General features: G+C 39.4%; 1 protein-coding gene across 2 annotated transcripts; it reads left to right on the top strand.

Moving 5' to 3' along the window:
* The first annotated feature begins 3,265 nt into the window (after positions 1-3,265).
* On the top strand, positions 3,266-31,074 carry slc6a11b (solute carrier family 6 member 11b). 2 transcript variants are annotated; one of them, XM_056391230.1, is made up of 15 exons: positions 3,266-3,502; positions 4,063-4,290; positions 4,953-5,087; positions 5,365-5,505; positions 5,669-5,750; positions 8,944-9,076; positions 12,484-12,618; positions 20,167-20,270; positions 20,458-20,582; positions 21,733-21,845; positions 22,457-22,594; positions 25,741-25,843; positions 26,485-26,585; positions 27,004-27,174; positions 28,578-31,074. In XM_056391230.1, exons 2-15 carry the CDS (start codon positions 4,080-4,082, stop codon positions 28,719-28,721), a joined length of 1,836 nt encoding a protein of 611 aa, XP_056247205.1. In that variant the 5' UTR covers positions 3,266-3,502; positions 4,063-4,079; the 3' UTR covers positions 28,722-31,074. The 2 variants fall into 2 exon arrangements, with proteins under 2 accessions (XP_056247205.1, XP_056247214.1); XM_056391239.1 differs by lacking the exon at positions 3,266-3,502 and adding an exon at positions 3,521-3,642.
* The last annotated feature ends 32,891 nt before the right edge of the window (positions 31,075-63,965 follow it).

The raw sequence follows: 63,965 nt of genomic DNA, 5'->3' as shown, positions 1-63,965 counted from the left end.
TATTTTCTTCTTTAAATCAAATACAAAACAGGAGAACTCATTGTGTTCTCTCTTTTGTTCTGTGTTCTCTCTCTTGTTCTCTAATGTGGGATGATGAGCACTGAAAAAGTGCTCAGAAGCCAACAATACTTATTGCTGCTAAGGTTTGCTGTCACAGTTTGTTGTAAAATCAGTGACAGGCTTCAAATTTCAGTAAAAAAGAGCAAATGAATTAACCTAATTTGATGCACTTTTCACCCCTGAGTGAAAAGATATTTGCTATAGAGAGATTCAGAGACAAATTGAGCAGCATTCATAAAACTGAAAAAAAAACAACACAGTTACATAACATCATGTGAGAAGAGGGTGAGAGCAATGCAGACAGACAGCTTTATCCACTCTAGTCCTCTCACTGTCTTTCATTTTTCATTCAGCTTGTCTTCTGTCTTTCTTTTTACTTGTTCTTCTTTTTCATTTTACCACTTTTTATTCCTTCCACCTCTGCCTCTAACATGTACAGTTCTTTGATTCCACTTATCTAATCTCTTTGCCTATTTTCTCTCTCTCACTCACTCACTCACTCACTCACTCACTCACTCACTCACTCACTCACTCACTCACTCACTCACTCACTCACTCACAGCCTCTTGTAAAAAAAACTGATGATAGGTATCCTAGCAACAAGTCTTTTTCCAGTGTCCTAACTGGATAGCAAAGTGACTTTGTCCCTCCTGACTCCCACAATGAATGAAACAACAAATGTGTACTCCCTTAGGAGCGAGGTGGCCAATCACTTTGAAGCATCTTGCTTGTTCTGGAGTCAGTAGGCCAGAAGGATAATGGTTGAAGAGAATGACCTGTTGCTGTCTTGTCAACAGACCATCCTGTGCTGGAGTGAAAGGATTTCTATTTCTAACAAATGCCTTTTTGAAGCAATCTGTCTCACATCATAGTCCACATCCGACTCTTGACCTTCGCAAAGTTTGAAAGGGGGATTTGTCATTACACTGGCAAGCATCAAAAGTTATATTTTGTGAGCTTGACTGACACCACACTCACTGCACAGCAGCTACAAGCAGCACTTTTAGGAGAAATAGATGTGATACTTCATAACATGCATACAAAGAGCATGAGTATGAGCCTCAGAGGCTTCTTACTAAGCCTGCAAGAAATTATGAAAGTTTAATTCTCATCAAGCATTCCCCCTCTGATAATGTTTTACAGGGCAACATAAATAAAGGACTTGACTCTGCCTGAAAAGCACAGTGAGTGTTTGCCAGCCGCTTTGGGTGGCCATACTTTTTATGCAGGGCACTTCCTTTAAGCTTCTAATGACGAGTGACCCTTGCGTGAAGGGATTCTTAGAGACTAGGTCAGGCTTTTAGAGTCAGGGGAGTTCCTAGTGCACCGAGTCTATCACGCCTGGAAACCAGGCAATCAACTTGTGTATGAACAAACCTTACAAATCCTACCAATCCTACAAACTCCCTTTTTTAAACCTAGAAGGAAACAATTGTTTGTCAAGCAGCTTGGGTTATTAACATTCTATGACGGGCTGATCATTCATCATTAGCTGCTGACAACAACAATCCTGATTTTAAATGAGGAAATCCATTCATATTGTACGCTCGGGTGCAGAGTGACTCCTGGAGGGGACAAAGAGGTGTGAGTTGGTATGCTGGGAGCAAAGCCCCAGGAGCAAATGCATTGACAAAGGGAACCAAACAGTTGACATCAATTCATAAATCAAACGGGGTCACCGGCTATTTGAAGATTAGGACTTGACTTCCCACAAGTCTTGAACCAACAAACACCTGAGGTAAAACAAGTGGTGTTTAGCCTTCTGTTGTGGACACACATTATTGTAATGTAATCTGTGTTGTTGCAGCATGTAAATTTTCAAGCTGGCTACAGTCCAACATATACTAAATTTTTCAGGGCAACAACAATAACAAAATCTGAAAGTATAATTTAAAAAAATCTTTATTGGCCAACATGAGTTTATTCAACAAAGATAAACAAATATTTTTGATAAAGATATGCATGTTAAATTTGGTTGTTAACAAAATTGTGAGAAAAATATGGACTAAGTGAGACATTTACAGTTGAAAAATAAAGTTGTCAGTGCCCACTGGTGGCCAAATGATGTAATAGTTAGTGTGCAGCATCTATACAATATATATATACGCCGATACAAATCTATCTGTGATAAGCTAATATGGATCAATAATATTAACCATGCTAATCTATTTGTTGACTAGATATAGGTTTTATCATATCATATTGTGATTATGTGTACATCAACACATTTCTCTCTCTCTTTTTTTTGTAATCAAGATGAAACTTTAAATGTAAACCAATTCAGAAATTTACCTCTAAAAGCTAAGCTGTAGTAATGGTGAGCTTTGAGGCTCATAAAATGCTATAATTGGTTTTGTTAGTCCGACTGATTGCATGCTGAATTTATGACTTTGCATTAATGGAGGTATGATGTCTGCAGTTCAGGTATACCAGACCAAAAAAAAGGAAAACAGGGCTGAGAAAGGTATTCAGTTCTGAAGTTCAGTCAATTCTGGCCACTGAGAAACACCAGAGGAATAGTCCACCAGCTTGCCACAACAGATACGTCATAATATAATAATATCCATATGTTTCATTGGGGGTAGAAAAAAATAAGTCAAATGTAGCATAACAAATCAAAATGTACCATCCACTAGAATGGACTGCATCTAACTATTATCTTCATTAATGATTAATAAGCAGATTATTTTCCCAATCAATGGACTGATCCCAAAATACATTCAGTTTACTATCACATATGACAGAGAAAGCAAAGCATCCTCACATTAGGGAAGCTGCAACCAGCATGTTTGGAATTTTTGCATAAGCTTCTAACTCGTTATCAATATAGTGGCTAATTGATTTTCTGGACTAATCGACTAATTGACTCGATTAATCGTCCAGTTGTAGCCACATCCTACTGGTGGACTTAACCATATTTAATCGGGGTTGACATGAGCAACTTGCTGTTATTTCCAGTTTTTGTTGTTGTTGTTGTTGTTGTTGTTGAAATAACTAAATACGATGCTTAAACTTAAATGTACCCAACTTTTTCATCTCGTGTTTTTCCGTCTCCCCGTGCCACCCTGCTCTCTCTGCGCCGGGGTAACGCTGATGTGAGAGCTACACTGGTTACCATATGGCGTCTATCCAACTAGAGGCGCTTGAGAGTAGACCGCTTGGAGAGTGGGAGCGCAGTCGCAGGTTATCCATCGCCTGGTGCAAGATCTACCGTCACTCTGCCACGTCTGGGATCTTCCTTTATATAGACGAGAGACTCAACAAAACCACCTCACTCAACGCGGATCCAGATTGTTCTCTTTCTCCTCTGTTGCCCCCTCTCTCCTGTTTTTTTTTCACCCCCCTGATCAGGCTTAACCATCTTGTGTTTTGTAAAGGCAATTGTTAGTGCGCATCATCGCGGGAGCCAAAAGGAGGTTTGCCACTGTTCCATAGGAGACTGGTGAGTAGTGCCACTCAAGTTACATGTTCTTTGATTCCTATTAGCATGATCATTTCTGTCTCAGTCTTAGTCGCGATATTCTACCACCCTTTTTTCTTCTTGATTGACATGTGAACTTCTTATTAAGCTCCTGTCTTACAGTTAGTAAATAATGATGATTGGGTTGACTGATTGTTATGTAGACTACAATGTAATTGTTATTCAACAAGTGATTAAGTTCTTTTTTATTCTAAATGTTGTAGTGTAGAGTAAAGCTTTCACAGAAGTTTGTGGTTTAGTTGCAGGTTACTGAAAGCTTGTGTTTCTTTTAATCTTCCCACTTGCAAACATCCTCATCCTGGTTGTTTTAAGTGGTTAATTAATCGGATTTCTCTTGATTTGATCCTCCACATACATGTGGATCATTAGATGTCTGTGGTGTTGCATGGATGGGACAGTCCTGTTGAGATTCAGATGTCCCATGAAAGAATGTCCATGTAAAGTTCTGGTTATGATGTCACCTTTTTAAATCTTTTTTTAAAGAAAAAAATCTTCTGTCTATTTGTTTCTTTCTCTCTCAGCGGGCTGCTGGAGCGTCATGACAGCTGAGAAGAGCGGGCCCGTTATAAACGGTAAACCAGAGGATGGCAGAGACCCGGAAGGGTCCAGCTCCAGCCTAGACAATGGGGAGTACAATGAGAGGGGCCACTGGAACAACAAGATTGAGTTTGTCCTGTCTGTAGCCGGAGAGATCATCGGGCTGGGCAACGTCTGGAGGTTTCCTTACCTCTGCTACAAGAATGGAGGAGGTAGGGAAGTTTTCTTCACCTGTGCTTGTAGGATGGAAATAAAAAGGAGAATGTTAATCATAGTAAAGGTGATTGGACAGGTTTTTGTGTTGGTGGGCATAAGATAAGCTCCCTTGCAGCAAGGAGAAGGTAAGCGTGGTACCTGTAAAGAAGGGATTAGGCAACACTGGAAAAGATCGAAACATAAGCAAGTATTACGTGTCATTAGATAAATAAGTAGACAAGGATGTGATTGTTAAAATGTACAAGACACATATCTGAGTAAAGGAGGTAGGACAAGCACTGTTATCTTTTACTGCACCAAAGGAGGGGGTAAATTTCATTGGATAAAAACTGAGCACGTAGCAGTTTCAAAGTTTATTATTTCATCCATTATGTACAATCATGTCAATAAAAAAGGTGGGCTCCCTCATTAGGTGCCATTAGACTGCACAGTATGGATCCTCCTCATAATCTAAAAAGGTCATCCTGCTCTATGAATGTGGCATCACAGTGAGTGCTTTCATGTGAATTTTGTGAATCCATCCTTACAGCGGTATTTAAAGTAGGAATTAAGAAGTAAATTTTGCTTTTAGGGGTTAGATTATATTTTGAACTTTTATGCTTTCTGATTTGTTGTTCTAGTAGATGTTCTGTATGTTTTTTCTTTTGTGTGCATACAGGTGCATTCTTCGTTCCGTATGTCATCTTCTTCATTTGCTGTGGCATCCCTGTGTTTTTCCTGGAGACTGCCCTGGGTCAGTTCACCAGTGAGGGAGGCATCACCTGCTGGAGGAAAATCTGCCCGCTGTTTGAGGGTAGGAACACACTCACTTCCCATTAATAATACTAATAATGAAAGAGAAAATGGGAGATTTTACGTAGACAAAGTGGTCGAGCTGATGACACTCACTTCTTCTTGGACACACACATTAAACATTATGATGATCTTGGGTCATTCATTCAATATTTTTTAATGTATTTATTTATTTTTTATCAGTTTTTAACCAGCTGTACAACTTACTGACTTCTACAGGTGTCTTATTGACACTGGTCAAATCTGACGTAATACATTTTTTTTTTCAATTCCTACAGGTATTGGCTATGCAACGCAGGTGATTGAGGCTCATCTAAACGTGTACTATATAGTGATCCTAGCCTGGGCAATCTTCTACCTCTTCAACTGCTTCACCACTGAGCTGCCTTGGGCTGGCTGTGGACATTACTGGAATACAGGTAGGTCATGTTGGATGAGACGGGAAAATCTTCTTGCAACCACAGATCATCATGTTCATCCTTTTTGTTTCTTGAGAGAAGAAAGTTGAAAATACAGATTTTTATATATAGTGTCATATCTATATAATATCTATATCATGTCTAACATGTTGTGTTTCTACAGAGAACTGTGTTGACTACTATGGAGAAAATTCCACCAACATCACAAACCCCAACGCAACTTCTCCAGTCATTGAGTTCTGGGAGTGAGTACATTTCTTATTTCTAATTCTTTTTCATTTGAGATTCATGTTCCGTCACAGTTTTTATATAAGACATCATGCTCTATTTGTGTTTGCAAAGTCACATTAAAGAACATACTACAATGGTGGCTTTTATCTCTACGGTATGAAATATTAATTGATGTGCCATTTGTCCTGTAACGGCATGAGTAGATGCTTTGTCAGTTCAGACAGTCCTCAACAAGTCCTCTCATTATCTAACATATTGTTGAATAGCTGAGCTGCCGACGGCTCCAGACTCTTTCAAAGACCCCTCCTCCCCCAACCTTTCCCCCAATAATTAGTCAGCCCTTTTCATATTTGTGTGTCAGCAGGCCCTGGTAGGCCAGCTGTCTCCCAGCTAGAGCCATGTGTGTGGCAGCAGATCAGGCCTTGTCAGTGTGTAATGCTGACCACACTTCCTGTCTCACTGCCAGTGGCTGTGTTTACACTGCTGGGTCAAATCTCATTTTCAACCCCCTGATTAATCTCTTCAAACTACATATCAGCATGACAACAGTTAAATTGAAATTGTCATGTGTATTATTGTGTCTAAATCAAAATGAAGTGAGATGCCTGCTGTAAAAATGATGAAAACGTCAGATATGAGCCAGTAACATAAACCTAAGCCCTGAGACAGACATGGCTTGAAGAGCCGACCAACATGTTGCTGGCAAAAATAGCAACGGACCGAGCCTTGTTTCGTCTGTGCCAAGACTGTTGTGTTTTGTACTGTATATACAGAATAAACATACAGCAGAGCCATAAATTAAACGAGCTTCATGTTGGTTCCACAAAAATAATAATCAAACAGACAAAATCATGCATTCAGGAGGGGAGGGGGTTGGAGGAGTTTCTCTACAGGATTCAAAATTTATGAAAAATATTATATTTTTTAGATTTCAAAATTTCCCAAACAAGTAAACCAAAATTAGACATTTCTTTGGTAAAACTAACAAACCAAGTGATTAGATTTTTATATAGTGGTGTATTATATATAATATAATAGTACATAATAATATTTATGTGACCAGGTAGAGGATACCTTGCTTAGCTCTAGTTTAAACCATACAGAGTTAATAACAATAGATATTCCAGTCACCATGGAAATTTGCACAGCTACTCTATTTTACTCACATTAACAGTATGTAAGTAAGTCACACACAAAAGGGATGCTGCTGCATGCACCCATATAAAAACAATTCACCCACACTTTAGAGCACGGACAAGTATATTTACACACATTAGCGTTCACATCTTGCCCTCTCGGCTGACCAGGCAGGGACAGGGGGGCTGTGTTGGACCTAGCCTGTGGCCGGCCACCAAGAACATGTCATGATGATCAATGGCTGGTCAGGAGCTCCGGGGGTGAACTCGGTGGCAAAGATTTGGCAGCGCCATGTAGCTCTGTGGCTCAGACTCTCGCTTCTCATCCTCCATCAATGCTGTTGCCTGGCTATGCTTCAACAAACAGGAAATGAACTGTTGATTCACCTCCGCTGACAAGCTATGATGTCATTATCGCTGATAACATGCCCTGTATCTGGCATCCACACCTGTAGGCATATCACAGTAAAAAAGAGAGGCTTGACAACTCTTCCTGCAGAGCAGCACATTGAAATCTGACATTTGGGACGAGTCTCCAATTTCCTGTGGTACCCCTCTAAACAAGACCGCCATGCTGCCACTGAGTATCCACAGTGTCAGCAACTTAAGGAGAGATGGGGTGTCTTTTAGAGGAAACTCTTTGGCCAAGGGTTGCTGTTGCCAGCTGGTTCACATCTGTTTACCATGAAGATCTTGCGAACCTGGGGGCCACCAGACCAGAATGTGTGACAGCTGCTTGAGGATGGTTATCACCAAACTAGGAGGTACAGCAAAGAAAAAAAATGCAAAGATTTCTTGGCCATGGTAGATTGTCACAATGAAGGAGTTCTTCTGAACCAAACCCTAATTTGGCTGGCACTGTCATGGTTGACTTGTCTTATGGTGGTCAAAACCTAGACATTATATTAGCACCAATATTTGAGAGAGCTTTTATGAAAATTGTCCTTGCCTGTTGATCAATGTATTGCGATTGTCCCGCCAGCACGTCCTTGATGCTCAATAGCAGCTTAAAGTGTTGGGAGAGTACAAAGCAATGTGTCATCTCCAGTAAGCCTGTGTGCCGTCTTTCCTTCAGAGCTGCAATGCTTTTTCATGTAGGTTTGTCCTCATTCCACCATACATTGAAGTTCTGGAGGGTTTCTGTGCAGCTTTAACAACCGTGGGAGACTCAGAGGTATTATCACAATTTCTGCATGCAAATTAACAAGTTTTAACAACCCTGCATCATCAACTGCAAGTGTTCAGGTTAGCAGCAGGATGATCAGCCAACATGGATGGAAGGAAGACGTGGTGGTTGTGGAGTGAATCACAGAGGGTGGATAAGGTTGTCCTGTAATGCTGGTCACTCTGCTCCAGATTGTGTTTCTCTTTCAGTCTCTGAGAGAAAGTGGATGAAGGGTTTGGTCAGGATGGCCACATTTAAGACTGGTACTGTGGAATAGGCTATGTTCATCCCAAATGACTGCGCGAGTACATGTAAATGTCAGTAAGGTACTCTGCAGTGGAGGACCTTCAGTGATTAAAGCGTGTGCATAGTTTTGTTTTTCTATTTCATTAAAAACATATTTTATATAGTCTATATATACAGTGTATAGTTGAGTTTTTAGGCTCACGGAAAATCAGACTCATTGCACATTATATTTATAAGTTGTCAAAATGAACTATTATATTTTTAGTATAGTATGCTACAGTGGTTAGCGTGTCAGTGTTTTGAAGCTAAAGAGCATAAGTCCTATGTGGGTGGTGGAGAATGCATTAAGGGAATGTGGTCAACCAGCATCTGACACGACATTACTATTTATATTGAACAACTTCAAGCAAATATTTATTTTTCATCATCCTCACTCTTTGCTGTAACTTATTTAGCACAGTTTTGCAGTTAAGTTAATCACTCTGAGCGCCTGTAAAGTGATGTGAAAAACTCTGCAGAGGCTCCATGAAGTGATACTGCTTGAGCTTCTTCAAGAAACGCCTACACTGGCTTTTGCTTATGTCACAACATAACATGGACTAAATGCTGTAAAATCAAATAGGAGCTTAGTTATCATCTTTGTTTTCTGTTCTCAAACAGGCGCAGAGTCCTGCAGATATCAGATGGTATTGAGCACATGGGGGGAGTGCGCTGGGAGCTGGCCATGTGTCTGGCCCTGGCCTGGTTCATCTGCTACTTCTGCATCTGGAAAGGACCCAAGTCAACTGGCAAGGTCAGACAGAGTGATGCATGTATACTATTGTGTGTGTGTGTGTCTGTCTGTGTGAGTTTGTGTGGTTGAACTGTTTATAATGCACTGCAAAGAGTGAGTGCCACATGTAGGTATGCAAGCATGATGATTTCACATGACAAACTAAATAATGAACTTAAATTACATGTGTGATGATGGAGGAATGTGCACATGAATCTGTGTCTTCATGAATGTGTGTGTGCGCTATTTTGCTGCTGCTGCCAGTTTTACGCGTTTGAGAAATTTTCATTTTGGTCTTACACGCTGAAACAGCCACAAGCTGAAGTACTTTCCCCTCTTGTCCTCAAAACAACTCCCTCACAGGAAGCCACAAGCATTTTCCCCCTGCAAGTAGAGAACAAAAGGGGTGTCTGTGCAACCCACTTCTACCTTTTCTCCCATCACCCTTTCCATTTTAATGTCCTCCTTGAGTCTCTTCTAGCAGCCTTGAGGAGGATAGTACGGAGTCTGCACCTTGCTTTGGGTGCTCAGTTGCCCTTAAGAAACTCCACTCAGACTCAATGAGCCAGAATAGAGTAGAGAGATAGAGTAAGAAAGAGAGGGAAGAAAGAGAGTAAAGAGAAAAGAAGAGAGGTGTGTGTGGAAAAATGAATGGGTTCACATTCTACATGACGGGGAAAAAAACAACTAGGCGGCAATGCCTATATCTCCCTGAAGTGTCTTTTGTCTGGCTGTGAAGTAAGAGGGGAGAATGCTTCTTCATGGCTGGGCTTTAGCAGCTGGTCCAAGATTGATTCCTGTATTCACTGGGGGAAAAGGAGAGTGTTCATGAGGAGCATGCAGAGTATATCCTCAGCCTCCGCCTCTGCTGCCTCTGCCTGTCTCTCTCCTGCTATGAGAAATTAACCACAGCTCACTCATTGCAAGAGAGAGGTTGCTTTCTTCTCCACAGACCCTACAGCCCATTCAGTTCGGACTCTGCTAAGCTGTTTGCTTTTGTTGGCCATGTTTGCCAGCCATTGCTGCATTAAAGCCCTCCTGTTAGATTTACAGCGAGGCAGGGGCAGGTTTGACCAGTAAATTTGTGGTGGCTTAAATGTTTACCCGTGGTGAGCTGGAAGGAGCATGTGGAGCATCAAAAAGTTCATGGAGAGATTGAATATTGTCCTTTTCATCTCCAGAGAGATGGGGAGAGAGAGGGAGAGAAGGTTTAGGATGTGTAATCGTTTTATTTGACAAATTAAAGGAGGGATCTGTTGGGCAGGAGACAAGTTTTCCCACACTTTCCCTGTGGGCCACGCCAGGATTAACAGAGCTTAGAGTGGACAATCTCATTAAGTCTCATGGATTCTTACTGTTCAGACAGAACCGTGGTTAGGATTTCATTTATTTCTATAAGTTTGATTCAGGTTTTTGTGGTTAAAGACGTCTAAGATATTCAGTAAAGCAAAATGTCTTCAATTTCTGAATGATTGAGAACACAAAAAGCTTTATGTGGCATTTTAGATCACAGACTCTCTTGTCCCCATGCTGAAACAGTGGCTTGAACTTCTCTGCAGTTTGATTAAGAAGCTCACTCCTTCAAATGCTTGACCCCCCACCCCTCCCGAAAAAGGACCTTCCATTCATAAAACTGCTGCTTGCAGTAGTACAGTAATGTGACCAGTGGGTGTATGGGTAATTGGTGTGTACATCCGTGCATTAGTGTGTGTTTAGGCCGATGTGTGAATCATCCATTTTGTCTGTGTCTGTAGTATGTGTACACCCATTTCTATGTTGTGAATTAAGTTTTGTGTGTGTGTGTGTGTGTGTGTGTGTGTGTGTGTGTACTCACGCACTTCTGTGCATGCTTCAAAGAGAAGCACATTTTCCCACACTGCCAGCATCACTCCTCTGGGCTTCTCCTGTCTAAGAGACGGGGCCAGAGGAGCCTTCTTTTCTTTTCAGTCTCCTGGCCTGGCTCTGTTCTGTCCTGTTCTGTCCTCAATTGGACTTTGACTGGCTGCCAGCAAGCCAGGGGATGTATGTTGCCCGCCTCTGCCTTCCAAGAGGCCAGGGTTTTTGTTCAAGGGGTTTCTAAGAGTTTTGAGATGTTGAGCACAATTCTGCAAAACCTGAATAGTCCAATAAAAGAGGGAGTGTTGGTTTGATGGTTAGCAAGTGCTAGCTACTGTACAGAAGGCATGTGCGGAGTTTACTGTTATGGAGTTGACTCTGGCATTATACCCTGCCATTTGAATATATCTCTTTACCTAACATGAGGACGGTTATACTACTATATTTGCCATATGATACACGTCAGACACTGCATATGATAGATTGATATACTGGACTAAAAACATTTTTAGTTTTTCAGAGTGTATTTTACAGCTTAGGATCCCAGGGTTTATGATCTCCTCTTATGTCCTAAATATTACTTGTTTGGCATAATTTACATGGTAATACATAGATAAATATCAATAGCCCTCATTTATGTTACTGTAGCTGTACTACTAGTGGACCTTGTTACCCTGTAAAATAAATCGTAATACTAAAAGTAATTTCCTTTTAATATTGTTTAAGGATTTTTTGAAGTCCAAAGAAATGGAACTGACCAGGATTCCTCAAGAAAAAAGCAAAAATTAGTCAGAGAACTGAAGTTTAACTATTAACTATTATCATCTTCTGACCCCCTCTGAATTGTTTAGAGCCCCTTTTTGCCCGGGTCTTTGCCCAAAGGTTGGGAATCATTGGTTTTTGACAAGTCTCGCAAACAGCCAACTAAGTTGCAGTGGTGCAATATTGAAAACAGGGTGTTACCAATATCGTAAGCATGCAACAAGGATTATAACAATTTATTAAAAAGGTTCTTCTGATCTCAACATCAGCCGTATTTGATAAAACCTTTTGGATGCTGTGGATTTTTCGTTCCTATAGAAAACGTGAGCATTGAAATTTGCGTCACTGTAGCTCTCATACTGTAGCACATCGTGTCAATTGCAGTCCTGTCCCTCGTCACTTATCTTCCCACTCTTCTTTCTGTTCCGGTCTAGACATGTGTGGTTAGATTACTGTCATGCCCTCTCACCTCTGGGTCTGAACAGTCACATGTTATCATTTAGCTGCAAGGACGACATAGAAACTGCAACCTTATTCCTTCTTAAGATTCTCTCAGTCCAGTCAATCCAATGTTTTCCTGATGATGTGAAGCAGTTTTAAAAAAAAAAGAAAAAAAAAAAAGTGGGTTGACGAGGAGGTGGCGGTGTTGGTTAGAGCCCAAGATTATGAAGTTCTGACTACTGTTGGCAGGGTTTTTTGCTTTGCACAGCTTCACTCTGACTTCATTTTGCCTGCATCCTATCAGGTTATATAAGTATGTTCTCACAGTTACTCATTGTCGACTGTGTTTTGAATTAATCTTTCTAATCTGTGCACATTTATGCCTGCAGGTTGTATATGTGACAGCTACCTTTCCTTACGTCATGTTGCTGGTCCTGCTAGTCAGAGGGGTGACGCTGCCAGGAGCATATGACGGCATCAAGTTCTACCTCTACCCAGACATTTCGCGTCTCTCTGACCCTCAGGTAGGCTTGGAAGAAGTGTCTCTGTTTTCTAGCAATCAACCAGAAAAGATCCCTCAAAATTAAGTGAATATTAAATGTGGCAACATGTAGATAATGCCACCTACAGGCAAGGAAAGTAATAGTTGTTGCTACTTTAATACTTGTGCCACCTGCGGGCAGTTAGTGTTAGTGCTACAGTTTTAGAGTGGAGTTGCTGTTATCTTTAGTTTTGTGTTAGGATCCCATGTCATCCCATTTGGAAAGTAACCAGAGAGATAGTCAGGGACTACAGAGGACATACACTGTGCCAACCTACTGCAGCGTAAATGCTCTGTTCTTCCTGGCATTCAGCAGATTATGTGCTACTCCTACATATTCAGTTTTAAAATGTACATTAGAGATATCCACACACTGCAGCTACGAAGAAGAAAAAATAACTTGAGTTGTACTGCTCAGTGGCTGAAGGTGGCCAAGTGTCAAGGTTGCAGAAGTTATTACTATCCTTGCCTGTAGATATGTGTATATCATGTCTACAAATATGGCTGCTGTTACTTTTCTTGCTGCCAAGGTCTGGACACTGTTGTACCCTAAACTTAAATAAGATCTGATAAATACTGCACATTAAGCCTGGACTCCATGCAAAATCTATAATCTCCCTGTATTTACACCCATGTTCATGTTGTTCTTGTGTCCTCAACTTTTAATTCCAACTGGGAGCTAAAGGCAGAATAATGATAATATGTATTTTTGGATTGTGTTGTGCTTAAACTATGCCTGTTTTCGCCATCTTAGCTATGAAAAGCACAAAGTACTGAAGTGAAGCAGGAGGGGTTAAAGAGACGAGACTCATGGGAATGCATTTATACCCTTGCCTCACACCCACCTGTCTGGAGCTGAGTCGCTGCCAGGGGACAGGTGGTGTTGTTGATACTGTACTGCAACAGGGGATCAGTACTTTTTTTTCACACCTATCACTATTTAGCACTGGCACTATGTTGTACCAAAAACACAAAACAACTGCTTATTTGGTCATTCGATGCAGAGGAAAAGATGGTACATCTCTTGAAGCAAAAGCGTAAAATACAGCTATTTAATGTAGTTAAGTGTGTTTATACATTTCACTCTAGTGGCATTGATAGCACTGTGGCTTAATATGGAGCCAAGATTGTCATAGCAGGGCTGAATCCTCCTGCTGGTGATGAGATAATCAAGGGTCAGATAAACAGGCAGCTCTGAGAACCTGTTGAAAGTGAGTTGAAAGATCAGGGCTTGAGGCTAATAGAGGTGGTGCATTAACATATAACTCATACAGACAGATACGTGCACACACATGGAGCAGACTCCTTGACCTCGTCTGGAAAAGGCAGACAGCTCGGGTCGCTAAGCAACAGTGCACTACAAATGTCATCGGATGGGGTGTCATGACAACGTGAATCGGAATAGATGAAGAGTTTGAGTGAGAAAGAGAGGCAACAGACTGGAGCAGATAGATTATTTCTGTCGCCATGCGGTATCATGTTATTCTACAGACTGACAGATGGATTGATGGTTCTTTGCGATAAAAAGCAAAGAAGCATAGCAAGGTGCCAGCAAAAGCAGTGGCGGAAAAGGCTGCAAGCTAGTAAACATGGATGTAAACAAGGCAGGATTTAAAATATGTTTTAAAAATCAGCTTTGTCAATGTTTTATGATGAAGGAAATGCATTCAGCATGTTGGGACACACGACGAATACTCCACAGGGCACATTTAAGACGGTGACACATAAGAGTACACATTGATGTTAATGTTAAATAGCATTTATAAAACTTTTGTCATGGTTCATTGAGAAAACAAATGCTTAAAGAATTGCAGCTCTCTTTCAACTTACACACTTGACAATATATCACAGCGTTTCAGGAAACTATATCTGCTGCAATTTGATCACCTCCTCCTGTTCAGACTCCCATCCCGTCTGAACGCCTGTTTAACACTCTTCATGTCAACAGCTGGTCTATGGTGTGATCCACCATGAATGTGATAACAAGGAAATGTTGTTACAGTCGATCTGTAACTGCACACGCAAATGAGCCAAAGCGGAAAAGGTGTTAAGAACATACAGTATCATGCCATAACCCTAGCTTGGACACACTGTAGACTTTATGAAGCTTTAACATTTACTCTTTATAAACTGATAGTTGCCAATTATTTTTCAAGCTGATATGAATGCATTTAAGAAGAAAAATTATAGATTAAAAATTATTTATTGTATTATTTCTATAGATTAATAAAATACAAAAAAACCCAATTCCAAACAATACATGAAGAAAGAAAGGAACAAATCTTTGTTTTTTTTTTCCATTTAATAAGCTCTCCAGCTGTTGTACAGTGAGATGACTGTTGCATCTGTAATTTTAGTAAAGTAAGAGAAGGAGAAAATACGATAAAGTTGGACGGTGAAGAAGTGAGGAAAAAAAAAGGGGTCGACAAACAAAGACACAAACAGAGGCACGGAGAGAGTGAAGGAGGGTGATAAAGAAGCGCTGCTGTTTGGCAGAGGAAGACATTACTTCTGACACCAATGTTAAATTAGTTTCCTCAAGGACAATCAGGGCTCTGTTCTGTCCAGCAGGCTGTGCGGAGTGTGTGCGGGGCTGTGTGTTACCCTCTCTTTTTACACCCCTGAACTTCATTATGCCTCCCCTCTTCTCCTCTTTCCTATACCTTTCTCGCTCTGGCTGTGTCCCTCCTTGTCACCCTCCACCCAGCACTGTGCATCATCACCCCTCCTCTTTTACACTTCTCACACTCTCATACTCCCTAACCTTCACTGTTATCTTTCCACGCTCTGCAACTGGAAATGTGTTGCTGTTTTTCCCTCACTTCTACATTCCCATCAGCAAGACAATAATATGTGCTTAACCTCAATGGAGCCAAAACATAAACCTGCAAAAACTGATTCAGAAACAACTCAGAAAGTTGTTATGGCAAACATTTGCCGCTGCACACCTCCACTACTCTCCTTTTAGCCCTGATAAAACTATCTATTACTTTAGCTGCTAAATGCTCCACTTTCACTACTAGTTGGGATTTTAGCTTTAACTTATACTTCATTTTAACTTTTCTTGCAGAAAAAAGCTGCCTGCTGTGGCTGAAAACAGCACTATGAGAGCAGTCAAAGTGAGACAAAACACTAAAGTTGTAGGCTGTGAAATCACACTATGAAGCTCCATAGAGTGAGTGATAATTTACTGTGGGTGGGTCATCACTCTGAGCAACTCTCCTCACATACAAGTAGTCATGGGATCCATTGTTAGCATAAAAATACTGGTTATAGCCGCATTGATGTGTATGTGTTTGCCTGTACTTTCTCTTTCAGTATATTGTGTGTCTTGTGTGAAAAGGGTGATAGACTGTGTCTCGTACTAATATATATTTATATCTTTGATTATTTCACCTTATTATTTGCTTTAGAAATGAACATACTTATACATGGATTGAATCAGGGGCTTGTATTAAGATAGTTAATTGTTTTTCTTAAAAATTAGTGTAATGATATTGTAATTCTTTAAAGTGGTATTGTGTGTACCTATTTTTCATAAAACATTCAAATTCGTTTGAGAAATTCAGTGTAATAGAACTATAGAAAACTCAATGTACTCTCTCTCTCAAACAAGAGAGAGAGAGTACAGTATTTTCAAAGATTTACATTATGATAAAAATTGTTGTTGTTGCTTGGATATGTGTACTTTCCAAAAACAAATCTGTTCAATTTTGTTTTTTTTTATTTAGTTTTAAACAGGAGTAACATTCCTAATACTGTTGGATGAAAAACTGACTGCCAAAAATATGTTTTTCAGTTCATCTGCAATATTTCATCAATCCAACAACTGTCAAAACTCTGCACTCATAGGAGACCAATACTTCAGCTACAACAAAAAAATCATAAAAACTGAAATGAGAAAGTTGTAGCATGCTAGCACCAAAATACACATCTGTAAAATGCCACTAAGATAACAGTCTCATTGAATCTCTGCCCAAAAATCTTCATCTTGTATAAAATTGATCACTTAATGTCCCCCTCCTCTCAAAAATGTGTTTTGCTTATTGTTTCTTCACTTGGATTTTCTCTGCTCAGGATGATGTATGTGCAGAGTTTGACACTAGAATACTGTTTTCACATTTATCTGCTGAATAAGGAAAGTTTTTCTGTGCTTATCTTAAATCTGAGTTTCACATGTGTACATACAAGATAATTTTCTGACATCACAACCATACATGTTTATCAGTTCGGGACTCAGTGGCTGAACAAGTAAATGTAATTTGAAGGAAAAAAAAAACAAAACGCAAACATGTCTTACCACACATTGTGAGGGAATCTTTAAGTTCAGTGAAACATTTTAATGTTTAGAACATCCCTGACTGACTCACTGCTGTAGGCATGCACCATTTGTATAATGCAACATAATATAATGATTATTAGGTATAGATAAAAATGGATCTCATTTACAAAAAGAGAGGACGTGAGGAGCACCAAGAGCAATACATTAACATTACAAGGACACTATCTTACAGCCAATGTCATCCAGCTTTCACAAAGTAGAAAAGTTTCCTGGAGCCACAGTCTCAACATAACCAAACACAAGCCGGCCAAATTAGGCACAACATCAACAAGTGATTCTCTCTGAGCCTGGGCCTTTAAGGTTTCACTGCGCTGTGCGGCCATCAGCCGAGGGTGAACTAAAGGGAACATTAATGAACATTAGAAGAGAAAGGCCTGTTCTTCCACAGGAACAGTCCTGTGTTTGTGAGGTCACAGAAGTTACCGTGGTTACTCCCAGGAGGGAGCGAAGACCGTGCGTTTGTTAATTGTTTCTCGGTGGGGAAATGAGATTAGTGGCTGAATGGTGATGTGAGAGAGTTTTCAAAGAGCCATGCTGCATTAAGTTTTAATTCGCTAGCACCCCATGCTATCCTGTGGGTTCTAGGGTCCTGTGCTGCACTACAAACTAGTTTCATAAGGCACATTTTAATGCTGTCTCATTCAGGAATCTAACATGTGTAAATCCCCATGGAGTCCATGGATAAAACTACTTCCACATTATACCTAAATATATAATAGTGTGGGATACAAGAGAAACTAAAAACCTTGTTCTATGCCTCTTTACCTGCATTCATCACCATATTTTTCCTTATTGACCTACCCAGGATGCAGTCGTAGAAAGTAACTAAGTATGATTTATTCAAGTACTGTACTTCAGAACAATTTTGATGTTAATTTATTTTACTTGAGTATAGAAATTTAATGCTACTACACTTTTTTTCAATTACATTTTATAAGGAAATATTGTACTTTACATTTGTCTTACTAGTTACTTCTCAATTCAAGATTTCATATAAAAACACATGTTAAGCTTTAGTTTCTCACGATTCAGTTTGTGTGGCAGAACTTTTCCTAATCAATTTTAGGGGACATTTTTCTTTGAAATGAGTACTTTAATTATTGATACTTTAAGTACAGTTTCCCTGGTAATACTTGTACTTTTACCTAAGACGGAATATGAATTTTTTTTGTTATGTTGTTATATTGCTAGTTTTACTTTAAATCTCAATAATTCTTCCACCAAGATCTTTCCCTTTAGTTCAGCGTATACTGGGATAAGCCATGAGAATAAAGAGGATTAAACTGCTAGAGAAATTTAAGAAGCAATGATTTAATGGTTTGCCCAGATTGCAAGGTCAGCTATAGAGCAGGACCCCTACATAGGAGTATACCAGACATTTCAGCATCACAGCAGCTACAAACAATTCCTCATACCCAAATGACAAAAAATGTTGATTGTCAATGCCTTCCAAAATGAAGATGTGAACATGCAAGAATGATGACAGGTCAAGAAGAGTTTTTTTTTTTCCTAACTATTTTGTTCTGTCACCTTTATGGTTAAGTTGAGGGTAGAGAAAGCCTGCCGACTGTAGCCTATATGACTTAAGGCAGACTTTTTTTAAGGCCTGTAATGATGGTAAAATACTTCCACTGTTGCTACATCAAGAAGACAGTCACATGACCCCATAAATTTGCTAAAGAAAACATGAACAACCATTTCCATTGCTTTTTGTAATTAGGATGCTGTCTTACACACACATGGACTCAAAGAGCTGGTCCATCCAAATTGCAACAGCACCAAGAATGTGGAGCCATGCTTTCAACTGTGTGAGGCTGTACTTTTAGACATTTAGAGCTAACGCTAACCTCAGTATGCTAACATAATCACAATGAAAATGCAACACATTGTTACGTTTAGCATCTTTTGCTAATTAGCAATAAACACAAACAGCAGTTGAGGCTGTCTGTCCCATTCTAACAGCTGTTGAGACGTTTCACTAAAAACCACATCCTGTGTGTCAACCTCATGGCAAGAGGAAATGTCCAAGGATCACTAGGGACCACCAGTCACTATGATTAGCATGACTACAGTAAAAAGCATACCCTAGTGGTATCTAGCCACGCAAATAATTTGGAGTTTCTCAGAGTCTCAGATTTATGTTGCCACCCCAATTTTAATAGATCTCAATTCATTGGAACTACTTTCTATCGAGGAATATAAAAACTGGTCATAGTGTGTTCTGTGAATTATCCAGAGTAAAGTTTGAAGTTTTAAAATTTAATTTTTGAATGCTTTGGCCTCAAATGAAATTCAATTAACCGTTCTACTCACTATGCCATGGAGTTAGCGAGGCATAATATGAATATTTAGGCACTGGAAGACTTTGTAGCTACTTTTAGGATGGTAATCCATGATTCATGCCTGCTCTACTGTGTGCCCCTCAGAGGGGAAAGAAAATGGTTGAGCTGAGCCATAATTTCATTATGGAGTCACTGATGATGAAAATCAGGTAGATGAGGGGTAACAAAAGAAATGTCGGGTTTCATTAGACCAGATAAAAAGTCACCTCTTGCCGTATCATGGTTATCTCTTTTAGATGGGAAAGCCTATTCTATTCATTTTAATTCTGAGGTTTAATTAATTTAAAAAATGCACAAAGAATTTTTACTGTCAATGATAATAGGCTGAGAAGCATTAATGAAGTGGAAATTAAACTGTAAGCTGGATCAAGAGCACAAGAAATGATCATTCTGAAATTTAGATTTTTGCATTTGTGTGTGTGTGTGCTGTGCATGTACAGACAAAATTAAGGAAAAACCTGATTAAATTAGTAGACGAGGGGCATTGTACTGGCCCTAGCGGTTTAGACTCATGCCATTTAACCCCAGCTTGAAAATGTTTGTTCCAGCACTTCCCTCTCTCTACATATAGTTTCTGTGTGTACCTTGAATTAATGTCAGTCTCTTCTATGAAAGGGAAAATGCCAAAAAAATAACCTATATTATGAAACCGATGTGAATCATACGCTATCACAGTCACAGGATCTAAACCCAATGAAACATTGGTAAGTCATAGCAGAGTTTATACACTTGCAATGAAGCTGTTCTGGAGGCTTGTGGTGAACCAACACTTTACTGAAACATTTCCCTGTATACTCACACTCCTATCTGTATATGTACTGTATCTTTATGCCCACTTTTACATCAGGTATGGGTGGATGCGGGAACCCAAATCTTCTTCTCTTATGCCATCTGCCTGGGCTGTCTCACTGCTCTGGGAAGTTACAATGCCTACAACAATAACTGCTACAGGTAGGAAGGTGGCTGTTAGTTGATGGATGTCTGTGATAAGAATGGGCGGACTGATGCGTATCATTCTAGTTTTCGTTCATCACACAACATGTCTGTGCTAGTCCATCTGTGTTACCTGTAGCAAGTCCAGTGACAGCTCATACAGTAAGTGTGATCTGTCTCTCTTCCTCTCTGTCTTGCTCCTCAGGGACTGCATCATGCTGTGTTGTCTGAACAGCGGCACCAGCTTTGTCGCAGGCTTTGCCATCTTCTCCGTGCTCGGCTTCATGGCCTACGAGCAAAATGTTCCGATCGAAGCTGTGGCAGAATCTGGTGAGAGAATAACAGACAATATAACATCATGTTTCTGAATTAAAATAGAATAATTAAGTACCAACTAGAAGAACTGTAATGTGGCCATACAATATATCTAAAGCAGGTACAGTAGAAGTCTGAATCTTTGTGCTCCCATCCACCGTATTCTGCTAAAATGGATAAACACAACCAGTTATATAAGTCTACACTCTTCACCTAGGCTCTTAGACCACCGCATTATTATTTATTCAAGTCAGTATGAATGATTTAGTGACAGAGCGAGCGATTTGAAATGTTTGTCTTAGAGCATGGTGAGGCCAGTGCTTAATGTTTTAGATAATGTCTTTCCAAGGGTTTGTCACCAGTTGTAGGTGTTAAATAACACTAGGGCATGCCACCCCTCATTTTGAACCGGCCACTCTTATTTCACAGCAGCATCTCATCTCATCTTATCCACGTTCCTTTGGACCAGACATTGTGCTACTTTTGCTTTGCTGCACTTGTGTTTGCAGGTCAATTTGTCTGTAGTTCATATGTTTTATTGAGAGAAAGTTAAACGCTCCATAAAACTGATGCATATAAAAAATACCATAAGCTAGTAAAAAACCACTTTGCCTAGTGGAGTTTTTTTTTGGATAATGGCTTCATAAATTGAATAATTCTACTCATACCACAGTCATTTGCAAATGATAAAAGAGTATAATAAATAATGTAAAACCATAATAAGGTCACATTGAGCCCTAATAGTTTAGGACACCCCCATTAAGCAGGAAAGGGAAAAATTACCGAAAAATTATTTTGCAGGAGAGAAAAAAATAAGAAAACCTTGGGAAGGACCCCACAAAAAGCAGCTGAGAGATATACTATAACATAGAACAATATGTAAAAGTAATAACAACTCTTAGCTCAAAGTCCAATTAAGAAAGTAAGTAGTAGACACCAGTCTACTAAGACTCCTGTTTATGTGATGTTAGAAACATGGCTTCAAGTCCTTCTAACAACTGATTATGCAAAACGTGAAAATATTGTAGGAGAAGCTTTAAAAAGCCTTTGTAACTGAAAAGCAAGAGCTTTATAGTCTTTGCTGTGGTTATTGCTATTGTGCTTTTTGTTTGAAAAACTGTCCTGCTCCAATAAAACTCCTGTTTTGTATTTTTTTGTGATGCAGGTCCTGGTCTTGCATTTATTGCATACCCTAAGGCTGTTACTATGATGCCTCTGTCTCCACTTTGGGCTTGCCTCTTCTTTATGATGCTCATCTTCCTCGGCCTGGACAGTCAGGTGAGACCCACTTGTGTCAGGATACTAATATCGCTGAGGCTTTAAAATAAATTTATAGGTTATACCTTTGGGTGAAATCTGCATGTAAACAAATGGAAATACGTAAATCACAAGCACAAAGCATAAGCATAAGCATAAGCATGTGTTTACACAGAACTCAAAAGTTGTGTGTTTAAATTTCTCCTGTTCAGATTTGGAATATTTAATGAGAAAACATCTCAGCTTTATTCTTAGTTCTGCAGTACTGAACACACAGTTTTAATTTCATCAAGCAAACTCTATGTCTATGGAGGTTGAAAGCACGTGCAGTATTGTAAGTCACTTTGGGCAAAAGCAAAGTATGATTGTGTTGATCGTTTTGCAATTTATTTCAGTTCTTTTAATTTTGTGCACCTTTAAATGAAGCTTTTGGACACCTACGTAGTTGCTACATGAAACAAGTGGTTGTCATGTCGAATGCAATTAGCACTGGTGAAAAATATGTTTTTATAAACTATATTATTGTCTTGTCACTTAAGTGTAGATTTATCACTAATAGAGGCTGCTGGGGGAAAAAAAACTACCCTCCCATTTTATAGAAATAAAGATTTTGTTCTTTGTTTTTGTTCCAGTTCGTGTGTGTGGAGAGTTTAGTGACAGCTGTGGTGGACATGTACCCAGAGACCTTCAGGAGAGGCTACCGCAGAGAGCTGCTGATTCTTGGCATGTCCATAGTCTCGTTCTTCATAGGTCTCATCATGTGTACGGAGGTAAGCCTATATTTTCTACTGGAGCTATGATATGGCCAAAATAACGGCTGTATTTTGAGAAATCAAACAAAACAAGCGAAAAGATGTAGAGGGGAAACAGACGTGGAAAGTAACAAAGTAGATTCCCTTAAGTAGCCCACTGAACTTACAGTAAACTTTTTACTTATTAACTAGTTACTTCATAAATAAAGATTTTTACATACATACTGTATGATAAGGTCATTAAATATGATGCACTTCCATACCTTAAACCAACCAACAATATATGAGAATAAATTGAATTGCACGTGTTTTTACCTTCAAACCATACTTTTATCTCTATGTAGACATGTCATCATCATCATCATCATTATCATCACCACAACCACCAACATCATCATCGAATGACAAGTCTGAGATGAAACCCAGTCAGGTATATTGCAGATGATGGTCATTACTCCCGGTAACCTTTTGTTTGCATTATTAAACCTGCAGTGCAGAACGGTTGTCTCCCCCCTCTGGCAGTGAGAGTAATTGCACAAGCACTGTTGTTTTTAGCGAGGAATAGCCACACCAATTGTAATAGATGTTTGTCCTTGCCGTCCATTGCGCTTTTTTTTTTTAAAAACTGTCGTCTTTCCTCTGAATGCAGAGTTTCTTTTTTATCTCGAACATTAGAAACATTTCTTGAGATTTTTTCCAACGTACTCCGAGTTGCTGCAGCCTACTCCGTCTTCGTCTCTACGGTTGCTCCCCTCTTCAGTTCTGCCAAACCAATCATTGCTGGTTGACACAAAACGCATTGCTACTGGTGCACCAGTGCAGGAATGTCGCTACAGACACCCGATTTAAAAGACAGATTTATCTGACGCTGATAGGCTTAATCAGCATTGTGTGAACTGGCAAAGGTTTGAAAGTAATGGATATTCATTTATATAAAAAATTCCTGTAATCCAACTTTAAATTAAGTGAATCTCTTGGTCCAGAGTCTAATAATCAATCAAAACAATTTGAACCTGATCCACTGCCTTCTCAGCATCAAGCCTGTACAAAATGATGATCTTTTCCACTGGGCACTTTATTTTCAGTCCTAAAGGTCCACAATCATGTTATCCATCTAGAACAGTATCTATGTCACCAGCTCTATAGTGCTTTTAAGACCTTTCATCTTTATGTCGTAATAATGGAGGGGAATCTGGTTCCTCACAACATCAAGGTTATTCATCCACTAAAAGACGTTCATCCCTCCATATGCATTGCACTCCATCCACCCCCACTGTAAATACTGTACTGTCCTCTATAGTGGCCCAAAATGGCCATAAAACAGAAGGAAAGAATTGAACGCAATCCTGACGTACGGTACTTTCTCAGTGTTTTTTTTGTAAGTTATAGACGGCTATATTGTCCAGTGACCTTACCTCTGTTTGTCATTGCCCATTCTAATCCCTGTCACCACTACATAAAAATCATCCATTTTCCCTCTGCCTTTACTCGTCTCCCACCGCCACCTGCACTCTAGACACTTTATTCCTCTCTGTCGTCAAAGAGCCATCATGAATAAAATGTCAAAAGTAGGATCCAGAGTAGGATTTAACACAGTTCAAAAGGTCTTGTTGGAGTGTAGTTCAGTACTTGGCTGAAACAGGAATAGAACCAGTCACTGAGATATTTTGATGATATTCTTAGCTATTTACTCACGGTTTAGAGCTGTGATGTAACCCTACTCTCCCAGTCATGTTCAGATTTTCAGATTTTATTTATGATGGCCCTTTTAGTGGAGACAGAGAGGAACAGATAGGTTGTTTTGAGTGAAGGTAGGGTAGGCAGAGTGGATGATAATATGTGAGCACAGGCACTGGTACTGTATCAATGTAGAGTAGTTTGACATTTTGGAAAATACTCCTATTTGCTTTCTTGTGGAGAGTGATAAGAGAGAAAAGATATCACTCCAGTATTGGCCTATTCAAAACTACAGCTAGGAGAAATAACAAGTTAAAAGAAATAATCTAGTAAATAACTGTACATAAACCATAGGTTGTCATTTTTACACTTTTGGTTTAAGTACAAGGTATAGCATACTAAGTAGTGAGCTTTAGAGGTGCTGATAGGCAGATTTTGTTACCTTTGGACAGACTCAGGAGACCTGTTTTCCACTGGTTTGCAATCAGTTCAATTTCTCATATCCAATTTGGGACAAATGTCCATTTGGACTCAAGGATGAACTGATTCAATTTTGGTGGTCAAATGTCAAAGGTCACTGTGACCTCACAAACCACGTTTTTGGTGATATTTCACGACCGGTCTTGAGGGAACTTCTTCAGATTTGGCACAAACATTCACTTGGATTCAAAGATGAACAGATTAGAAGTTGGTGCTCAGAGGTCAAATTTCAAGGTCACGGTGACCTCACAAAACACGTTTTTGGCCATGACTAACAAATTCATACACTTATTATGACACCATTTCACTCAAATGTTTAGGAGAATAAAATGATGATGTGATGACATTCTACATACAAATGGTCAAAGGTGAACTTCACTGTGACATCATAATGTTCTGCAAACACTCTTCCGCCCATTGTTAAATAGTGTAACTCAGGAAGGGGAGAGCGTAACCATGTTTCCTGCAACTTGGCTGGTTGGCGGAAGCATGCAACCTCAAGGCAGTAATTCTATTTTGTTTTATGCTAAGCTAAGCTAATCGGCTGCTGGGTGCAGCTTTAAATTGACTGGACAGATATGAGAGTGGCATTGATCATCTCATCTAACCATCAAAAAGAAAACGGATAAGTGTATTTCCCAAAATACAGAACTATTCCATAGCCATAATGGACTACTTAAGAACAGAGTGTGTTGTTGGGGTTTAAGTAGTTCTTTGAGGAGGTAATATTGATTTGTAAAAAACACAGCATACTGCATAGATGTTTCATTGATGCCAGGAAGCCTTGAGACAATGATATACGGTAATCTTTGGACAAATCTTAATTTTCAGTAAATTAAAAGAAATATCAATGGTGGGTCACACTGTGGATTTGTTTACTATATGCGCCTGTGCCATCATGCTAAATCAAGCATTCCTGATTTACTTCATATTTGATGTTATCCAAATGAGTCTGATGCTCACATAGTGGCTGTGACAGAAAACTGACAACTGTCTTGTCTTATCAGGGAGGAATGTACGTCTTCCAGCTATTCGACTCGTACGCTGCCAGCGGGATGTGTTTGCTGTTTGTGGCCATATTTGAGTCCATATGTATCGGCTGGGTGTACGGTAAGAGTAGAGACTCCGCTTGAAACATAGCAAGAGATCTCGAAGCAGTGTTGTCAGTGTTTCACGTCTCATTCCTGTCACTACAGATATCAGTAGTTTGCCTTTTGTCAACTGAACAACTGTCAGACGTTCCAGCATAGAAAAACAGGCCATTGCACAAACCTTGTGTAATGCTTTTACCCTTCTTGATGCAATAATATTTCTTCTCTGCCCTCTGCTGGAGAATGGTCTCAAACACATGAAGCATTTACTAAGTCATGTACTGAGATGTTAAAAACAACATTATGGTACAATAGCAATGTGAAAGTTTGCCATTTAACATTTTTCTTAACTAAGCATTGTGCCTTTTTTTTTTTATTCAATAAGCCAAACAGTCCTGCAATGTGCACATTTGGCCTTAATTTCTGGGTTTAAATATCGGTGCATTTACATTATTTTCTGCCTTATTTCAGCAAACAATCTGACAATAAACTTAATTATATTAATTCAGTTCAGTACATGTAACATGCAGCAAGGCAGATCTTATCCACATCCAATCAGCAGCTCTGTTTAGACAACCATACTCTGTCAAGAGACATCAATCACGCCATTATTTTGACGATCCATGCACACACTCTGAGTGACACTGATTTGCGTTTCAGGTAGTGACAGATTCTACCTAAATATTGAGGACATGATTGGCTACAAACCTGTCTTCTTCATCAAATGGTGCTGGATGATCTTGACCCCGGGCATCTGTGCTGTGAGTCCACTGTAGACACAAATACAAGAGCAGCAGTAGCATCAACAACAGCAAACAACACATCATCGTCGATGATCAGGAGCAGACAATCAAAAAATACTCTTTTTCTTACTATTTAAATAGAGAATGAAATCATTTTGATACATCTTGTAATATAATTTCTCACTGTTTATGCATCCCATATGCAGCTTTGATTGATACTTCGATTTAGGAGAAACTATTTACATATTACACATTTATTTATGTTACAACTGGTTTGGATATTTTTCCACACAAAGGTTCTGTTATATGTGGCTCTTGATCTTGATGTTCTAAACAAGTATTTAAACCATGTGAACTTTATTCATCAAAAGCATTTCTTTCTCATAATGTAAACAACCACATTTACAAATAGAATAACTTTTTTTCTCTGCCACAGGGAATTTTCCTCTTCTTCCTTATCAAATACAAACCGCTGAAGTACAACAACATGTACACCTACCCTGACTGGGGCTATGGTATCGGCTGGTTCATGGCCATGTCCTCGATGGTCTGCATCCCTCTGGGGATTATCTGGAAGATCTGGAAGACTCCTGGCACCTTCTCTGAGGTACAAACACACACATGAACAAATCCTATATTCATCAGAATTGTGTCTCAAATAATGAAGAAATGTTTACTACTACTACTAAATACTACTACTCATATAAGCTCTTCCATATGTAGTTTTAGCCATTGGATTTGTCTAATTTATTGTAATACTTGTAATGCTAATTGTAGTGGCCTCCAACCATCCCTTGTAGTTTCTGGCTTGAAATTAAAAAAATTATTATTTTTGCTGTGCAAACCAGGCATTATCTTGTTTGCTTCAAACATATTTTTTCTCCGTAGCACAGAAAATCAATAGAACAGAAGTTATTTTCTGTCATCCTTTCATTCATTCACTATCTCATATTGCCCATCTTCTTTGATTAAAAGAACATCATCTCTTCCCTGTTCTGTGGCACAGAGCAGCCCCCTTTGTACTGTAAATAAATTCAGTAGATAACTTCCTGACTTTGGCCCCGTGGCAAACAATGAAAATTGGCCACTATTCAGGCAACAGGCATCCATAAAAGAGACTGTCAATGGATGGCCCTCCCATTTCCTCGCACGAAAATGTTAGGGCTCTAATACAAAGCCTTGTACTGGTGTTCACATATTTTTCTCATTCAAAAACAACAATGGACAATGTCAGCAGACATTGTACTGTAAGGCTTTCACCATCTGTTTTGCAATTGGGAAAAGGTTTTAACAAATCACTTGCTGAGCTTGGAACTGAATGAGTCTCACAAATGCAGCTGCTGTATCTCATCTCACATCTGTATTCCTCAGAGAGGCTGTGACACAAATGGCTGATCTCCCGTCATTTGCTTGAGGGGGGATCAAATAAACAAATTGTAGGTTTGTGATATGAGATGATCAGTAGTGGCCTCTGGCCTTTGCCCAACCTTAGGTATAATGAATAACAGAGACAAATGGGAATTTAGTGTTGGAATCTTGGTAAGTTAGCATGAAATACTAAATACTTTGTTATTTAATATGACAAGTAATTTATACAGTATGTTACAGAACTAATAAATCCCTGACTCAAGGAGTGTCTCAGTCTATGGTATATTATACATACAGTAACTGGGTGTACCATATGGTCTGTGGTCTCAGTGCTGTTCTGTTCATTTGTTCATCCCCAAAGTATGAAACCTAACAAAATAACAATTCAGTCTCATGTCTATACATAAGAGGTAATGGTGAGTTGATGTTACAGTACCACAAAAAGCAGATTTATTGTAAAAATCAATCTAATATTTGCTAGCACAGACACATTTATACTTGGATTACATTTTTTGTTGATGCATTTTCATTCACCTTCTTTTACACCTAAGCTGTATTTGCTTAATGCTGCTACTAGAAGTAGCATCGTGGTGGGAGACTGAGAGATAACCTCTTTTCCCTCTCTTGTGTCCCTTTCTGCAGAGGATGAAGAAGTTGACGACTCCCAGCCGAGACCTGAAAATGAGAGGGAAGCACGCCGCTCTCAGTCCTTATGCCGCCAACGATGCAAAACTTAAGGTTGATGGGAAAATATCCACCATCTCAGAGAAGGAGACGCATTTCTAACTGACCGCCTGACTGACCGACCAAGCTGCCTGCCGTCTTGACAACAAGTCCAACGAAACGAAAACTACAGCAAACAACAACAGCAACAACAACAACAACAGTGTCCACCACTACACAAAACAGGAAACAAATGACTTGGAGTGTTATTTTTGTTTTGTAAAAAAAAAAGAGAAAAAAAGGGAAGGTTATCACATGATTATGTAGTCTGCTTCTGTTTTGCACAAACTTTGAATAACACATTTGTGGTTTTCAGTTAATATTGTGACTAAAGCAGCTGTTTCTTTCTTTTTCTAACCATTAATGTTTTAAAATCTGTTTGATGACATACAGTATATGGTTAAAACTTGTCCTGGTACCGTGTCAGTACTGGTCACACTAGTGTTTGTGCCTTTAGAACAATACCAATGTCATGTGCTGTAAAAGGCTTACACTGTACATTTATTGGCAAAGTGCTATGCCTCTCTATTAGGTACTAGGTACCCAGATGTAACTATCTAAGATGTAGCAGCTTGGGGACCATTCTACATAGTTCTCTGTGTTAAGAGAGGATACAGCAGCATGTCTTAGTACCGAGGCTATAGGAGGACACTGTATTCCCCTGTAAGCAAAACTTTGAGTTGTATATAAAGAGTTTTGCCATTGAAATCTTGGATGCTATCTGAACCAGCTGTGACTGTGAGGGATGTGGATTCTTTTTAGGCCTTCAGTGATTCTCCTTTACTTGAATTCAGTGCTGTAAAGCAACATAAGCAAAAACTAACTGGATGTAACTGAATGACATTAAAAGGTCATTGTTCATCATATATTGGGACTTTCAGGGCTTTGCAGATTTCCATGGCATTGCTCTTTCTAATTATGTCTTTGCTCCGGAGGTTTACAGTATTATTGAAGGGCAAACAAAAAAAAAAAGGGGTCCAGGGTTAAAACACTGTAAAATAGATCCCCTCAGTTTTGGATATCTTTAATTTTACATCTGTTAGGTTTGAGCTGAAAATCTGTACATGGCTACGAATAGCAGTGAGCGACTCGCAGGCTGAGTCTAAAAACACACCTCTCTCTCCTCCAGCTGCCCTCCTGTAAGTCGTGGATATCTGTCATTTCACAGTAATTATGCTGAGCCTAACACAGAGTGACAGACAGACGTGCTTCCACCCCTGCTTTTTTTATTTCCTGCTCCGCCTGTAGAGGAGAAGATGGATGCCCATCAGATGAGCATTTCAAAACCCATCTGTCTTCGTACCCCCCCCCCCTCTTTTTATTCTTTTGCCTTGCCCCCTTCCCTCTTTTCTCCCGCTGTCCTTCCCTCTCATCTTCAACCTCTGCTTGTCCGCCCCCTTCAACTTTTTCCACTTCTGTTTTTGGCTTCTCTTTATCACGTGACGGGCTTGAACAAGGCCTTATATAAAACTGTGCTGCCGCTGAATGCTTTGTATTTCAGCACACATCTATACATTACCAATAGTCTTGCTATTGATTAGTGTTTCTGTGACCTTTTCTTCTCACATTGTAAAGGATGAAAAAAAAAAGTACAGCTTTTAATTTTCCTGTCTGAGTCACTGCAGGGGTGAAAGCAGTCTGTCCCCACCATCCATTTAATTGTGGTTAAGAGACAATGAGCTGGTCTCAATGTTCAGATCGATCTCAGTCCATCACAGTCTCATCCAATCAGCACTCGAATGACTCTTAAGTTCTCCTCTCTCCCTTCCTCGCTTTGTCCGACTTTCTCGCTTCCCTTCCTTTCTTTCCTCTGTCCTCGTTTCCCGATGAAAATGCAATCAGAGGAGAGCATCTGAGGGGATGAAACTTTGAATTTATCTCTTTACAGTTTTCCAGGAGGAGGCAAAGAAAGCAGGGGAAGAAATAAGGAATTGATGAGCTGAGGAAGTGCCTGATCGAGTAAGTAATGAGGGAAATCGAGGAAGTGTTTAGTGACCGAAGGCCCCTCCTGTCTAAGCTGTGACATCCTCTTAAACATATGATTGGTCCCTCTGGTGTGGTTGCATTATGACATTATCACCTCCTCACTGATGTTTGTGCAAGTTAATAGTTGTGTGCACTGGATATTATAGCCTGCTGTTTAACACTGATCATGTTGATGTATATTTTTACATCTCTTTCTAGAAATCTGTGGTCTATTTCTTGAGATGAAAAATGTTTAAAAAGAAGTGCTGTAATAAAAAGAATACATCCTTTGTTTTGACTTTTGATATTCCGCTCAAAAGATCTTGTTATAGAAATATAATGAAAGGTGTTTTACTGTTCTGTACTGTTCTACACAGATTTTGGTATTCACAGGACATGTGAACTGTCTGCTTACTCATTTTTAAGAATAAATATTATAAAGGAAAACTGACTGTAGACTCTGGTGTTTTTTTATTTTATTTTATTTAACTTAATCTCACAACTGAACTGTGCAGTTATCCTGAAAAAGGACAAAAACTACTCTTAGATACTGACATTTCCTTTTTAAATCTCTTGAAAGGGTTTCATGCCTCTATTTGTAATGAAAACATCATAGTTAAAATGATAGGATCAGATAAGATAAGATGGCATTTTACCAAGTCCAATGCAGCAGCTGGATCATAGGCAGTCCTAAACAGTTATATGATATGAAGCAGAGAAATGTTATGTCTTTCATGCATATTGCAAAACAACATTTGCTGAAGGATGTAAAGGAAGAATGACTGAATGAACCTCCTTTCTATCAGTTTACATATTCCAGTTATTATAAATTTTAATATGAGAAAGGAGGAATTGCTTGAGTTTAAATTAACTGGTCTACAAGTCATATTATAGCTGAAGATGTAGGTAAGATGTAGATGCACACTACACAGGAAATGTGACATGAAAAAAAACAAACATGTTAAAGCCTCAAAACATCTGCCCCATTAGAACATCTCCCTCACTCTTCTGTTATGTTTGTTGCACCTGTTCGAGCTGGGCGACTTACCTTGTTAACATTTTTATTAAAATGTAGATTTTTATGATATCTCCACTGTAGCTACAGTGCACCAGCAAAACTCAACCTGACTAGAGGTCTAATTAGTGTTATAGGCATTTTTTGACATGTCCCTACAGAAAAAAGGACAGGTCTGAATAATAAAATGATGAATGATGAATTCCATTTAGCTGCTTCAGTCTCAGGGTCCTGGTATTGTGACCGCAGGCTCACTGTCACACTGTCATGGCTTCCTGGAAAAACTTTAGCGGCAGTCATTGTTAACGTTGTAAGTAACACTTCTATTTTTTTCTGCTATGCTCAGTCAAAACTGTCTGTTGCGAAAAAGGCATACAGATTTCTCAGAAGTATATGTGCTGACAAAATTATAACTCTGACAGTGCCTCAGTTCAGTTCCAGCTAGCGACCTTTGTTGCATGTCACACCTCCTGTGTCTCTCTTTTTTTCTCCTGCTTTTCTGTATCTTTTTTGTCTCTATCACACAAAGGCAACATGGCAAGAAAGAAAGAAAAAAATGACATTATTTGTTGCTCTAATTCCAACAAGTATCGATGCCCCCTCTGCCCTATCCTCCTCCACCACTAGAGGAGCCTCTGAAATTGTGATTGCAGCCTAAAGGAGCATAGAGTCAGCCCTCAGTCCATAATTATCAATAAACAAAATAAGCAAAGTTTCTATGAGCAACATCTTTTTTTCTTTCTATGATCCATGATTTATTGGAGGCCATTTTATATCACAGTAGTACAGATGTGATTGGATCCCAAATATGCTTGTGAGCCTCGGTGTGTATGCAAGGATGTGTGTTGAGCATCCAGTGTGCGATTTGTGCGTGCATGTGCAGCCATGCGAGTGCATCCAACTGTCACACTTCAGAAATCAGCTTTAGTTTCTCTGATTTGGAGGTGACATCCTGACTCGATCCCGTAGATGACGTGAAGTAAATCTTCCTTTGTTTTTGTGTTACGTCGCGGCCGCATCAAAACTCATGCCAACAATTCATGAGCTGAAAAAGTTTCTGGCCTCTGCAGACGAGTAAAACCCATTCAGGGAGTCATGTGAGGGTTAAATGGCTGTCAGCGGGAAAAACAGTCTCTCCCAAATGCTGTTAAACGACTTTTTGCTTTTCCTTTTTCCATTTAGAGATAAGCTTTATCTAAGAGCTTTATCTAAAACAATGTGGTTGACTGACAGGAATATACTGTATACATTATGAATAAGATTTCCGAGGCAGAAATGTATTATTCCAGTTCACTTGTGTCTTACTTTATCTGCTGATAAGAGTGGCTCAGAGATAACCACACAAATGAAAGTAAATGTAAGTAATAAAGAAGAATATTGGAACTATGAGCAGCTTTTCCACATGTTACTATCAAAAATATTGATAAACAGAAGTATGCAGATAGATAAACAGGCCACAGCCACTCAATAGCATGAAGAGAAACAATCGCATAGAGACTTGGCGGTGAAAGCATGACAAGTAACACTAACCATGCCAGGTGAGATGCAGGCGAACAACAACATTCCATTATACACACATATAATCCAGCAACAATTACACAGTACGCACAGCACTAACAGGCAGCCTAACATGAATGCAGATTTATGGGAGACACAGACTGATACAGATGCCATAAGACAGACGAGCACACACAAGACAGCAGATAGAGGAGCAGTCACAGAGAGAGAGAGAGAGAGAGAGAGAGAGAGAGAGAGAGAAGCTGCATACTTCCCTGCAGTTATGGAGAAGGCATAGCAGATTAGTTGACTCACGCACAGGGTTCTGGGGCAGCGCTTCAGGACAGAGCCAAGATAGAAACACAACGCACCAAAAGTCAGCCTTGCCTAAAGATCATAGCAACCTAGATTCTTATCCTGATCTTTTGATAAGGAGCGAAAACGGGAAAATGTGCAAGAAAATCACTTCACTGTAAACGCAGAGACGAAAATCCAGTTACCTTTTCATTCATTGCACTGTAGGTTTCTTACCGACATAGACTTCTTGTTTTTTTTTTTTTTAATGTTATTTGATGTACGTCTACTGGGAAAAATTTGCCACACAGGAGTGAACTTAAATTACTTCCATTTTTTTTTCATAGTCCCACAGCGATTAAAGCTGTCATTGAAGTCGGTTTAGTTTAGTTTTCTTGTCATATCGATATTAGTGTAGGCCAGTGATTTTCTGACATTTGTGACCATGCTGACCGAAAAATAGACTTCCTGCCTCGATAATGGTACAACTACAAGTCTTCACTGGAGACCTCAGGAGGTAGAGTGGGCTGTCGACTAATTGCAGGGTTGGGGGTTCAATCCCCAGCTCCTCCTGCTGTCCTGTTTGTTGAAGTGTCCTAGGGCAAGACTCTGAACCTCAAATTGCTCCCGAGGGGCAGATCAGCACCTTGCGCGATAGCTCGCTGCCATTTGTGTGTGAGTGTGCGTGTGCGTGTGCGTGTGGGTGGGTGAATGAGTGGCAAATTGTGCTGTGTGTTGTTCTCTCGCATTGTTGAAAAGGATGCATGGGCAGGACACGGGCAGCCAAATGAATATGAGAGGGAAGGGACAAATGAAGAGAGGTGGAGAAATTAGGGGAGGGAAACACTGTAATGGATAACGTACAAAATGAAAGGCAGAGAGGCCGACTAGAGAGGAGAGTGAGCCTTCAGGAAAAGTGGAAATCAGTTTGTATTTATAAGTTTCTATTTACACCTTTAAATAATCACAATAAAAATCCAGACTTATAGTCCAACATGACTCTCCTGCTTCGCTTTTTACCACCCAAAAGGGAGGAGATTAAAAAACAACTTTCAAGGCCTGCCAGTGCAGCAGTAATTCCCAGTAGGGCGGGGGGGGGGGGGTTGTTAGTGAATGACTGAGACCACTATAAGATTATTGTGAGACGTTTTGTGTTAAGAGCTGAATCTAAAAAGTGAGACAATGCCATTAAGAATAGTCTAATATGTGCAGTAATAAAGCAGCAGTTCATCAAACATCATACACTGTATACAGCTGTTATTATGTGGCTATGGCTCAGAGCATAAATCAGCCAGAGGTCGTGTGATTGGTTCTTTAAAAAGACTCTGCTTCCACACTAAATTTAATCATGTTCTGTTCCCTTTTGATCCCTGTCGCTGTGACATGAAACTGGAGTTATTCTTTTAATTTCAGCAGGGGGCAGCAAATTCCAAACTACCATGACTGAACAAGCTTTAATGCCAGGTGAAAAAAAAAAAACTACATTGTGTGTGTCTGTGTGCAAGGTGTGTGCAAACATTTCTGTGTGTGACCACATGTGTTTTGATGAGTGGGCGTGTAAACATGATTGCATGTATCTGTGTGTGTGTGTGTGTGTGTGTGTGTGTGCAAAGCCTTTTTCTGTTCACAACAATATATCTGTGTGTTCAAGCAGCACATGTGTCTGTGGATCTCTATTAACGCTAAATGAATAGTTTGCATGCTCACGGCGTCTGACATGGCGTCATGCAATATCAGGTATAGTTCATCCTTTGCACGCTTGATGCCGACAGCCTCCTCTTCCCTGAAAAGTGGAGTAAATACGCCAGGCTCATGTCTTTGCACATGCATGTATTGTGTGCGTATATGCTCATGAGGCATTTCCTGCATGTGTTTTCTTCATTGAGTGTTGGAACCGTGCTTATCCTGACGTCCCATCATGATGGTATCACAGGCACACAACCTTGTAAAAACAGAATGAGAGCTGGATGGAAAGAGAACGGCCAATGGTGGAAAATAGACTGATGAAATGAAAAGGCAAAAAAACGAGAGGAAAGAGGATGGGTGGGGAAAGGAAATGGATAGGGGAGGGGCGTTGGTGAGAGTAATCTGGTGTGTAACGTAAGGAGGCAAGACAGAGAAAATGGTTTCTGTGTCTGGTGAGAAAGAGAGTGGAGAGGCTGGACAGGAAACCCGGAGGTCAGAAAGGGTAACAATGTCCATTGGCCTTCGTATGAATCCCCAGATGCTGCTCCGAGTAGCAACTGATGAGAAATACCTGCATTAGACTGTTGTTGTTTTCAGACAAGAATATCAAATGAATATACAGTATATGATATCCATTTTGTGAAAAAATCAGATCATCATTCAGTCAATAAGAAATCCACTCCATTATATTATATATTATATATAATATATTTTCATGTGTCAGTTGCAAGCCTTTAAAAAGCTCCATCAATTATCTATTTGTTATGTTTTGTCCAGAGTTATGTTTGGTTGGAAGGTACACAGCCAAACATGAAAGTGGGCCATGAGAGAATTAAAATCAGACTCTGAATAATTCTGTATAATGTGACTTTAAAAAGCAATTACATTATGTTACTAGATCCTTTCTGTATATATCGAGGTAGGGTACTTTGAACACGCAGAGATCTTCTTTTTGTTTATGGTCTCATCATCTCTCACAGTAACAAGGCCACAGAGGTATGTTTCAGGACACAGTTCCCACAGCTTATACATCTTCAATTATCTGCAGATCAACTTCTGTCTCTAGAGCACTTCAAGCTTTAGTTGTATGTGTGTCATTTTCTAGCGCTGTACTACAATCATAAGAGCAAGTCAGGTTTGGGGAACCCCAGTCCTGTTTGGCCACATGCTTATCTTGTAATCCGATTCAATTTCACAAGAAAGAGAAGTACAGTAAATCGGCAAATCAGACTTTTAGTATCCCACTGTGACTCAGAGTGTGCTCCAATTGATCGAACTTTAAGATTTAATTTTTGTTTTTTTGAGGTTGTTGTTTGATTTTTAAGTGAGAACTACCACATATATCGATCACACGATGACTGTTCGTACTGTAACCCTGCTTGTTCATCCCACAGTCTCTTTTTTCATCCTATATTGTATAAGATTTTGTTCTATGACGTTGTTCAGCTTCTAAACTGATCGACCTTTTTTTTTAAAAATTATTCATTTAAATTACTTAAAATAGTCTTTGTCACTGTGAAAGGAAAACCATAGTCAACTTACAGTTGTCCAGTGTTGCTCCATGCTTAGCATATGTATTTAAAGAGAGAATTAGAGGGGCGTCGAGTAGCTCAGTTGGATGAGCATCCGCCCCATGTGTAGAGGCTACAGTCCTCGCTGCAGATGGCCCCGGCTCGAGTCCCGCATCGGACAAGCCCTTACCTGCATGTCGCTCCCCCTCTCTCTGCCTCCCAATTTCCTGTCTCTCTCTACTGCACTATCAATAAAGGCACAAAAAGCCCGAAAATATAAATTTAAAAAAAGAGAGAATTAGAGGAGATGACATCCATCTTGCAAACAAAAAAAGAGAAAAAAAGTAAATATTTCATTGTCAGTCAGTCCATTTTACAAATAAATAAATCAGTCATTCAACCAGTCAGTCGATAAATCAATCATTCTACTCTTACACTTGATCAGTTCAAGTAAAATGAACTGGCACTGTGCAACAATGAAACTTCTCTGACACAATGTAGTGAAATGCATTCAGATAATTACACTTTTGTCTCGTCTATGTACATGTCCTGTGCTGCCTGTATGAGCTCAATAATAGACACATTATTTTCCAATGACATTTTAAAGAGTCAATGAAAAGCTATTAAACCCCGTGGTGAACCTTGACCCACATGTCAACATTTTCTCTGTGTAATGACAGTGCAGAACACATTAGCATTGTGTGTGTGTGTGTGTGTGTGTGTGTGTGTGTCTGAGACAGAGAGACAGTAGAAGTGTGTTACAGGGGTAAGGATGTCAAATGGGACCTGACTTAGCACCTTCCTTGAGGTCTCAGTTTATGGGTCAAAGAAGAAGAAGCCTGAGGACAATCTTTCTTTCTCTCTATTGGCAGTAAATGAAGTGTAACCTGAAATACTCAGCAATGCCACCATCTATCGTTATCACTAACAGTATCTTTGATGCAATCGGGAAGTGTTGATCAATTAATACAGTGACAGAAAACAGTGACAGGTAATATTTCGCTTGGTGTGTTTTTTTAAATAACTTTCAACCCCAGAGTATCAAAAAGTAGGGCAAACACTCATGTTTTCATTATCCTTATCTCTTCACCTCACTGTTGCTGCTTTGCTGCTGTCCTCACAATTTCATAGTTTGATATGAATTACTATTACAAAAGCCAGGCCTTAATTTTCTACCTGTGTGCAGCTAGCATGGATGAATAACCGTGAAACAGGCAAGTGCTTGCTGCGAAAGGTCAAATTCAGCTGTGTGTGAATGTAGGAAGGAGGGAATTGAGGCGGGCCAGAGGAAGCATGACCAGAGGGCTGAGCATCTTTTAGAAAGCTTTGTTTTTTTCATGCCTGGTTGAGATTTGCTTACAGTAAATTTAATATTATATGCTACTAAAAGGTTTTCAGAATCTATAATTTGATTGAGAATAAGATTTGTTGTTGTTGATCCTTTGTGATAAAGGTGAGTGAAGGGAACCTCTTTGCTATTTTATATTTCTGAATCATGCACAGGAGTGAAGAGAGCACTATATAACTGGGGAAAAAAATGAAATTTACACAACAAATACTGAGGGGCATGAAGAAAATATTCATATTATTTTAATTAATATAAATTCTTTTTATACTGTGTGATCTTTTGCCCCTTTGCATCCATTGTGTTACAGAGTGTACTGTATATAGACACATGCTATTTGTGTACGTGTCCCAATTCATGTGTGTTTGCTCAGTAGACCCAATGAGTGGTCTATGCCCATTGGGTAGGCCCGGTGTTGCACGGTTCCGCAGTAATGGGTTTTGGCAGCTGTGTAATTTCTGTTGATTTGTCCCTGACCTTGGAAAAGTCTTCTTTTGCGGTGCAGGTGTCATTTGTAAGACACATACACCCACACACATACAGTACATCCACACGCAAAAAGACAAATAAGCAAACACAAACAACACCTTTATGTACACAGCTACTCGATTTCCCTATCTGCACATGCACATATCCACCAGCTCACATTCATACATGAACCCCCACCAGCACCCTCCATCCACACACGTTCACACGCAGACACGCACTCATGCACACATGCACACATGCACGCTTGGTGTTAGTAGGTCAAGTCACCATTCAGGGACCAGCCAATGACAACGTTTCCAATTTCACTGTCAAGTAACATTGACTGGTTGAATGGGTCACTGGTTAGGTGGGACACCAGCTCTGTGGTATTTTAGTAAAGGCTTTGGGTTACAGCCCTATTTGATGTAATATGCCTCGATTAATACAGTATAAATGCAGTATATATATATATATGTGCACTATGGATAGTAATATTAAAACAATTACATTTTACATCACTACCACCAAATGAATGTAAGTCACCATTTAATCATGTTTGGAAATGCTCCTGTGTATCTTTATGCATGTATAGCTTTTAAAATGACTTTCGCTCAGACATTTTACCACTAGAGAAACCAAAGGTTGCAGCCAGTGTCACAAACATGAGCCACTTAGAACACTGTAAGCATTTAATGGTATTAGATGTTCACCAGAGTTGATTGTATTGCTTTTTTTATTGCTATTGTTTTTTCTCTCACTCTCTTACTGTCAAATTTTACTACCCTTCTTTCCACTCCTCACACTTTGCTGTCACTGATCATCAAAACAGTCAATACCTTCTTACTTGTGGTACCACCATTATCACACCTCTCACTGATTGAACAGCATGTGTGTGTTACTGAGAGCTGATCAGTGGCACATAGTTGAAGGCAGAAGAGGAGTAAACATATCGCACCATCACCGTAACATCCAGTAAACAATGGCAACGTGACCAAATGAAGTAACTTTAAAATGCAAGTGTGCAGATTAAACCAATGACGATGAGCATTATGATCCAGCCCATAGTCTCATCCGACTCATTTGCTCAGAAACTCCCGATAGATTGACTGGTTGAAAAACAGATTTATTAACAGAGACGTTTGAGGGATAAAGTTTGTCTGAATCGTTAATTATATCATTGATATCTTGTTCCATATGAAATTGTTCTGAATCCAACCACAAGATTTTTGAAACCCTAACATTTGTACATGTGACGAATTCCCCTCTCACCATCCTTTACTGCTTTAATGTTCTTTTTATGGTGCCGCTCATGTTCCATCATCCAACTCCCATGGGAGCATAAAGCAGCTGTGACTGTCCATTGGATTTCAAGACTTTAGTCCCAAGTGTTAATGATGTTTTCCAGCAGCACCGGGTGAACAGTATCTTTGTGCAGCTGTCAGTTAAATTTTTTCTATCCATTCAAACAAGTTGGCAAATCTGTCTCAATTTTACATGGCAATTCAACAAATCATCGCAAACCAAACCAACCCTACTTTAATAGATCGGTAAAAGCTGCTGTTCATAGTGTTTCAAATTAACAAATCATTTGTATATCCGTCTGCCTTTATCGCTATCCTTGTGTTGTGCATGAGTTTCCTGCATTTGCAGTGTGTTTCTGTGTATTGTCAACGATGTCACGATGCTCGGCCAGGACAGTAATCACAGTTTGGAATAATGCACCAACCAAGCAGAAAATTATTCAGAAAAAAACGAATATTGTCAAGATCAATGATTTGTATGACATTACGTTTTGAAAATCTTGGACATAACAATGGAGTATATCAGTTTCAATGAAATTCCTTGGAAAAAATTAATTGTATATCATCTGCATAACAGTGGAGGCAAGACTGTTTCCCAGGAGTAGAATATATCTAGAAAAACACAACTAAACCTAGACCACATCCGTGCCTTCAGGCTGAACAAATGTTGACCTTGTTATTTCACCTTTCGCTTTTGCAATCCATGTTTATTCTTAACTGTACAAGCGTCAACTCTAGTTAGCTAGCTACATATGCACTATGTTTGTGTGATGGATCAGCTTGATTGAGTTCAAAACTTGCCAGTAACTCCAGAAAATTATCATATGATTTTTGGGGTTATCTTTCTCCATTTAATTTTTACCTACATATATTCATAACTAGCAGTCATTTTTTTGTAATTTTAGGGACAGCACAGAGAAACATTGTTTCACTGGATAAAGAAATACAACTGATCTAATATATTCAGGGAATCTAGCTGAAGCAAATTTTCAGCCCCTGGCTGATTTGAGCCTGAACACCTCCTCTTCACTAATACATGTAAGCTGTTACAAATGTTTGGGTTTGCTGTTTGATTAATCGTTCATCAGATGACCTGGCGAGATCAGTGGCACCATAAAAAAGCCTATTTTGGATCGACTGGCAACAAGAAGACAAGTTAAGACATGTTGGACGGGGTAAGACGGGGTTTACCATTTGTTGTTGTTGAGAAGCATCTGAGCTCTGGGTCCTGTATAAACAACACACATCAGCTGAAGGATTGCTTGTCTTGTTGCTAAACCAATCAGCTGTGTGGGGTCAGGTGGTGACGATGGGTAAAGAGTGAAAGGAGAAAGACAGGGCAGAATTAGTGATAGAGAGAGAGAGAGGGAGAGAGAGAGATAGAGAGAGAGAGATACTATCTGCCCAAAAACACCTCTGGCTATTCTAAAATGAAACTCCTCATCGTGGCTGTGACCTCTAGCCCCTGTTGTAAAGCACAGGGTAATTGAGGTTAACAGTTTAATTTGACCTTTGAAGCTTCTGTGTGGCTTCTGTTGGAACGTTTCCTGGTAAACTGCAAAAACATGAAGAACTACCACCTTTTGAATATTCTTATCTTCGGCTCCAGAAGGATTGTAATGTGAGGCAGAGTATTAAATCCATGCCACAGAGAGAGAACATCACATGGAGGGTAGATAAAATGTTTTAGAGAAATGAAATGGACTCTGAACTGAGAGATATTATTGGCAAGTGGTATGATGATGCCCTCTCTCTCTCCCTCTCTCTTGCCCTTACATAAAACAATGCTCAGTGTTTTGTGTTAAAATTTGTTTCCCTTTGTAAATATTCATATCATCTAATGTGGCACATTTTGTGAGTCTGCCCCCATTCACATTTGTCTCTGTCACTCTTTCTCCCTCCCAAGAGGACATAATAAACTACTCCATGCATCCACCTTTCAGATTCTCTAGGGAGCTGTGGTATAAGAGCCTGGAGCGTTACAAAGCTACAACACTACAACACTACACAGAGACACAAGCAAACAAAGAGGGCTCCTGACACTTAAATGACCAAAAAAAAAAAAACAACAACACAGAAACACTCAGCCATGAATGTGTTGCACAAAGAACACGTACACAGACTGACGCACAGGCACCTCTTGGAGTCCAGGGACTTGAAAACATGCATGTCGATGAGTTTGGCTGCAGGCACAGACACCTCCCTGTGAGTCACTTTTCTTGCCACCCGGTCCCAGCGCTATACACCTACCGCTTAGAAAGGTCACCATGTAAAGCCAGCAGCGAAAAAAAATAAATGAAGTTGTTCCTTGGGGTGACATCAGTCTTGAGGTTTGGGTATGTGCTAGGGTTTGCGTAGTGTGTGTTTTTAATGGCAATTTAGTGGTGATAACTAACAGTTAAGTTGATTAACTTTGTTATAATAGAGAAGATGCTTTGTAGTGTGATATTTGCATTGCTGGAGGAAATGATATGTCTGGAGGAAATTAAAGAATTATTCAAGCAGCCTGTAGCCTATAATGTGGTTTAGATAAGCACAGCCAGGTGGGGCTAATAAGAGGATAAAACTTTTAAAACTATACACATATAGATTTTGTTTTACTAACAACATACACATTAAAGGTGCCACACATAGTGCTACATAGCCAACGTTAGCATTAACAGCTGTTTACTTACAAGTCTAGGAAAAACGTTGCTAGTTCAACTTCAAGCTTCATTCCTTTACTCAATATTAACACATCTTTCGTTTTCTGTCACTTCTTTTCTTCTACTAAAGCTAACATGCTAACCAGCTAGCCGAGGCCAATCCTGTCTTATTATACGTATTCTAACCTCTTGCACACACAATCTCATATCTGATATCTGAATCTGATATCAACATACGCTACACCAAAAGAGAACAAATTATGCAACATTAGTCAGCTTTGCATCCAAGAGTTGCACAAATTTTTACAAAATTTTACTGGAAGAAAAGAAATGAATGCTGCTAATTCTCCGCTGAGTCTATGCTGCTATCAGATGGTGGTATCACAATATTTCAAATATATATAATATATATACACACGATGTACTGCCAAGAAATCTGATCTGGTACCACATTAAAGTTTCCACTTATCCAGTAAACATAGATGGATTGGCACAAAATCTTCTCCAGGCTTTCTTGGTTCCCAGACAATGAATCCTAATCGTAATGATTTTGGTGATCCTCTGACACAGCTATTAGGTGTATTGCCATAAAATCTGATACATTTTGATTGATTGATTTGCAATAGTTTCTGAACCTTTTCATCTTGTGCTATTTCAATTTTTCCAATACTCTGGTTTAAGACCATATATCTACAAAACTAACAATGAGCCTAAGCTGTAGTTTTGTTTTCATGCTAATTAGCAAATGTCACCATGCTAAACTGGGATTGTAACTATAGTAAACATTTACTGCTTAACATCAGCACATTGTTTAGTGAGGAGTTCTATATAACAAATTCAGTGCCAGAGTATATTAAAAAGCATTATTGAAGCAAATGCTGGAATCAAACATTTCAAAGTTGTTTTGTTTTTTCTTGCTTTGTTTGATAATATAAATGATCACAATCGTTTTCATGAAACACAGAGGCTCCCAAGCTGATGACTGATGCTGTTTTACTGAGAACTTAGATTCATGATGTATCTCAGTGTAAGAGAACCTTTACATGGTGACCTGTTCTTCCACTTTTCACACCCAGAGTCTCTCCTCGACTGTCATTCTCACAGATTTTCTCTTCTCTTTCTCTCTCTCTGTTTATTTTGCTGTCCCTCTCTCTTGCTGTCTGTCATCGTATTTTTATCTCTTCCTGCTCTCTGTTTCCCTCTATTTATATCTCTCTTCCTCTCTCTGAATTAAGTGTGAAATCAAATTAATATCAAGGAGAATACATCCCTGCAGCATTTGGCAATCCGATAAGAAACTGCTCTAATTTTAGGAATTTAGGAAAAATATTTATGTCTGATATGTTGTAATATGTTGAGGCGTGCTCTTTGAAAGACCTAATTGCAAGAAACAAAACAACTATTTGCAACATTTCTCTTTCACATGATCTAAAATACTTTTAGCACTTGTTAAAAGGATGAGCGTCAGTGTGTACCATTTTTGGATTCGCATGCCAACACATGTCTGGTAAATGAACTTACTCATTAATTATGTGTCGTGGGAATTTCTGAGAATCAGAAGACTGACAACAAGAGAGTGGTCCTTCTAGTTTATTCAGACACTTGCATGTGGACGCATCAGCCAGCAACAAAGAGTGTTCCTGACCAAGAGCGCACCGCATGTTCACCGCAGTCTGCTTTTATACACTCATACACAGTTCAATTGCTGGGACACCTGTAGTACATATGTCACTACTCCCGACATGCCCACCTTGTACGGCACTTAGCCAAGTTAAAAGTGGACATGAACGGGTGGATGAGAGTGCACAAACTAGCAGTGTATGCACCTTAAGCTATATGTCAAATAAATAAAATAAAATAAACTCCCTATATGAGATACTTCTGAAATGATTCTTAAAGGGTATTAATCATGTCTTTTAGGAGATGAATTCAGCCAGTTGTATACAGAAGCTTTCTGTCCACCCACAGTGTCTGTGCATAATCCAACTATTATCTGAAAAAAAAAAAAAAAAAGATGGAGGCAAGATGGTGCGAGTTCGTTTCCATGAGTGAAAGAATTGATAGCCTGAAGATGGAGTGCTTCCCACAGTTGTGCAGCTATGAAATCATTATGCATACAGTACAACTACAGTAGAGCATCTGCATGACTATATTTATATGTGAAACACTCTGAAGGACACACACTGTGTGCTATAGTTTAAAGTGGCGAGAGCTGAGTGAAATCGGTGGTATATTCATGATTTAATTTCTTACCGGAAACAGAGATTGTGGAGCTGGGGGAAGTAACTCACACATTGGAGAGAAAAGCTAATTCTGGTGACTGACTGCTTTAAAAAGATTAGGTATGTGTCAAAAGAAAGTCACTCCAAAGTGAAATATCATTTAAAACCACCTTGTCATCAAAGGGACTAAACTTTTCACTGGATTCAAATTTTAATTCTGAATTATTTTCCACCTTCCTCTAAAATCCGTTTAACTTTACTCATGCAATTTCTAAAAGAAGCGGGGCAGAGGTGGCTCGGGTCTCACTGCAGTGAACCATGTCTGCTAGGTCAGAGGAAGCAGACCTGAATGGCAGCATCAAAGCTAGAGGACCTTCAGCTCCTCTATAGGTTCCTTTTAACACTTAATCCATTTCTCTTTTCTTGCTCTGATACTTATCTCGCTTTTCCTCCTGCCCCCCCCCAATTCCTGCCCTCCAATACCTCTGTCCTCCTGCCTCAACTCTCTCTGTGTCCAACTCTCTCTCTGTAATTTTCCTCTCTGTTTGCATCTTCTTCAGTTTCCTCACTTTTCCTCTTGTCAGATGGTGAATCACATGGTGCAGTTTTGCTCCATTAATAGAGTCCTGTCATATAACCACTCACCTATCATCATCAAATCAGAATAATGAAGGTTATTAGTCATTTTTAACAATGCCTCAACAGCATACTTTCATTAAAAAATGGCATTACATGTATAGTTCACTTCTTTATCCCTCATTTTCTCACTGGCTCTTGCATACATCCCCTGAGATGGAGGAGAAGTCCATGAATCTACAAGCGGCGGTATAGCACATTACCCAAATTCCCTATGCCTAATGGTGTGTCAACATGGATAGGCTATTAACGTATAATGATGTGCTTTGCGATAACAAGTGGATTATTTGGTTTACTATGCCATGAGTGGCTGCACGGAAATAACATGGGGGGGGGGGGGGGGGGGGGGGGGGGGGGGGGGAGGCTAATTCGGTCCTAATTCGATGCCCGAGGCGATCTTATCCGTTTTGTTATTGTATGTATGAAGTGCCTCTCCTCTCCTGTGAGTGCAATATGGTGAAAAGCTATTTTGGACGCTGTGGATGCAGTGCGAGCATCACATCCTTTCAGATTTCCTCAGCACACATCAGATAGCGGACGAGATATTCATTCTGCTTAATTTTGCTGCACACTACATGTATCAGCAAGTCACTTCCTCTGCTCTTTTGTGTGATCTTATATGTTGCATGTTCATTCATGTGTGTCCCATTAGATTGAACAAAAAAACTGCAGTAAAGATTCATTCATTTTAGACCGACTGTAAGTGATATTTCACTCTGTTACATCTTCATTCTCCAGTACACTAATCTTAATTTGATTCTGCATCAGCACTCATCCTGTATGGTTAATTGCAGTGGGGTGTACATTCACTGGAGAGTGGGGGGGGGGGGGGTCCCTTATTTCTTCAGATAAAAGGGGCCAACCGAGAGCCTTTCAGGGGTCTTGTTACATTTAAATTCATGCAAAAATATAATTTTTTCGAAAATGATGGTGTGTGTCACTTCCTATATGTTGCTTATCTGTCTGACATCAGACGATTATGGTGTGGAAATGTTTTTGACTTGGAATTAAGATTTTTAGAGGTGTTCATTATCTAAATCAAGGCATGTTTCCTTATGTTATCCATAATGCGGTTCACATTGAACACTGAACAGCAAAATGAAACATGACAGCTAAAGTAAATGGCCTAATCTAAGATGCATCTTTTTCATTTGTAAAAGTTATTTGAAATGATTTGGAAACATGTTATTCTCTGTGTGATAGCGTTTGAAGTATTCACAAAAACCAACTCACCTCCTTTCTGGTAAAACTAATTATAAAAATTGATTTTTAGGAATCAGTGAATCAATTCAGAATCCTATGTGCATATTACTGTGGGAGAGGGGGACAGTAAAATAAAATCGGCAGGCAGGCAACAACAATCTGATAACTTGGCCTTGGAAGAGGCGACAACAGGAAGTATATCTCTGATCTTGTGAAAAATTTCATTCATATTTCAGTAATATGCAACAATGACTTCACACACTGCGTCAGAGTTAGAGACAGCTATTGTAGTAATAGCTCTCCTTGAGGCTATTCCTTATTTGTCCCATATGCAGCGATGCAATGGTGCACAAGAATGAGAAGATGCAAATTCTGCACAATCATCTCCTATTGCATGTCCAGGCAGCTCTAAATTTCCTGTCTGCATGGACAAATGGGTGCTCAACTACACAGCACTATAGGTTGAGAAGGCTCGCCTTGTAAACAAACTTTGTTGTGTAAAGAGGGGCGACTTTATCAAGGTATTCTTTCATCAGCAAGAGATTTAAACACACCATGACTAACTACTTTGGGCTTTTTGTGACAAATGTAAAACAACAGGAACATCTCTACTCAAAGGGCCTTTTCACTTTCCATCCTAAGAGAACGTGTTTGGAATACAATGCTAATCACATGGTGGACGCCTGCTGCACGCTAGCAGTGTGAAGCTACGGATGGAAATGTCTTTAATGGACCTCGGAAGATGAATATAACAACTTTGGTTATCCCCTGAATTTACATCAATTTGTGTTTTTTTTGTCCTGACAGCTCTTGGATGGATTGTCATTAAATTTGGTGCAGACATCCCTGTCCTCCTCAGAATGGATTATAACAATCTGATTCCATCATCAGGTCAAAACTGTACTTGGGTTTATGAGCAAATACCTACAAATGTTAGCATGCAAGCATGCTAAAGTAAGAATTGCTGGCTGTTGACCCTTAGTCTTGTTATAGAACAGTTGCTTCTCTGTTTTTGCCATCTTTTGTTTTAGTCTAAACAGAATCCCCACAGGGAACCAAATTGTTTAAAATCCATGACATAAAACCACAAAGCGATCATCTTCAAGTCCAATCATCTTTTCTTAACATCACTTTTGGTGCCTGCATTTGAACCCATTGTGTTCACCGAGCAGTCATGCAATTCAGTACCCTTTGTTTCTTAAGAAAAATCCATTTGCAAGTGTAGATGTATTCACACAGTATACATCACATGGCATACTGAGGCCTGGAAATTGATTTTTGATCATGTTATAATCACTTTAAAATTAATTTGTGGTGAAAGAGAGAAAAAAACGATTCCCAATCGTAAGTTCCAGCAGAAGCAATCCACTGTCAATCATTTAGCAGAAATTAGCATTGAGAAATTGATCCTCTGTTAAACTGGGGAACATATGAATTGATCGTGGGCTTTCACAGCATCATAGATGCTTCACCAGAGGCTACAGACCAACGGACAAGAAGAAATTAGATTAGACTGTGGCTCGAGGCAGAATCCAGTTTAACTTTTCATCATAGAAGGAAGAAAAAGGGAACAAGAAATGCTGCTTATAATTTTGTCTCACGAATTCATTAACTTTGAGAAATTTCCTAGATTAGTTAAAGGAACTCCACAGAGGCATTTTCAGGCAAACATTTTTTAATATGAAATAGCTGCTGCACATGTTTCCCTATTTTTGTTTAAAGCATTTTTTTAGCCAAGATGCTTCTTTTTGTTAGTCTCAGATTAACCTATTTCTTACTATCATATATAGTATGTAGGCTTTTTATCTCAACCTATGAAGAACCAATTTATTTTGATTGTTTTTTGGTTAAAGCTATGTACAAATTTGACTTGCACATTTAACAAGTTTAACTTAATCTATGTTTAATTTTACACAAAGTATTTGGAAACAATTAAAGGAGTGAACTGAAATTTGTATTTGCTAAGATGCAGCGAAGACCAGCATCACAACCTATCGTCATCTAAGTATGTCCTCAGAAATATTTCAAAATACAACCACAAACACGTGACACAATGACAATGTCCCTTTGATAACTTCTCATTTGGTGAAAGAGAAATGAAGCTGGCAGTTTGCATTCGGCGTCATTTATCACCCCTGAAGGAAACAGTCAATTCACTTTTTAATGCCAAACTTCCTGTGTGAAACTTTTCCTGTCAGTATGTACAGTAGTCTATACTGCAGTTATCAGCTGGACCCACTGTCCTCTTCTTCCCCTTTTTAAATGGCAGTGTGACGAGAGCCGTTACTCCAGGACTAATGACTCAGCATCACGCAATCATCTGTGTTCATTTAAGGTCTCCATGTTACCCTCGCCTCTCTCCCTTCGTCTTTTTTTCTCTCCGTTATTCCTCCCTCCTCCGTATCCCTTTCAATCTCCCTCCAAATTTCCACCTCCTTACTTATGCTTCTTTTTCTTTTTCAGTCTCTTCTGTCTGTTCCCCTTATTTTCAATTTCCTACTTGCTGTTTATGTCCCTTTCCCCTCTCCTCCTCCTCCTCCCTATGCTATGAGTAAAGCATGCCAGTCAAAGCCTAGTAGGCAGAACTGTCAGTACTGTTCATGGTAACCTTTCAGTGATGTAGACATGCAATAGTTAAGCCAGCAGCAGTGCCTAGCTAATGTTAATTCTCAACTGCCTGTTTCCCCCTCCAACCCTTCCTCCTATTCTCTGTTTCCTTTCGTTATCTTTGTTCCTGTATCTCTTCACGAGCCATTTTCGTCTCAATTTGTCTTTGTTTGTTTTTCTAGTTCCTCTTCGATAATAAATTTCACCTTTTCCTCCCCCCTTCCTTTCCCTATCTGCCTCTTTCTTACCTTTGTCATTTTTTTCTGGCTCTCTTTTGCAATACTCCCTCTTTTCATCTCTCCATATTATTCTGGTTTTCTCTCTCTCCTCAACCGCCCATAGCATCTCTGCACCAAAGGAACACAGAGAGTGACTAGTTGTCCATAGCTACAGCATGGGAGAGACATTTCTTTCAGCGTCAAGCCATCCTCCTGAAGATTCACATTCCCATAAATAGGATAAATGAGAGAAATGGGGAGAGGCGTCATTAAATGCCCTTTACGAGAAAGGGTCAGTGTCACGCATGTGGTTCTGGTTAATGAACCAGTAAAGAGGAACCTGACCCATAATAACTGCTCTGCCTAATCACCCATACCTCTTACAACTGGACCAGAAGAAGACAGATCTTGCAGCTCTGCTCAAACAAGACGTGTGTAGTACAGAATCATTTTCAAACAGCTGGCCTCATCACAGCCAATGAGCCTTTGCAAAAACACTTGATTATTTATATTGTAGATTTGGAGAATAAGGAATCTCCAGTCATACCTGTATGTTTATTCTGCAGTTATTAAGTATCATATTAATTCTTATTTATGATATAAAAACATATATGATTTAAATGAGAGCCTACAAAATAAGAAAGAAGACTATGCTGTATGTGTTTCAATTATTATCAGCTACATTGCCAATTATCATTATAAACGTGTTCAAGTCCAACAATAACAATTTGTCAGAATTCACAGGTGCGAAGCTGCTAAGGGAAACATCCTTGTAGCTTGTAACTCATTTTACACATAAAATTCTGTTTATTTGTCATGGTTGGTACTACTCAGCATGTGAAAGCAGTTCTGTAATGTCTTCTGTGTCAGGCTCGAAACTTCAAACATTTGACAGCAAATGTGTTATGAGTTGGGGTCATGAGGTTTAAAAAATGGGTTAACTTCTGCATTGCATTAGGGTAAGTGCAGGACCCATTGTTTATGAGGCGCGAATCAAACTATGGATCAAAAGTCAGGATATATTCAGGCCTCTGCTGCATCGATTTTGACCACTCTTTGCGTGATCTGTTTTTCAGATGTCCTCCAACTTTATGGAAGTGCAACACTGAATCACTGGAGTGACCCTTTAAAATGCTCGTGTTGGCTCATTCTCTAAATTCACAGTTGGGTAGGCCACTGGTTAGTTAAGAGTAAACAGAGATTTTGCTTATGTCACCACTGAGGTATATTGCCACTTAACTTATTTAATTTACACATCTGTTATCTCAGGAGCAAAGACAATGCATAACATTGTGATTAATCTTGTCAACCAAAAACTAGTGAGCATGCCATACATGCTATATTCAGTTCCATAGTGGGGATTTTTTGAGGGCATAAATGTTACAATAAGGATTTCGACACTCATAAAATGCCATATACTGAATGTAGTGCACTTAGTAGCAAATAGGATACATTTATGGACGCTTGTATATTGGCAGAGGTGTAGTTAATCCTTACCCATCCCGTACCAACAGCAAAGGTTAGCACCACTCATGCTTGATGTCCTACTTTTCAAAGGTGAGTCTTTCTAGCAAAATCCGTATTTTGCAATTCATTTAAAAGTTACTTGCTTAGTTTTAGATTCATTTAATGGGCTCAGTGTTGTGATATGTCACAGTATATTACACTATCTGGCTGCACCCCTTCATAAGCCTGTAGGTTCTTCAGGCAAGGTTAGCCTGGTCCCCGTGTGTGTTCTGCTTCAGCGGGTGGCTCAGCCACGAAACACCCGCTGGAACCTTTTCACTTGTCATTGTCAGTCTACATCACAAGTTAGCCAGATAGACAGCAATCCTGAGAGCCATGTCACAACACATCTGCTCCTCATACTTAATGTCTATTTAGAAGCTCAGATATGAAGAAATGCTTGTCTTTTTGTCAAGACAGCTTTCACATTTCTCTGGCATTGACACAGATCTAGCGATTGTCTTTTGTATCTGATGGTAGGGAAAATGGCACAGTGCAACATCTGTTTGCCAGTGGGATGTGATGTGCCTTAATGCAACCTGTCATCATTCAAGGACCTGCACTGTTTTAGTAGGTCAATAAGGAGCTCTGAAGATCATTGCTCCTTCATTTGTTTTTGAGATGCCCCAAATAGCATTAAGACTGTTTAAAAGTTAGGGGTAACAGATGGAATCCAAAGAAAATCCATGCTAAAACTTATGAAAACAGTACAAGAATCAGTGTGATATACAATGCAAATAATCCCACCATAACATAATCACCACAACATCAGAAAATGCTATTTCTTATCATCTAGACAGAAAATAAAACCCAGTTTCATTACTGATTCCTGAGCATTTTTCCCCCCTCTGTTTCCTCTGAAAAGTGAACAGATCTCTCCCTATATTGTGCAAGTATATGTCTTATGACCAGCCTGGACTCTGAAGGTACAAATGGATTTTAATAAATCCATATACTAAAGACTGAATCCTGAAATAGGGCAGAGAGACGATGTTCAAAGAACCAAGTGTCACGCCAATTATCCTTTATCTGTGTTTTGATGTCTCTTTGCCATCAGGCTATTAAACATGATCATCTTTATCACAGACTCAGAGTTGTTAAATCAGTGATAAGATTCCTAAAATCCAAGTGTGAGTGTCTGTTTGATCATTATCTTTTCTAGGATTATTATTCCTTCTCACTGTCCCTTTATAAGGACAATAGGAATTAAAGGCTGACTTAATTTACCATTTCCCTCGCTAATAAAAAAGTAAATAGAAAAGGGATGCCAATTATATTACATTTCTTTTATATTTGTTATTATCAGTACTATACACATATAAACATGACTTATATGGCTGTATCTCTTTTGTAAACAATAACAATATTGTAAATGCTCCAACCTTTGTGGTTGTGTCTTCACATTTTGATCTTTTGCTACATGTATTCAGAGCTGAATGGATGTGTCTAGAAATTATATCCTCACTTCAAACTTTATGACTATCCCAACAGGAAAATACTTATCTAATAACTTATAAGCAGATACTCAACAGCCATCATCTTCATCATGAATAAATACATGATTCAAAACTACTGTTACACACCCTCATATAGATCTCTAATCGGCAGGATTAATTGCTATTACGAGTGGGACTACTCTGATGTTTTTGCACGTGCCTCATCTGCATCAGCATGACGCTATGATCATGGGACAAATAATTAAGTCAGACACCTTGTTGCACTACCATAAAAGTTTGTTTTTTTGTCTTAAGTTAGTATCTTTCTTGATCCACTTGCTCAGAGTTTGGGGTGGATTGATCTGTTGATGGATGGTGGTGATTGTATGTTTCTGTCTTAACAGACATCCCAACACAGTCATCAGTCATGCATCTGTCTAGAGTCTACACACTCTAATTGTCACATATGCTGACCGTGACAAGCTGTCACACTAAGGACAGTGATTTTCTCCTGCTAAAGCTGTGTGGACCACTACAATTCCCTGTCCTAAAATCAAAGGTGGTAATCTGGTGGTACAAAGCCATGAGCCAGCCACCTCCACCAGACATGAATCACAACTTACTGGTTGCTGTCAGCAAGTTGTACACTTTAACTCAGCACTGCGAGCAAACAGTTGTATCGATCAGCGAAGCATTCATCATGGAGTGTTGCACAAAAGCTTGTTCATCAGGAGGAAAGACGGTGAAGGACATCTACAGCACACGCACACCAAACCAGAAGCTTGGAATAGTGTACTGAATCCTAGCATGGAGAAAAAGAATACAAGGTGACTCTACTAACACAGACAGGTTCAACTTTATCAGTTAAAAAACACTAGATCTCAACTAAAGGCAATACCATGTCTTTAGTCAACATATCAAACTTTTCCCAACCATCACTTTTACAATTTGTGCCTCTTATGTCACAACAACCCCCCAACTTTTTACACTATAACCGCCCCTTATTTTCTTCCCTGTGTGTGAATGCATTACTAAATGGCAGTGATAGGACACACAGCAACACTTCTGTACTGTCTCACTAATCATTTATCCCACATCTCAGTTAGTGAATACATAACTCTGGGTCTGCAACACATGACAGTGACTTGATGATGTGTGAAGCCCACATCTGTGCGAAGTAGTCTAAGTGATCCTAGTATATTATAAATATTAATTAAGGTACACTGGGTTTAAATAATCCTGGATTACTGTGACATGACTTACACTGACTCTGTTACTATTTAACCAGGTCTAATAGGAGAGCCTGGTCAGCCTGAGGTGGAGCTGTCCACTTCACTGTAGTGCTGAAAGCTATGACTAAGAAGAAGCTTGTTTTCCCTCCATCCATTGGTACATACAGTCAAAGGTATAGCTTGTTTAATTCCAAGAAATGTATTTATGTATATATATGAATTCTGTACTGTCAGTAAATAAGAACTTTAGTTTCAGATGTAACTACATGCCTAGTTGTAAATGCCTTGTTGGATTTTAAAAATGGATTATGTTTTGTAAAGCTATTGAAAGTTGAAAGGAAGATGGCAGAACACCATCATCATTTAAGCAAAATTAACATGGAAACATGTAGCTAGCCTTGCACAATTCAGGAAATAAGGTTTTAAAATTCCCACTTTGCTCCTTTGGTATATTCAAGTTTCTTTATCTCTGTGTTAAAAATATAAAATATGAGGGTTTGTATGCACTTTTTCTAAGAACTGAGCTTCCCTACATTGATTAATTAATACATGATTTGTGGTAAACATTTCTTGTTCCAATCATTTAACTTCTTTTTTTCTAATGCTGCTCTGCAAACGAATTTGGAAAAGTGGTGAAAACTGGAGACCAAGAGGTTTCAAATCTCTCAGTGATATATTTCACACATACAAGGCTTTGCTCAGTCTTAATTTACTATTATTTCCTCGAGCGGGTGTCCATTATGAGGCCAATGACTGGTGGATTGGCACCAATCATCCATGTGGCAATCCATTCATTCGTCACCATAGAAACAGCCTGGGTGAATAGGGGATAAGTAGGGGAGCATGGAGAGATTGCTGACACCTGCTCTCCTTCATTTCCTATCACCACACACACACACACACACACACACACACACACGCTGTAAAAATTCTTCACAAACATATACATTACATAACTACACACACACACACACACACACACACACACACACACACACACACACACACACACACACACACACACACACACACACAAACAATCTGAAAATATTTTCAAAGCTTTTTCAAACTGTTTGATTTATATAGCATGGTAATTTGGTTTCATACTGTTCTTCTCAACCAAGATGATCTAAAAAAAAAAAATACATGAGGGAAATTAATGTTTGTATGCTTTGTACAAAATCTGGATTGAAATGAAATTTAGTTTTCTGTATGATATTAGGTTTCCATGGAGCATTAAAGGAATAATCTTGATTGGAGCAAAATTTTATTTTAAACATACAGAATATGTCTGACTTCCACACTGACCACTCCATGCCCTACATAAAATGCTCACTATACTGTATCATCACCAAATGTTAACACTGGATGTCCTTCCTAGAGAGACTGGGCTGATGACAAGAGCTGAGGTAATGGTGTCACTTTTTAACCGTAATATCTTCTGTCTAAAAACTACTACAGACATGTCTGAACGTGCCTCAGCCACTTAATGGGAAATGGTATTTCATTAAAGGCTGCTATTCAATTATTTCAACATACTGCTGAGTCAGGGTCTGTCCCAAGGCTGGATTATTAGTTATTTGCATTACTACAAATGCCAGTGGGATTTTGAATTAGATTTTGTTTCCTCTGCACAAACCTCCCAGAAGTTCCTGTTTCACTTTAGCTCTCTTTTGATAAATGTCAGTGGTTTCTGGCTCTGTCAGTGGCCTTCAAACAGCTCATTTAGCATGATGATGCTCTGCTGCTGCTTTTTTTTTTTTTTTTTTTTAACCACACTCCAGAGCTCCATCTCATGGTTCTCACTGATGCATCCTGTAAAAGATGAAAACCTTTCGTTTCAGCATGACTGAGTTACATTACAAGTCTGAGGTACAGAGGGGTGAACAGGGTAGAACAGAGTGTGTAAATACAGTGGGATGACCAGGAATGATGATAGTGCAGTCTCCTGGAACAACGCTGTGCTACTCTTCAGCTACAAGTCTGACACACTGCTCGGGCAGTGGTCACACTGTTGCCTGTCTGAATAAATAATTCAGGACACAGTGGTAAGTCAACCTTCCATGGACCTACAGGCAAGCTTATTATCAAGCAGGAGCCGGGTGAAAGTGGGAGCACAAGCTGACACACACTTGAACACCAGGTGGATCAAGTTGTGATGTGATCCACCAAGGGAGACGGGAACTGTATTCACCTTATATTCAGCAAGCTGCGACATTTGCATAATAACATATCACAGAAAATGTTTAAACTCAATGTCACCTTAGCGTAGATGTCTCCTTTTAAATTGTCTAATGGAGCAATGCTGCAGCAGAAGAAAGCTCTGAGGAGTTAGTGGTGTGTAGTAGGTGTGTGATTGGATCATTACACGGCCAATTATGCTGAACTAACCTACACCAGACATCTGAGCAGCAAACTCCTGGTCCTGCTAGGATAATAAGGGTGGGAAAGATGTGGGAGCACTGGACAGGAATGCATAAAAAAGTTAAAATATATTTCAGAAGCTAGAATTTTATATTTGTTATATCATTTATTTTTTTGCATTAATGTTTTTGTATAAATGCTTTTCCCAGGGATGCCATTTTGAAATGAGCAAAATATCCTGTGTCCCAAAAGGAAAGCATCCATTACGTAATCGCATCCTGTGAATTATAAGGATCTTTAGTAAAAACTGATTATAATGTGTGTAAGAAGCAGTGGTTCTTCATTTTGGACTATCTCAAACCTATTCACGTGCACCATGTGTACATGCATTTCTAGCATGTATCAAACTCCAGAAACATTGGTACCAGTCAGGGATGCCAACATGTACAACTTGAAACCGTACAGGTCCATTATAAAAGATCTGTGCTATACAGGATTAAATTATAAGGAGTCATATAAAAGACATGTTCCAATTCTTTGCAGCGTCTCTTCCAAGTGCTGAGCCTACGTCATCTCAGGAACATTTTAAAAGCTTGTCCTTGAAATGTCAAATATAAATGGAAGCGGGGGGAGACTTGATAAGGATGTGGTTTCAAAATTTAAAAAAAATACAAATTACACAGAGTCCCATTTCACTTGACTGTACATTTACTGCAGTCAAATAAAATGTGTATAGCTAAAACGTAATATTCTAAAGTCTGAACTCTGCAACCTTTGAAATCACAAACTGAACTAAATCCAACTACATCAGTTGCAGTTATTGCATTAATGTGGGACGCATATGCCAAATGAGTTAAACACCCTGTTCCATGTATCACATGTAATACTTTTTCAGCCCTTATCTAGAAAGTGTCATAACGGCAATAAGAAAATTAATCACTTATGCATGACACACAATACACTGGGAGGCCTGTATACACTAACATTTGATTTTGTATGGTATTTGAACATTTGTGTTTCAAACTAACATTGTTTTAAAATGACATTAAAAACTTACGTTGCTCTAGTAATTAGCCTCTTGCCTGAATGACTGTCAGACTGTGTGGATTGTATACAGCCATACTGATTTTAGCAATCATGAGACCATGGAAGCCTACAGGCTTTAAGCTGCAAAACAACATAAAGCATTTGATGGAGCAAACCAAATTCAAATTAACCCCCAGAAACCTCATCTGAGGACGCATAATCTGCATTCAATGAAAGTTAACTCAGCCTGTTTCAGCAGCTGCTGCACCAACTCTAACACAGGCTGCAGCCTCAGCCTCTGGTTCTGTGTTTCAGCCCTCTCACTCTAACTGTCTGGCTTGCTCCTCTGCCCCAGAACTCAGACGTTGCCTGAGTTCTTGGCCCTCAATCCAAACATCAGCGTCAACTGTCTCCTTCACTCTAGCAGCCTATTTTTCACTCTGATGTCAACCTTTTCACTCGATCTGGATGCTCCTGGCTGCAGCCTTAATTGAGACTTCACCTCAGAGAGCTTCAGCCCATCAATATGCTGCCCATCTTCCCGAGTGGCAGTCAGTGCTTTTCAGTCCAAGACCCTTCTCCAACCTCATGCGACTGCAAAACTTTTTTCCTCCGCAGTGTTCTTTACGAAATGTTATTTAATGATCGAAGGGATCGTCTTTAAATCCCAGCCCCACCATTTTATGCTCACCTCTCTTAAGTGACCGTTGTCTATGACCCTTGCCCTCAAAATGGTCCAGATGGATATGGTCAAAAGGCTAAGACCAACCGAGCAAACAGCTCACTGCTCTGTTGCCTAGCAACACGTCAGTGAATATTTCATTTATCACAGCAGAAATTTGCATTTAAACAGTTGTGTGAATTGAACCGATTTACTTTTCTCCACTTGCTGCCTTGTTTCAGTCTGACCCTTTTTTTTAACTGTAGTTTGAGCCCAAAAACCTTTTCACCTTTGAGTTAATTTAACATCATCAGTAAGTGAATATTTGTGATGATCATCTCAAATTACCTTAAAGGTTACTGTAATCCACCAAACTTCACTGGAGATAAAATGGGAAAAGGTGTAAGAGAAATCACAACCTCCATTCTTTCTCTCCTCATTCTTCCCTCTCCTCTGTGGAGGCAAAATCTGACAGCCATGTGTGGAGGGTTCAGGTGGCGGTGGATGCAGATTCTCAGAAATCCATTAAGTCTAAATATCAGTCCTGACTCGTGCATCACATTCTGTCTGCCTCAATTACGTTGACTGAGGGTAACTACCCATAAAAACGGTTTCGGGAGTTGAAAGCCACAGAAAGGACACATCTTCCTATTCCACAGCATTCCAGGTTGATATAATGAAGATGCCATGTCATAAATCTCTGCTATTGTTTAAGTATGCGATAGACGACAGTTAATACTGCACTCTTAGCCCAGATGCAACACCAATGGAGTGACGGCTTGAGGTTTAATTTCTCAAGCAGAGCATCTTTATTACAAATACATGAGATTCAACACAAACCATCTGAGTGGAACATCCTAGTTATAGCTCCAATCACCGAGTCCTCTCTCAGCCCAGCGAGCTCGTCCCTCCAGTGATTCATATTTCTGTAGCTTCGGCAGCTACAAGCCAATCAAACGCAGTCATCCAGCATCCAAAGCGCCCCACCACTCTGTTCAGCTCTGACATTGTACAAAACAACAGATTGATGAGAAACATTAATACAGGTGTACGAGCAAGAAAACTGTCCTCTGCTATAAATTATAGTATAACCAGAGGCCAAAGCGTCTTGAGATTCCTATAACACAATCCACCAGCCCTCTGGACTAAAGAAACAGCATTTTGTTTCTGTTTTTAATGGTCGGTCAATAATCCCTCTGGTGTGTTCAGCCAAAACAGATATAGATCAATAGTTTGACAGTGAACTGTATCCTTTGTGAGAGAAATACTACATTCTGAGGCTTGTATATTTTATTTTATTCCTTTTTATTAATTTATAATAAGCAGATACAATTAAATTATATGAGAAATTTGACCAGTAGGAAAATTCGCATGTTTTGAGTTGATTCATATTCATCCTTTTGATGTGTTTTTGTTTATCCCCTTGCTTGTTTTTTGCTAGTTTATGAAAGCTTCCTGGATTATAAAGGGATCCTTCACAGCCTTTGCACTCGCACTTTGAGCTTTTACCCTCGGGGTGCTATAGACGAGTAAGACCCAGCAGAAGTGTGTACGGCAGGTCCTACTTGCTATAAGGATGCTGAATGCATAGTTTCCTTTGAACTGTTTGAAAAAACGTTCTCTTATTTTACTTTGTCATATTTAATATTTTTACTTATTCATCCCACCTATGTTCTGTATTGTCATTTACCCTGTATTGTATTGTTTTACTTTTTTAATTAAAGTTCCTGACTAACTAACTTTTATTTACTAACAAAGCCAGTAAAAGAGAGAAAAACAACTATGTCCATGCTTTTGTTACTGTGAGGGACTAATCTGCGAAAATCTTAATTTTGATCACATTAGTCCAAATATTGACTTCAGTAATAAGTCTAATCATTTTCAGCCCTGCAGCAACGTAACATAAATTATGACGTATTTGTGTCGCTCGGTAATGTGGGGCTAAGGGCTCAATTGTTCAATGATGTAACAGTCCAATGGGCGTGTGCTGCTATGTTTGTGTGTGTCTGTGTGTGTGCACGCGTGTGGTAAAATGTCTGTCAAAAGCTGAAAAGATGCACGTTAGCAGAATGTCAACAATATACAGTACATGCCTGTGAACTGCCATACAGCGTTGTGCCTACAATACTTGGTTGTTGCTTGTCAGATTTACAGTTTCTTGGAAAAACCTTCTGAAGACGTACGAGTTACCAAATGCCACAGGCTACATTTTTGTACAATAAAAGATCAAATATAGCGCTTTTGATACCACAGTACGCAGACGAAAGTGAACAAATGAATAAAGGACTGAAATACAATTATTTGTTAGTAAAGTAGTAACATACTGTTTTTTTTCCAAGTTATTTTTCTCAAGAAGAGTAAGAGTTCGCACCCAGGAATTTATAGATGCACAAAATTAACATTCCAATCATTGCACTTCGCAGTAAAATAACTTCCTATCCCTTAATGCCAGAATCCCATTGGATGCATGTTGTGGAGCTAAGTGTATGTAGGGTGTACTGGCTGCATAACCTGATGGAAAATCAGTGCAGAGCCTGCTGTTATGAAAGTGCAAAGCTCTTTCTATTGCAAATATAGGCCTTTCTCAGAGCAATATTGACCTTGCACTTTTGGTGTGAAAGCCCTGTTAGTTGTTACTAGATGATGGCTATATGTTTGAGTGGTAAAGTAGAATATATATTCCAAGACTTACAATTATAGAGCTAGCACCGATTGCTTATGTAATAATACTTATATTTCAAACACTGGCAAGTTGAATTTAATACAAAAACAGACCACAGATGTGAAGTTCTGGTTCAGGTGCAGTGGGAGTCAGCAAACACAGGGTGCTCACACATTTGTACAGTCCGCGAGTAAATAAAGTTTATATAGGTAATTAATTGGTAAATGAATACACAGATATAAAGCCGGCTTTCTAAGAGTAATTTATAGTTTATTAAAATATAAAGCGTACAAATTATATTAGATCAGTGTCAACACTTTAAAACCCCAAAAGGTTTTGATTCAACCAAGAAAAACAAACAACAGTCATTTAACGTGCTTCCTGTTCCACATCTGCCCTTATACTGGGATGACCTCTTGTAATGAGTAACTGCATGACATTCGACTGATGATGCTTTCTGCACTTCAGTGAAGCGCAGAAGCCTACAAACAACACTATGTTTCAAAGACAATAAAACAACAGCAGATTGCACTGAGGCTGGATATGTCTAAAATGACTGCCACCTCCTCTGAAAGCCACGCTCTTAAGGTAACACACAGTCTCAGATAGCCTACATATACTGTACAGTTGTATGTTGAATGAATTCAAACATCCACGACTGATCCGAATTCCGTTTGTCTCGGTGTCTCCAAGCAGAGTCAAGTGAGAGGTGGCGATGAATAAACAAATATGTAAATCTAATTTGATTACCATTTTAATGCCTCATTTATTCATTCATAAGCTCCTTCATTAGTGTGTAAATAAAAGCATATTAGTGACACAGACGTGGCCACATAATGAGCCTGTTTTAAATAGATCCTCAAATATTTTTAGCCGCATTAGTGATTCTAGGGTCCACCACTTTAGTTGAGATTGAAATATGTCAACAACCATTGTATGGATGGTCATGCTTTTTTTTTTTATTCATGGTCCCCATAGGATGAATTGTGCTTATTTTAGTGACCCCTGACTTTTCCTCTGGTGAAAACAAATAATGGATGTATTACCGTGAAATCTGAAGAGGGATTTGGTCAGTGTAGTATTTTTGTAATACTATTTTACCCATGCTAGTGGTTTGACTCTGGGAATGGCAGAAATGGTTGGCCCACCTCCTTAGTTCAAACTTAAATAACTCTATGATGAATTCTAATGGCTTTTAGAGACTGTTCTACTGAATAAAACAAGGCCATAGGTCAAGCAAGCAGCTTAATACGACACGTAGTAATGTTTTATTGTTAGGCGAACTCTAGCAGCCGTAGTAATTACGTCTGAAGCAAAGCAGTAAGTCAGGTGGTGTAATATATACAGCGACAAAATCCGTGTTGGAGGTTGTTCGGGCCGACAAAACATAAGATTTTTCCTGTGTTTGTTCCAATCGTTTCCCAAACCTAACCAAGTAGTTTTGGGGCGTAAACCTAACCAGTCTGTTACCATTCCACAACGCTTAACCACATGTTTATTATTGTTATCATGATAGGCCTGCTGCTGGATTGCTGTGAAATCTGGTGACACTCATGACCCATCAGAATGACTTGCAAAAACCTACAATGCATTGCCCTTATCAGATCAGATTCTTTTAATGTGTCCAATAATTTGGTTTATGACCAAATATCTGCAAATCTTATGATATTCGCTTCAGCGTTAGATCTGTCTTTCAAATATTACTGATAGCAAATGTAAGCATGCAGATATGCTTAAGAAAGACTGTACACATGATAAATATTATACCTGCATCACATCAGCTTTGTCATTGTCAGCATGTTATCATGGTGACATTAGCATTTAGTTCAAAGCACTGCTGTGTCTAAGTGCAGCCACATAGAGCCACCAGCATGGCTTTAGACTCTGTTAGGCTTTAGACTCTCTTTAGATTTGTTTTTTATTCCTCTACAGTTTGGATAAAAAAAATGTTGAAAGCCCACCTGAGCAGCCCCAAACCCCGCTTGAGTAGGATGTGGAGGGAAAAGGCAACATTATTTTCTCAGCAAGATTTTAGGCACACTTACCCATGTATTAGTTTTACTCTTGCACAGCGTGCATAGCATTAAAGAAGCAATGTGCCTGCTCAGAACTGCAGGTTTGGTGCTGCAGGTTTAAAGAAAGATTTCCCTGCCACAGGTGGTTCAATTAATAATTACTCCCACATTCTTACGATGATTCAGTTAATTTAATAAGACATATGGCAACTATGGCTGTCATCAGTCATGGAAAATAAGTGTTTCTTTCTTAACTGACCTTTTACCTCGTACATTGAGAATGGCATGTTGCATATTCATCTGCTGCACCTAGGTAACCTTTTGTAACCCCTGTCGCTAATATTGTAATAAATCATGACAGGGGTCAAAATAATGTCACAGCACATTTACAGACAATACATCAGTCATCACATGTCTCTGGACATCTCTACTGGCCTGACACGTCTCTGATCTTTAGGCCATGACAGTTATTGACGACGGAGAAAAACAGAAAAAAGCGGAAAGGGATATATCAATTTACAACTGCCTTTTGGTTTAAAATCACCTGTAATTCTGGCATTATTCCACAAATGTTTAAATTCTAGTGAATAAATAAAGTTTTCTATTGTGTCGGCTGCTAATCTCAAAGATAATACGGCATTACGGTAAAAGACGGCTTGGCAGGAAGAGTTGGCTTCGCTTTCCCTCTATACTCTCTCTCATCGACTTCTACATTTCTCCCTGACTGTGAGAAGAGTGAGGGAGGCAGGGAAGGAGGCCAGTATTTGTTTTACTTTGCTGCTGTGTTTCCACCCTCCCCCATTTTTTTTTTTTTTTTTTTTTTTTAGAAATGCACCCTGGGTTCTTTTTGTGAATCACCCGGCAACAGACACATCACTTTGTCTCCATCTTTTCACTGCGAGCGGAAACGTCGCGCCGAGGCTCTTCTGGAGAGGCCTAGCAGCGTCCTACCTGACTGACTTACCAATGAAGAGCCAGACACATTCTATGGGTCTGCAGTGTTACACATAACTGGTCCTGACAACAGTCCCTCCCTCTCTGCACCACCCGAGAAGAAGAGAAGCCTCTTAGGTTTAAGAGACATGGAAACGCTACAGTATATAGGGCTCTTGCTCCCTCTGTCTGTTTGTCGGTCTGTCATTCAGTTTCTCAGTCTTTATCTCTATTTCACATGCACCAACACACACATTGATTTCCATAAGCTCTGAAGTGCTAAGCCAACATACAACAATGTACAAAAAAAAAAAAAAAAGTTAGTTCTTTCCGTATATTTGGGGTGCTAAAGTAGACTTTGCATTGATTGGCAAGCTTTGCAATTGACTTGGAAAGTGACTGCAGGCGATCCATGCATGTCTCACAGGTTCAGAGACAACATGGTCTTCGAGTGCGGTAATACCATAAGACTGTAATGTTATGCGGTCATGGTGATGAGGAGACAGAAGCAGTTTTGCCAGGTTTTGACCCTATTTGGAGTGTCCTATGGGTGCAAAAGGTCAGCGCTGAAGCAGTAAAGTGATTGCTGTCTCAAAAGGTAAAAACAGCCTGGATTCCTTTTTTCAAACGTATGTTTTCACTTAATTTTGTGTGTTTGTACAATGATACAGGTGTGAGGGAATTTTCTGCATGTCCGCCGTGAGTGACCGGCTCAAGGTGAAAAGTCAGTGTGAAGCCCTATAGGTTACAGTGCCACAGCTACTGCATTAAATCTTACAGGTTTAGGAGACGCTCAGGCGGCTCCTCCAGACACAGCTGTGGTTTTCTGCTGATATTGCTGGAGCCACGATTGATAACA

This window comes from Seriola aureovittata, chromosome 2, assembly GCF_021018895.1.
Source record: "Seriola aureovittata isolate HTS-2021-v1 ecotype China chromosome 2, ASM2101889v1, whole genome shotgun sequence".
Classification (NCBI taxonomy): domain Eukaryota; kingdom Metazoa; phylum Chordata; class Actinopteri; order Carangiformes; family Carangidae; genus Seriola; species Seriola aureovittata.
Note: the sequence above shows the minus strand (reverse complement) of the source record. Positions and strands in the feature narration are given on the sequence as shown.

What these genes read in the sequence shown, in the direction of transcription:
- slc6a11b (XM_056391230.1), top strand. Translation starts at nt 4,080, where the DNA reads ATGACAGCTGAGAAGAGCGGGCCCGTTATAAACGGTAAACCAGAGGAT. An exon ending in CGCGTCTCTCTGACCCTCAG is followed by an intron (nt 12,619 to 20,166) that starts GTAGGCTTGGAA and finishes CTTTTACATCAG; the next exon opens with GTATGGGTGGATGCGGGAAC. An exon ending in CTCCTGGCACCTTCTCTGAG is followed by an intron (nt 27,175 to 28,577) that starts GTACAAACACAC and finishes CCCTTTCTGCAG; the next exon opens with AGGATGAAGAAGTTGACGAC.